This window comes from Hydractinia symbiolongicarpus, chromosome 11, assembly GCF_029227915.1.
Source record: "Hydractinia symbiolongicarpus strain clone_291-10 chromosome 11, HSymV2.1, whole genome shotgun sequence".
Classification (NCBI taxonomy): Eukaryota; Metazoa; Cnidaria; class Hydrozoa; order Anthoathecata; family Hydractiniidae; genus Hydractinia; species Hydractinia symbiolongicarpus.
Window position 1 is genome coordinate 11,253,764 of NC_079885.1, and position 72,089 is coordinate 11,325,852.

Genomic DNA, 72,089 nt, shown 5'->3' on the forward strand with positions numbered 1-72,089 from the left:
GCTTCCTTAATAACAAAATTTGTCTGCACATTGCCGGTTCGCTTTGTCAGCACACCTTTTCCTCATTCTCCACCTTGGTTCGTCGACAAGAATCTTTTCTATCATTTCAAAATCCTTGCTGTTGTATATGTAAGGAGCTCGAGTTTGCTCAATTTTAATCGCCTCAGCTAACGTTTTCACAAAGTAAGAAAACACGGCACTGCGACAAAAGAAATCTTTGGACATTCTGGTAGTTTCTTAATGGTGGTGTCGTTCTGAACCGGCGACTTGTCTATGCATCTGCCAAATACAATAACTGCCGAGCTCTTTTGGATCTCTCCCCTAGTGATCCAATCAGCTATGCTCAAAGAGCCCTTCACCCAGGCCCATTCCATTGGACTTGTAAAGTTTCCCTTTTGAAATCATCGCTAGCATCTATTTCTCTAACAACTATGTGTTTACCTAGTGCAACCAGCAAAGCTGCTTCGATGTCTTCTCGGTGAGCCGCTTAAATTAACACTTTCCCAAAAATCCTCATAAGATCTCATCCGATATCTAATATCATTTCATTTGACATGATTTTATTTATAAATCGTAATCACAATGCGGCTGCTTTCTTTCAAACGTTTGATTACTTAGACTAACGGCCGTGCTCTGAAATTTTCTGAGCGGCGGACAGTCTTAAACCTGCCATAGGGGCTGAGGTTGCTGTAGTGCCCCTTTCCCTTCCCCCATGCTTTATTAATTTAGAAAAATTGAAAATAACAATTCTCTTCCCTTAAATAAAAGAATGTGGACATGCAAAAAATTGTATATCCAATTTCTTTAAGTAAGATACCGTGGATGCAGAAGGAAGTGCTAAATGCATTGTTAATGTTAGAGTTCACATCCCAAATGAAATTATTCGTTGGAGGGGGCCTCTTGTTAAAAATACATGACAGCAAAGAACATGAGGGTGTTTAACCCCCTAGTTTTCCATGTACCCATTGGTGATGAATTGACTGACGGTGTACATTAATAATGCGATGTTGCAAACTCTAATCAAATAAAACAGCGGATAATTCATTATCTGCGAGATAGGACATCGAAAAGGATCAATCTAACTACTACCACAACGGCTAGTCTATTTTACTAGCCAAAGAGCCTTTTCTTTGCGCATTGCTGATAAGAGCCTCTGGTGATTCGGAAATGCTTTGACATTGCAATCTCTGCTTGAGACTTGGCAAGCCATCAAATGTAGCGAAAACACTCCTGCAACAATGGAAGACCCTTACCCTGAGTTACTGGGTTAAAAATACCTGCAACATACTGCATTGAAAACCCATCTTTCTAACGTCCATTCTGGACTGTCCTATGTGTTGCGAGAGTCCTAATATGCTCTGAGATTCAGAGCACGCGAAGGGTACTCTACAGTAATCGTGATCAAGTTCTGCAACAGGTATTCTTAAATTTCTTTTGCTATTTTGTTCATTACTGAGCTGCCCCTGCTTCTCATTTTTATTAGTATTGTCTATCTGCATGTGAATCGACTTCAACCAAAGAAATCACTTTGCAAAAATCAATGATGCATGTTTTAGTAAGTAAGTAAGTAGTAAGTAACGGGAAGTTTTAACGTCCTGGGGATTCCATCCTAACGGTTTCCTCCCGTCTGACAGTAACTATGTTACATTACCGCCAACGTATAGCATTGCTCTAACTTGCTTACCTTCCACACAAACCGGTTAGCGGCCAGTAGATGGCACCAAATGGGATGACAACACTACATTTAAAGTGCGCCGGAGTGGGTCTCGAACCTGAAATCTTATGATTACAAGTCGAATGCGCTACCACAACACCATTTCCGCTTGTGCAAAAGTTTTACTGCTCCCAATTCCAACAGGTTAAAGATTTATATGAAGTGATCTTTCCCTTTCGTTCAATGCTCCCCCAGTAGATATTCTTCTGCAATATGACCCCACCCTCCCTTTAAGGAATCTGTTGAATGGGTCCCTCCTCAAACATCTCCCGAATTTCCTTTTGCACAAGTTCTGCCGGACTTTTATTTAGTTTGGGCGGTCTGGTTGTTTGATAAGAATGATTGCTCAGAAACGCGAGTTCGTAGCCCTTCACCACTAACAGGATACTGAGAACTTGTGTTAATATTTCCAAAACGGATATGAAATTCTTTAGTCTTCCTGCTAGTTTCACCTGTGCAATCCTTCCTGGGAATCACTCCTTTACGAGAGGATGTACATAACCCAGTAAGCTATTGAGAGATTGTTAAAGAAAGTTCCTAGTTTTAATAATGAACTTTTGCTTACCTCCAGCATATGGTTTTGTTAGTGAACTGCTGCTCTGCCAATCACCTTGTTTTCGTTGACGTTGTGATTGTCTCAAGAAACTGTTTCGATTAACCTGGAATCTTTTTCCCAAAAGTTCATATACAAACTGGAATGTTCATATTTCAAGCACACAGCTAAAAAAGCGTTTTAGCGAATCTAGAGGTATTAATTTTTTTAAATTTTTCTCTCTTACTTCCAAAACCAATTCGTAAATTTTAATTTATAAGTTTTTGAGTGGACGGGATTTCGTGTAAAATGTTTTTTCAGGTTTTTTAATGAAATCATTTGGAAACCTTTTGTGATGAAATGCAGAATAAATTTAAGTGGATTCTCCACGGGCTGTAATAATAATACAAGAAATGAAGTAACTGAGTTTCTCGTAAAGTGAGTAGATTTTAACGGAATTTTTCTTAACGGGTCATTAACCGACAAGGAATTTTAACCAATTAGTTTTTTATCATCAAATACTCATTAGTATTTTTAGCTTAACTTTTTAGACCCTTTTTAAAAAAATAGAATGATTTTATATAACAATTCTCCACTGTATGGAACTTATTCGTTGTACGATGCCAAAGATATAGAATTTTACAAAGATATATCAGAATAATTACAAAGCATGGAGATATATAGTTTGTTTATTGTTAGAACACATGTCGGCTAAAATTTGGACTTTGCTTAAATATATTATACTGGTCGCTAGCCCGTGGAAAAATCCACGAGTTCGCCCGTTGCACATAAGCTACCATTTTGCGTGACAGACAGACGGACGGACAGACGTATACGGGCATTATAATATAGATGAACTGCTTTTCATTGTTCCCTTTATCATTTTGTTCGTTTCACATGGCATCAAAATAAAGGGCTAATTAAAAACAAATATATCCCAGCTTTTTATATTTCATGAACGGAAAACGTAATCAATCAGCGATGTTGATTCATGTTGTTGCGATCTGCAACAGATAATCTGAGAATATTCATTGGAATGAATTTTTTTCAAATTCATTGTGGCTTTTTTTTTAATTTTATTCTCCATATTTTCAAATACTTATGATTTTTTTTAGAAACACCAAGGACTGGTACATGTGTGTTATTTGCAGTAACACTAGTGTCTGCATTTCCATCTACAGTGCTATGTTATAAGCTAGATGAAATAGGTAGTATTACTTAACATTTCATAGTTATTTTACCGATTTTTTTAGATGCGTATAATAAATTTATTAAGACGCATGAGAGCTAAAGTAAATGACGTTTTTATCTAATGCTGACAGTTAGGAGGTAGATAATGGTAATTATTTTTGAAATATTTTTGAAAATGAATAATCGAAGAGAAGGTTTTGTTCTAGCCATGAAAACAATCACGCTATGCATTTTCCTATGTATTCAAAGCGCAAGCGTTGGGTGAAACCCGGTCTAAAGAGGCATATATAAATGGACACTTCATGGTAACCACGCAAGATTATGCATGTAATATTAAACATGAAAAACAGCGGAAAATATACTCTACATAAATATTAGCTATATTTTTATTTCTCTCCAACTTTTTTTTCAAATAACAGACAGTAATGTGAGGGTGCTCCACCCGACGCTTGCGCTTCGAGCACGTCTGAAGAAGCATGGCAAGAGGAAGGGTCTTCCTGGCTAGTTTAGGTCTAACATAATGTTGAAAATTAAATGACTTCTAGCGACAGTGATACCGTATATACTGAAATACAAGCCCTCAGCCTCATTGTATCATTTCATTACTAACATTATGGATATTGTAAAAAAGAAGGAAGAGATTCATATTGAAAATTGAACACGTCAATCTTTTTAAAAAACAGCAGAGGGGCAAATTGATTACTATATGTCGCGTTATCTGATGAATAGATATTTCCTACCATCCATTGTCGAAAGAAGAAATAAATGCTATTTAATATTCAGAAACGGAGGCTTACAAAAAACATAAACATGGGTGTCATTATCCGTCTTCAAACTACATTATTATGATTTAGCCCAACATGAATTCTTCTGGAGTTTATTATTCATTAGTCAGTAAAGTATATTTTTGTTTATTTGTATCATTTTTTAAACATTCATAGCTAATTATAGGCTCGTGAAAACCCCACTAACACCAACTAACGTGAAAATGCCACTACCAAAAGTTCCAATATTTTTCCATCGCTTTATTGGATGGAATAATTATAATAAGTAGCATATAAGGTGTGTCATTTGTTAATCAAAATGGCAACGATTCCACTGATGCAATATTCTCTCTAAACTAACCGAGAACCCTGAGTTGAAATACCGAGTTATGTAACTGGTGAACCGACCGTTAAATGCTCTATGAAGCGCTTAATAGGAGCCACAAACTGTGTCACACATTCAGGTGGAGCGCTTTAGTACAGGTATGTGGTATGTTGTAAATCGAGTGAAGCGCACACAACAATAGTTTCGGGTGTAATATATGGTTGAAAAAATAACTTCACTGCAATTGTTTCTGAATTAGAAACACAGTCTTTGCAAAAACGATCGATCAATATTATTTTATTTTGCGAAATAAGTTTCTGTGCTAGTTTAAAAATTGTTTGTGGCACAGGGATGAACACTCCAGGTCAAGTGCTTAGTACTGGCAAACAATGTCGCACATCCATATAGGTATAATATGCTATTTCAAAAAACACTTTATCGCAACTTTGGTTAAAGAGAAACACAGGAAACTGTCTGTTGTTAACATTGGACTGAGCGCTTAGCACAGGTAAAACGTGTCACACATGTGTATAGGCGAAATACTCTTTTCATGTGTTGCAGCTTCAGTTTAAAAAGAAATACAGGAAATAGCTAGCTATTTAACCTGTCTAGTTAAAAAAATTACTCAACAATTTTATTTTGCGGAATAAGTTTTTACAATAGTAGGTACTAAAGGGTGTAGCTACCTAACTGCATTTAGCATAAGAATTATTAAGAATTTTGTTGTAGCCAAACTGTATTTGGCTACTTTCACTTTTTACTGTTACAGGTAAAAAGAGGAAGTAAGATCGCCACAAACCCAAATACAAATAAAAAAACAATATACCAAACTGAATAAGAACTTTAATAGCTAGCTGGCATAAGCAAGATGCTGCTTCGAAATCTGCCTTTGTAGCTAGCCAAATCCTAAAATTGGTTTGTTTAAAATTATACATGGATAGAAAACGTGATAATATATTAATCTTAACATGTAAAAACACACAGACAATAAATAATCCTATAGATACAAAATATTTAGAGGAGACAAAGATTAAAATGAGACCAACATATCTCACACTTAAGGGAAGCATCCTTAAGTCTAGCTTTAGGTAGCGGATTGGACTAATTTGTTGCTATTCTTATGACGTTTTTAATTTAGTTTGGTATAAGAGCTTTTTTACCACTCAAAATTATTTATATAGTTACTTGTGGTTTCGACGCTGGGTCTCCCGGCCAGTCTCTTTAATAATAGCCATCGGCCGTCTGTTTGTTTGCACCGGTGTTAACTGCGCACGAAATACCAGCCCGCTAGGGCATTGGCAAGAAACTTAACCGGGCCCTGCCAGCACGGGAACGAGTTTCTGCTGTTTTATATTTAAGGACCAATCAGGAGCCGATTTTTAGATAATAACCAATTAGAAACTAAGGTTTTTTAGATTCCTTTGAAATACTTTTACGCAACCCGAAATTTGACAAGAAGATCGAAGCAAAGGATTTTCTAAACTGTTTGCTTTATATTTTGCAATGCGATACTTCTAAGAACACTATTTGTGTTCTAACAAGATTGCAGTTTCTTTTAAAACTACTTTTCATTGTTGTATATTGTCCTTCTGTACCGTATATTTGTCTACCCATTAAGAAAAACATTGTGATTTTTGCACGAAAGACTTGAAGGGATTGAAGTTGGCTGACTCGAGGTCTGAGGAGGAGGTTGACATGCTAATAGGATCAGACTTTTACTGGGATTGTGTTTCAGGAAACGCAACACGTACACCGTTGGGAATAGTTGTTATCGGAGGTAGGTTGGGTACTAGGTGGACCGATTGCGAACATGGGTTTTATCCAGACAGCGGCAACAACCTAGTAGACATGCTACGTATTCAGTGTGACGTAAATAAGGAAGTTAAATTTCTCAAAATAAATTACCAAGGTTTAGGGAAATATTGATTATAGGTATTGTAAAGAACGAAAAGTTGTATTATGATGAATTTGCGGATACTATTTTTAAAACTGTTGACAACAGATACGAAATTTCCCTACCGCTTTAAGAAGACCATCCTAATTTCTCAAACCATTTTAAGATTGAAAAACATCGCCTTCCAACATTGTATAATAAATTGGAAGAAATGCCTACAAAAATTTAATTGTTTTATCAAAAGCCGAATAAAAGAGTTTAAAAGAAATATGCCAGTCTAGATCCAGCTTATTTAAAACTGCAAAGGGAATAACCCAACTCAATTTACAAGATAGCAAACTTTGGGGTACATGTCCTGAGTTTTTGTGTCATTCCAATTATTCAAAAGGTAGTACCACTGTCTCTAGAGATTAAAAGACAACCATTGAATCGTCCAATTTCAATGATGTTTTAAAAATAGTTAAGTATAGACGCTATAATAGAGTTTTTAGAATCACATTTTGTAACTATTTAGAACTCAAGGTTAAAAACAAAGAAATAAAATTGAAACAAATTTGCACCGCTACTGAAATTGAGCTCTGCGGAGGAGATATTGATTAAAGCTAACTAACTTTGTATCCAAGCCCTTACTAATGAAAATAAGTTAGATTTTTCTGTTTGCGTGGTAAAATAAGATGCCAAGGTAGACTAACAAACGCACCCTTACCGACTGGACAAAGGAACCGATTCTTCTTGACCTGTCACGATGTCACAGTTAATGTTTGAACTTTTTCAGAAACTTATTACACAAAATGAAATGCTGGCCGAATATTCTTGCTAAAGTCGCAGGAAAGTTATATTCTAAAAAATATATTAAACTCGAAATGTTGTATTGGTGTGGGCGCTCCAGTGTATTTAGCACATACTGTATACCTTCAGTACAGCCCTTGGCCTGGATGTGCGGAACGATATCTTAGACTTGAGAGTTCAGCGTTAAACACTCAATTACTTGTGGCTTAAGCAGGCGTTTGGACGCCGTGTCTCTCGACTAGTTTATTTATAATGGTCTTTATTTCAGGCTAACTAAACATTTAACTTTATAAAAAATAAATCTAGTAATAACAGAAATTTTTTGTTTGTTTTTTTGCTCGTTATTCGTACCCTTTTAAGACATGAATATAAACAAAAATTAATTGTTGATCAATAATCGAAATGCGTAAAACTAAATTTAAATATTAGTGTCGTACAAAGTGATATTATGATGAACCTTTGCTTCTTCGATGATGCTAGGTGCAAAGCATTGGTTACCATGTTGACGGCGTTTAGATGAATGTGTTTGCAAGCAAGAAGTTTTACGACGTAATATTATGATTTTGCATCGAAATGTTTCTCGAATGTCCTTCTGCAGAAAAATATACACAAAGGGATCAATGATGTAATTAATTTGCCAACAAATGGGTACGATTCCTTCTACCATTTTGCCTTCAATTTTAAAAATGGAAAACCGGTAAACGTAGAGTGCATCAGGAACCGCCACAAGTAGAAGAAAAGTAAAAACTATTATAGATGTAACAACTATGTTCTTTTCAAGATTCCTTCTAGGATTGGAATTCGCAGGTCGGCGTTTCGTCGTAGTAATGCATACAATATATATGTACGTCGTGAAAACCGTTAGAAGAACGATTCCATCTATAAACAAGTAAACGTACTTGTTCCACCTGCTGTAAAATATAACCGTACCAATAAAGAAAAATTGAATAGCTGCAATTCCACCAAGAATCAGCAAAGCGACAGATACTTTAATTGTTGTAACAAAACTACGATACCTTAGAAGAAACACACATGCCAACAGTCTATCCCATGTTAGTATCAACAAAATACTATAATATGTAACAGCCATCCCTGTAGAAAGGTATAAACAAACACTCAAAGCGTCTTCACTTAATCCGAAAATATACCCAAGTGTAGAAACAATATCAACACATGCGCTAATTGCTCCACCTAAACTCATGGAAATCATGATCAACCTTTGATTGGTACGATGTTGCGGTTTTTGTTGTTTTAGTAAGTAAATGCCAAGTAAGTTACAAAAGAGAGATATTATTATAATTGGGATAAGTATGATATTCAGTTCTGTGTGAGCGTAGTCAGGTTCACCCAAAGTCACATTCATATTTGTTCTACTGTTACTTTTGTACTTTCTATGAGCTGTATAATAACAAGACTTACTTGCACTAAACAAAGATAGGATTTACAGTTTGGAATAACAAGGTTGAAACATTTTATTTACAACTTTTCGACCCTCATTTTTTGTTGGCATTTTTGACGTTACTTTTTAAAAGCATTCATCACTTAGTTAGGGCCGAGAAAAAACTTGCTATTCACGAAAAGTGTCACATTTTTTTAAGGGCGACTCTATAAAATTGATTACTTGCAGAAACCGGCCCAAACTTCGTTGTTTTGTTGGCCCCTAATTTTGAGGCCTCCTCAAACTTTAATTACTTAAAGATTATTTACTGTATGTTTGGGGAATCCTCACAACTTTCCTTTTATGTTTGGGGAATCCTCACAACTTTCTTTTTCACACAATGCGCGTCACCCACGACAACAACAATTTCCGTCGAGAAATAGCAGAGGCAAACGAACCACGCTCTATTCACAAGGAAAATAAAACCGTGTTGATATACGTTTGTTCACTCTCACACTCACAAGTAAATTATATTTGTTTTTAGAATAATCTTCTGTATCAACAGATAACTTGCTAAGATTACCTAAAATATGTTAAACGTCTGTCCATTCCTTTGTTCGTTTGTTTTTCTGTTTTTTTGTTTTTTTGTTTATTGTCAGTATCTTTATTGTTGACTGCATTTTCTCTGCCGCACGTAGAATCGCTGTCAAATAAATAAATATTTTTTTTCAACTTTTCTTCATAAAAGCATTTCGCTTACGTTATTTTTCTCTGTATATGTTTTCTGTACAAAATGCAAAATTTTAAATTATGTCTATTAAAGTGTTTTTCATTCAAAATAAAATCATTTAGTGAACATGTTTGCAAGGGGTTTCTTATTAAATTCTTTAACAAAAAATAAATAAAAAGCTATATTTTATTAGAAATCAATAACCCGTAGAGTCATCATATAAAACTCTGTCGAAATCAACAGTATACCATCAAAACATTGAAATCGTTTTGGTTTAAAATTAAAACTCCAGCCTCCCACACGTTGCACACACCCTATTATTTATATGTTGTATCATCCAATTATAATGCCGCTCAAGCAATAAATCTATTTAGTTAAAGCGATTATAGACCTTGTGATCAATAGCAACATTATTTGGGATTTTCACAATCCACATACCGGTGGGGAAAGGAATAATAAAATTACAGCTATTTGGAGTTTGGACTTTTATGTACACTTGAAGTCTTTATTTGAATTAACTATACTCTTCAGACACCTTTATAACATTAGAACCGTTAAGCAAAACTTCTGATATTCTTTTCAATATGTAAGGAAAGAAATGTTGTCAAAAAAAAAAATTTTTTTTAGCGACTTCGAAAAAAGTCCACCTAATTTAATTCTCACGAAATGATTTTTTTTTTGTGCGGCCAATAAATTGTTACGATTAAATTTCTTTTACATTAGTTTATGATTCGTAAAAACTAATGCTGTTGATAAACTCAAAATGAAAAACTAACCTTTTATGTTTTTTTCTCAAAATAAGCTTGCCTCACCTGCCAATTTAAATTTCCGCTAAATTTAATAATTTTTGTTATCTGCCGAATTAAATTCTGCCAATTCCGCCAATTTCCGTCAAAAATCCTTTCTGCCAAAATTTTCTTCCTTAGGTAGTTCATTTTTAACTTATTGGAGTAGAAAGACCTAAATATTTGTTGAAAAAATGTCAAACAGGTGGTATCCCCACGCCTATTTTTAAAGGTTCTATTTCAAATATTTTGATATGAGTGATTTTCTTCATTAAAGTTCTCTAATTGCGTTAGTTCCATGAGTAATATTTTGGTCAAAAGATTCTTACTTATAAAATAATTCGAATGATAAGTAAGCCTTTTTCAATATCGCCTTTTCATGATCAGCCGTGCTGGCGAAGAATCAAAACATTGCATGAAAACGAAGTTAGTTTAGATAAAGTTCACTGTTCTGACCTCAGTTATCAACAAATGTTAGTTTTATAAGTTTTAACTGTCATATTAGAACAATCGTAGTGGATAACAGTATATTGAGGGCATTAGTAGTGGTAGTGTGACAAAAATTATGAATATTTACTGCAATCGAGTGAAAATTATTAAATTATTTTCTCTAAAAAGTTACCCAGATTTTCATCCTTGGCAGATATTATACGTAAGAATGACGTGCTACCCAGCTATGTACACAAGAATGACGTGCTACCCAGCTATGTATCTCTATTATCGTCACACTTCCCTGCAATACGCTTTTATCTTTTCATTTAGTATACATTTATAATAAACATATTTTTGGCTCAAACCAGTGTACTCAGTATTTGATTATTGTTTCGGTTTGTCTGTACAAATTCACATTAGTATTGTAGGTTTTTTTTTATTTCTGGAACATGTTCAAGAACATGATTAACCTAAAATGCTAACCACAAATTGTTTGTTAGTATGGTATCCGTTCTGCTATAATTCAATTTTTTTAGAATATTTAGTAGGTGTAATGTAACTCTTTTCTCTAAAAAAGTAAATTCAAGGTCCTAAAAATTGTTCTTATTCTCTTTAAAGATGCCTTGACAGAGCAAGATTAGGCCTCTATCAGCTATTTTGATAACGGCAGTGGTAAACTTGTAAAGTTATGTTGTCCTCAGAAAAGTAAAACAAAGTAATTTTTTAGATGTTAGGCCATATCTATATACATTTAAAACTTTCTTAAGCCATCAGGTTAAGTTATTAAATCGATCAAGTATAAACATATGTTAGGGAGTGCTGCCCAGCTTAACTGGCCAAATATGTTATGGCATTAAAACAGCATTTAGCTTGAAACATATCATCACTGGTTTATTTATCTACTCTCTTAGCTTTTAAAGGGATTAATTTCTTCTCAAAATGCATATATTTTATTATATGATTAAAAAATAGTTTTCTTTATAAATATCTATTGCCCTCTTACAATAGAATGCTTATATTCGGAAACTTAAGTATAATACAATTTATTTGTATTAATTCCATCAGATTTGTCTAACAAAAGCGCCTTGTGAAAAAATTATTTTACATAACGTTTTTTGAACTTTGCTTTTAGGTACAAATAACCAATGCGCATGCTTAAAACGTTTTCTTCTCATAAGGACATGTTTAAAAATATGAGGCAGCAATGTCAACATTGCTAAAATCAGAAAAACATCTTTTTGTCATCAAATGATACTTATGTAACAAAATAAGGTGAAATTTTGTAAATTGGTAAAACTAGTGATTATGAATAGGTCAAGATACTTTTATTCCGCATTTTAATGCCTTCAGAGCTTTGTTAGATATTTTTGTTCTACAACAAACTATAAATATATGAAAATATTATATTCATTTATTTATTAATTCAATAAATATACCAAGTACACTTAAATTTCTGTTCTGTCTTTATTGTTACAATTTTATCTTCCTTGAAGAGATAGACATGACCAAATTGTTACAATATCGACTAAGATACTTAAAATGATAATTATGTAGCATAAACCCTAAATGTTAACAATTGAACAAAAAACTGCCTCATATTTTTGAACATATCCATAAATAGATCAAATTTATCAATAGTTAAAATAGTTTGCCGGTTGCTACTACCACTCAATTGCGCCTCAGGATGTTAATGTTTTCTTGAAGTCACGCCCATTTACGTTTTACCTTATCGGTAAAAAATTCATAACAAAATTAGGTGTAATTTTGTGCAGCATTGAAAGCATCTGTTCCCAAGTCTTTATATTTACACCTTTTTTTAAGAACTAAATATGCTTTTACTGAAGTGTTCACGTTCCGCCATTATGATTCACGAAAGACCGCGTAAAAATTTCCTCAAATTTAGACCAACATCCAAGAAATGTTGACCAACATCTAATTTAATATTTTTCTTCCAAGGACAAAAGGATTTTAAACTATACCTTCAAAAATGATTACTCATACAGAAGTATAAATACTGTAAATACTATATTACGGGACGTTTATTTGGAATATTACCTTAAAGAAGGCGTTAAGATTTCGCGTATAAATTTTCTATTCTTTTTTGTGCTAACAACAGGAATCTCTCATTGTGATCATTTTTAATCTTACTGCCAGTCATAATCTTTGTGGGTGGCAATAAAGGAACATACATATGCACACTCTTTACCATTTTATGGAAAACTATTTTTCACACTATGCAATGACACACCACACGTACCTGTATACTGTTTATTATACAAGTAGTGTTACGCTTAATCTAACGTATAGCATAGGGTTTTCTAGATATTAAGGTATTATTATTATTAAAACTACAATCCTGGACAAAATAAATGGCAAAACAGTGATGACAGCTGTGAACCCCCCCTTCCCCCTGTATCAGTGCTCTGACAGTGTTTTTGTCTGCAAAATATAGGGGGAGGGGGGAGTAAACTTCAGTTGCTATACTTAACTGAATTTCTCTGAGTTTTGCCAATATATTTTGTCACTGATTGTAGTCGTCAACCCGTGAAAATATATACAGGGTGGCGGGTCTTTATCCATCGCATTTCGTGTTCCCGCAATTTTATTTTTTTATAGTATAGTTTATTAGCTGTTACGTCGCTTTCTTGTAAAATTCATTTATTTAACAATAATTTGCGCATTTTACGACCTGATTGAGGTTAAGAAAGAGGCTTCTCTTGCAAGCAGCTTTATTGTTTTTATAAAAAATATAAATGGTTGAAGATGAAAAAAAATATACAAAATAAATTTCAAACTAAGGTTTAGAACAAACAAGAAATTACTTACAAAATTTTTTTAAAATTTATAGTTGTCTGCCTAGTATCAAAAACTTGTTTTTGTTAATTTCCTTTAAAAGGCGCGAACAATTAAAACTTCTTTAATGAAATAGACAACGCAATGTTAATTGTCCGCAACTTTGTTTGCCCGTGTAGTTGTTATTTATAACAAAGAAACTGCATCGAAGGAACAATAAAAGTTAATTAACCAAGAATTTTGTATAAGAAACTTTTTAAATTGAACTTTTGTTAAACTTCGCAAAAGACAAAATAAAAATAAAATTATCGAATCTCAGAAATACTGTCCCATTTTTTTTAACACTACCACATTCTTTTGGATCGTCAGCGAACAAATATTTCATTCCTATTATCCGCTTTTTTAAGATTTGAAAGCAAAAATAATAATTATTCTTATATTTAACTGCGTCTATTTTAAGTGCTAAGATCAGGCACAGCTTTTGTGTTGTTTTTTTTTTCGTCAAAAGCTACCATTTTTAATCTTTTTCCCAATAATTTAAAAAATTAGTGCCAGACTGCAAAAAATAAATTTGACTAAGAAGAGGAAAAAAACTGTCACGAATTATCACTTCAATGTGTACATATGTTATAGTTTTTGTATTGACAGGAATCGCTTGACCTTCATTATATTTTGTTGTTGATTATTTACACTCTCCTCCTCAAGCGTTCAAAAGTTTCAAAATTAAGCCCGTTTCTCTTATCGTTTCTCTGGCAACAGGATTAGTTTCCAAAACACATGATGACAACGGAACTAGTTACGAATTTTCCCAGAGCAGTTGAATAACGATAACGTATGATCAATTGGCTAATTGGCTGACTTGGATAGGTTCACAGTGGGTTCATAATCTGCCTTGTTTAATAATCCGGATGACAAAAATTATGCAAGTATTTTTTGCTCTATTAAAGAATAACAGACTAAGCTAAAAGTACTCACTGTACTCTTAGAGGAAAAGAAAAAATCTTTTCTTCATCCTATACTCTTTTTATGTCGAATATATAGTTATAAATATCTCACGTTTCTGTTTTACTTCAACTTGTAACACCTATTTAGCTGCATGTATTTATTTTAAAACCAGCCGAGTTACTAAGGGCTGAGATTTTTTGTCAAAAAATAACCAACTTTCCAAGCTAAAAATTTGAAAATTAAAGTAACTAAGGCTTAATTTTGGATAATCTAATGAGCAGCCTATAAAACAGATGTTATGAAATAATGCAAAGTTTTTCTCTAATAGATGACAACTTTTTAGCAACTTTAAGACTAAAATCAAATTTTGGCCCTTAGCAACGGAGTCTTCGTTTAGTCAAACATGTCTTTTTCCTCCTTCTAATCTACGTGCATCCGTTTAAATTTTGGTGTCACAGCTGCATCAATAAATTACATCTCATGGATATTTCTCCATTAAGCGAAGAAAAATGTGTTGCTAGATAGCTAATTAGTTTCATTTAAGGCGATGTTTAATCTTCCTATAATTTTTGATAACTTTTTTGATACGTTTTTTAGAGAGTTTTTTTTTACATAAAAAGATAAAACTTTTAACAGGATTATCGTGAATTCATCATCTTTTGGTCTATTGTTAAAGCTGAATAACAGTGCTTCGTGAAACGCGCTGTTTCGTCTTCTATTGGGAATTGTGAATATACCAGCACGGGTGTCTAACAGATGTTTGGGAACGTAGAATTTATGTAATAAAAGAATAGATTTATAAAAAAACTAACATAATAAGGTTTCATTGTATTAAATATAATCTAAGACGTTTGCTAGCTCATTATAAACAAGTCACGATAGATGTTTGTGAAAGTTGACTTATTTGATTGACAGTTGATGTATATATTATTGTTTTGTAGTATTGTGATTGGTTAGTTTTTCTTCATCTATTGTTATGTAAACAAAAACACGTGTTCATTCCGTTTTTTCACAAATTCTACCGGATTGTAAATATTGATTGGTTACTTTCTCAAATTATAGAAGAAAAAGATTAAACTTATAACTTTATTTACATAACATATAAAATCAATCAACATAAATATTGAGCTGTCAGCGACAGTGCTTACAGGTTCTCACAACAAAGAAAATATTGCGCAATTATATACAATAAAACAAAAGTTCTTTACCTCAGAAAATTGAGAAGCCAAACTTTTCCAGTATGCGTATAAGTTATGTCTACATTTTTTAAGCAATGCTTAGAATTGACGTGTTTTTTCAAAAAACTTGACATTTCGCCTAGCATTCTTGGGTCGTTAAAAATGCCTTAAAAACTACTTAGCTACAAATCGAACAATTTTGAAGATCATCGCAGTCCTTAAAAGTTATCTGTGTCCACCCACAATAAGTTTGGTTTGGTGTAAAATTTTCACCTCATACACAGGTTGATTATTATTTGTTTAAAAGTCGAAAAGTGAAGCTTCATAAATTTTCTTACATTGGAAAGAGATTTTAGCTCAGATTATCTTCAGTGCTAAAAGAGACTAAGCAATTTAAAATGAAATTAAGGCTGGTAGTTTTAAAACTTATGAAATAATTTTTTGTGTATCAAATATTTTCGAATTTGCTCGAATAATATGTAGATTTGGCTCAAATAGTATACAGAGTTTGGTACAGTTGGCTTAAGAAACATTTTACCAATTCACGAGGTCAAATCATAATCGAGGCTAAACAACCAGGACATGTTTCCAAAACAGATAACAAGTTTGAAGCAATTGCTAGAACAAATTTGTCAGCGTTTCCGTTTGGGAAAAGGTACGCGGAATAGACATCACTTCCGCCTGCTGGAAGATAAAATAACGTCGATAAGCCACAGGTGGATTCTGTTGTATATATAACTACAAAAATGTTTCGGTTATATTCTCCTTGTGATTTACAGACAGCGGAATAATATGTCAAAACAAACCAGACATTACTGAGTTTAAAAGCTGATCAATTAAAATGTGAATTTCCTTAATAGCTTTAAGTAATTTTTAATAACGTTAAATTATATCACAAAACGAAACCATTTTATAATAACTAATAGGCAGAACTTATAAATTAAAATATAAAAAATAGCTTCTAGAGTCTAACTACACTGTTGGGTTCAAACTTGAGCTTATAAGATTAGTGGAAAATGAAAAGCAATCTTGTAAATTTTACAATGTTGCACCGAACAGTTTTGCAAGGAAATCTCCCTTGATATGGACAAAACGCACAAACACAGTCAAATTGTTTTACTCTTTCTGCTCAGGGTTTTTATAAATATATTATGGCCGGGAAATCCCGTGATTGCATTCCGTGTGACTATAGATACTCTTAATTACATGTGACGCTCTTAGAATTTCATGCATGAACGAACCTCGGCGATCCTTCTTATCTGTAATTATTGATTTTTTAAACCCGAAAAGCTTTCTTTGTAATGATTATGTGTGTTAAATAACGATTAGAGGTCGTTTATATGGCAAACCAAATAAATTCAAATAGGTTTTTAGCCACTTCGGTCCACATTGTTTTTAGGCGATGTAAAACTCACTTCGGATTTCATACCACTTTGGCAAAATTTACAAGGAATATATAGTGCAAGATTTCCATGTAAACACATCACTGTGGAGTCAAATACGCGGTTTTTAATCAATGCACATGTTTATAAAATCACGTTACAAAAAGTGCGGCTTTTTATGGGCCACACCGTTGAAATCAAATTTAACTCGGAGTGAAACATTATGTAGACTGTGGAACTTTATATTATGGTTTGAAATTTTAGTTTACCATAATTTTATTTTGGTCTCATGTAAACAGCTTCTCAATGGATGAATTCTGGCTTGAACAATATGTCTATGCACAACGCTTTGGTGTTACTAGATATAAGCATGTTTCAAAACATTTCATATGATCAATATATTGTATCAAGAAAAAAATGTTTTAAAAAAGTAACATGCACGTACACATATTTTTTATCAAACAGTGTGATCTAAAAGCTGAATTTAGAAAAAAGTGTAGTAAACTAGCTTGTCAAACCTTTCATTCTTGGAGATCAAAATCGTCATTTAAAATAATAAAATTACCAAAACATACTTAAATCATTATCTACCAAGTTTTAATTACGTTTTTTTCCTTGATAAAGACACGTCTCAATCGTTTTTACCATCGAATTTACTTTAAGAAGCTGTGATTTTACTACAGGAAAGGTCTGTATAAATAAATGTGTATCCAATTTAAACAGTTTTTGGACGCCAACCAGCCCTGTATCTGAAAATCTTTTTTATTTCAAAACCAGACAATCCAACATCTTTTAGTTCGCTAGTTTCCAATTCACATAGCAATGCTCCGTCTATTTGGTTGGACTTAAAGTTCTCTATGTGCTTGCCAAGATTTAAACTACGTAACACATCGCAAATTTCAAGAACACTCATTTTATCCACTTTTTTAGACATTGTTTTATCTGTGTGTGGCGTGTCTTTTTGTAAAGAGATATAAGGTGGTTGAGGTGGTGTGCAATATCTTGCCTGCAATACAGGCGCTTTACTCCGGATACCTTTCTTTTGGTCATTCTTAACCATTTCTTTTTGTGGTGTGGAATATCTTGCTTCCAATACAGGTGCTTCACTCTGAATACTTTTCTTTTGATCATTTTTAAGGATTTCTTTTTGTGGTGTGCAATATATTGCCTGCAGTACAGGCACTTCACTCTGGGTACATTTCTTTTCGTCATACTTAACGATTTTTTTTTGTGGTGTGCAATATCTTGCCTCCAATACAGGCACTTCGCCCTCAATACTTTTCTTCTCGTCATTCTTAATGATTTCATTTCTCGGTTTCGAGAATGAGGGTTTCTTTTTTCTGTTCGGTTTTGGTTGAATAAAAGGTTTTGATATAGTGGCTCTTCTTACAGGAACTGGTACTTCGTAGTCATTGCTGCCGTCTTCAAAGAAAACATGTTCGAATTTGTAAATCTCATTAGGTGAGTGAAAAATGTGGTTAATTAGTCGTTGTGAAACTTCAGTTTCTAGACCAGGAGACTTGTGAAAATTAACACGTATATTGTCATAGGTTTGGTTTTCATGGATCGAACCTTCTGCTATTTTAATAACAAGTTGTAAATCTTGTGGAATTGCAAACACGTAACTGCAACATTCTACAACAGCCGATGCAATAATCACCTTTTCATCATATATTCTTTGACAGTGCAATGAACCAACAGTGCGATAGGAAAACTCCTTTCTCGCAAATTGAAAAGAGAAGTGTTTAAATCGTTCATCAAATCCAGTTGGCAATATCTCTTTTAAAACTGTTTCTTTAACATTAAAAAGTGGCATGAAACCAGCGTTACAGGTATTTGGCAAATCAAACTCTTCTCCAGATGCATTACGAAAGGTTAAGAATGTTTCATCGGATATCTTTTCGTAAATATCATTTACAATCTCTAATAGTTCGCCCTGTTCTATGTCAATAATTATCCCTTTCCCGTTTCCATCAATGCAATACCCGTTTAGTACTTGAACATATTGGGCTGCCGGATGAAACGTCGCCAACTCTGCAATACTGCTCACTGCGTCTCCTTTATTTTCTTGAAATACTTTTTCTTGAAGACAGACAGGTATAAAGTACAAAACTCCTCTGTCGTCACGGCATTCTATTTTTCTAATGTTTTGAATACAATGTAATTTCAAGGTTTGACCCACAGAGAAGTACTTTTTGTCCAAAGCATCATTGTCACGGTGTTCCACTTTAACAATTTGTGGCAGTTCATGCTTGGAAGTAAATTCTTTTAAAGACGCCTTCTCTGAACTCCAAACTACATGGCTCAGCACTTTGTCCATCTTAACTTTAAACTGCTACTATAAACATATTCACATCTCAACAAACTAAATTCAACTGAAGATAATTTATGTGTTTTATACAAACAATACTTATCAAAATAAACTTAAAAAAGATCTATCATATGATTACTGGAGTAAATGCTTAACTTTCATTTTAAAATGACAATGCCCTGGCAACAAATTACTTGCAGAGTTGTTTTATTGTTCAAACTTATGGAACGTAAAACAATATCTATATTTACATTGTGCTGATGTCTATGGTTACAGAATTCTATTTGATATGACTAGGGCTAATTCCCACGGCGGAACTTTTTTAGCAACATTTCGCGCGCTTTTTTCTTTCAAAAACTTCTCCTCAGCTAAAGTGGAATGATTTCTACACTTTCAGTTTACTCTACTTAGCGTTTATGTTTCGCTGACCTATCAATTTGTTTGAGTGTAAATTTCCGAAGCGGACAATATTTTGCCTAGTGAAAACCAGCCTTAACCGCATGTAAACACTATATCTAATATGCAAATACTTGCATACACCAAAAAGACTTTCGCTTCGTGCAAAAAGTAATGTGTTTTTGCTAGTTATTGGTTGAATTATTTGTTACGTTTTAGTTGTTACGTTTTAACTAAAGGTTTCATCTCTCGCGCAGTACGATAAATTTATCTGATGACGACATTATCTGCTGAAGATATAATATGGAGCACGGATTGCTTGGGTTTAAAAGCGTTCGTAGAGAAATATAGCTTACCACAAATTGTACAGGTAGATGAAGGTTACTATGGCACAGATAACAACGACACCTTCAGTTCAGAACAAAATCTAAAACTCCATTCTGTCAACACCATTCGAAAAATAATGTGTGAAGCTGATAACGGTTTTCCCTATCATATACCAGTGTCGATCAAAGAAAAAGTATTACTGGAAAAGAACACTTGTGTTTTCAAAACGGTCGCAGATTTAGCAAAGATAGGTTCACTGCCGCCATATGTCGAGGTTACAAACGGGTATTACGTTGACAATGCAAACGGCGATGATGACTATGATATTTTTCTCTACGAGGGAGAAAAAATTGAAATAGTGCCTAGTGATGTGCCAACAGGGAAGTATCTGATGTTTCAAAACTCATCTGGCGAACAGTTCCAGCTTCCATTCAGTTGCGATGCTGGTTTTATACCCCTGTACCACTTCAACGAAATGCACCTAACAGACATCCTACCAGTTGGACTTGACGAAGCGTTTACACCGTTTTCATTTCAATTTGTAAGGACAGGTTTTTCTCATTACTCTGTTGGCACATTACATTGCAAAAGGATCTACGAAGATGAATTTATTACTGCATCCTCTGCCTTTGATGACTGCCAATATGTGTTTTCTATTCCGATAGATTTGCAACTTGTTGTTAAAGTAGCATCAGGTACGATTGAAAATGATGAAGACTATGAAAAGATGCGATATGGTTTGAATAGCTTTGAAGGTTTGGAAGAAGAATGTAAGGAGCGTCTAAATACACAAATATTTCAATCGTCCACAGAAGTATATGGTTACATTTATGCAAACCCACGACGTCTAAATGCAAAAACGGATTCTAAGACACTACCGCCACGAAGTCCTACCCAGTTGGATGTAAAGCCTGTTCTTCTTCCACGGGGGAAGAAGCATAACGTTAATCCACCAGTTATTAGCAGAGAAAGAAAACCTTCCTTGTATACTTCAGGAAAAACCCTGCAAGGAGATTCCATAAGACAAAAACACAAAAGTCTAGACCGCTCACAATCTACACCTGCATATGACAGATATTCCAAGACAGAGTTATCAACGTCTTATGATTATATTTATACAGAAATACCTGAACAAAAGCCTAAGGTAGTAACTGTAAAGGATATGAATGCAAAGACTATTGGTGAGGTATGCGATATGTTAAGCTATTTAAAACTAGATAAACATATTGACGTCTTCAAGTCAAACCAAATTGATGGAGCATTGCTATGTGGCCTGACAATCGAAGATCTAAAGGATATTGGATTGTCTGGGTTTGAGATTAAAAAGATTTTTAGATACAGAGATGGATGGCGTCCAAAAGAATAATGTTTAACCAATGATTTAGGGAATGATGGTGATGTGTGCGAGGAACTAATTTCTATTGGACAAATATGTAAAATTTATTTTGCAAAGTGCAAGGCGCAGAAAAGATGTTGCTATAAACTAGGTTATGGTCAATGATGTGTTCCTTATCAGACATATAATGGGAAACAAAAGTTTCAAAAGGCAAACTTATTGGTTGGACCAAATCTCTTGCTTACGTCATTTCAGTCGCTTTAATATAGACGATAAAAAACAATCAAGAGCTCAGAAATGTAGTTTATAATTTAGTATTCTAGTACTTAGTTTAACCCACAAGTGTCAACCATAAAAGGATATTTTGTTTTCGGTGGATTTTATGCCAAGTCTCTTACTACATTATTTTTGTTCAAATGTTTTTATTTTGTATATAGAAGAATAAATTTCGTTTTATTGACGACAGTAGCCCTAAAGTTTTAGTATTCAATTTTGTATGTAGAACTGGACTGCTAAAATTGCATACAACCTTGACTTTTTCTGCAGAAAAAAAAAGATTTTTTGTCTCAAAAAACTAATTTTTTTATTCAAACCAAGAAGGTTAAATATCCAACTTCATTTTGAACGTGCAATTAACTTGAAATTTAAATTCATAATGTAGCTACTTCCCTGATAGAACATCATCATGAAACAATCTTTTTAGAGTCTGTATAGCTGTATTTGCATTTTACAAATTGAAGAATTCTGTTTCGAATATATGTCGCTCTTTTTCTTCTTCTATTTTTCTTTTGTTATTTCTTTAAATTTGATTTTGTTATTGCTTATGCTCTAAAACGTCCAAAGAGCACGTGTTGAAAATTGAGAGTAATTTGTACTACTGACCTTAGGTCAATTATTAAAGCTGTAGTCCCTTTAAAATGTGAGTTAAGTAAGTTGAAAAAAATTGAGGTTATTCATATAAAATCTATTAACATCTTATAATAGTTGTATAAAGTCTAAAATACACGGTAAGTTTAAACGAACCGTTTAGTTGTGAGAAGAAACTTACAAGTTTAATTGCAGGTAACATACCTGTCTACACGTGTAATAAGTGTTTCCAATAAGTTTTTTTTAAAAAACTCTCTTTTCACAATGAATACCAAAGAAAAACACGTAAATATTCCGTTGTGGGAATTGTTATCAGGGGCGGATACAGGAGGCGGATTTGTGAAGCGAAGCGAAGCCAGAAGAAATCGCGCGTGTTATAATCAGATGGTGGTCTTGGGGGGAGGGGGCACTGTAAACCCCCAAGTGGGGTCTGGGGCGAATTCCCAGAAGCTTTAGCTTATTTACCTATTTCAGCACTCCAAAATGTAGCAGACAGGACCTTTACAAGTCCATTTCTTACATGTTATTTGGAAAAAACAATAATAAAATTCTTAAATGAAAGCCAAATAATGTTTTCAGAAGAATTAAGGCTAAAGTTAGCTAGCCAGCAATACTTTCCAGGAATTATTTTGATGTGAGGCTCGCGATTTTACACCTAAACATCATAAAGTCTTGTCAAAGTCTTCCTCCCAAAACTACTGTTCTCTTTCTTGGCCTTGTGGCATGTTAAAAAATCGTTTGGAAAGTGTCTACTGCCAGAAGCTTTGAATCTACAAAAGTAAAAATACAAAATTGTTACAAAGTCAGGAAATTGTTATATACATTACATCTTTACCAGCTACAAAATGTAGCCAGCTGGCTAGCGTATAGCGACCAAATTCTGTGAACGTCTTAATTTCGTGATTTCACCTTTCTTAGCAACTTTCTCTTTATACTGACAACAATGGCTGGCTATGGCATGATATCCTGGGCCTTACATCCATGATGTGCGTATTACCATTTTCACCCGCACCAAGACCTGTGCACTTTACGGAGCAGACAGCCCAAACATTGCTGGATTAGATCACACATGGGGAAATCTTTGCGCGGTGGAGGTATGACATTTTAATCTATTGTTTTCTTTGAAATCATTCATTAAATACCAAACAGAAATATGAAACTAGACAGGGCTGGAGAATATTTTTATCAGAAAAAGGTACAGGACGATTTTTCAAGCAGCTACTAGCTCCATCTGAGACAAGTCACGAAGTATTGCAACCATTTTAATCATAAAATGGACTTTAGAAATAATTCCAGTGGATCTCACATTGGAAAAAACACATCACGAAATTAAGACGCAAATCAATTTTTTGCTCAGCCCTGCGCCAACGCCTTCCTTGTTCACGGCATTTTTGCAAAGTTGTTTTCAGGGATGGCTTATAGTCAAAACCATGAAGGTAAATGGGCAAGCGGAGTTGCCTGGCGAGCGGAGTTGCCTGGCGAGCGGAGTTGCCTGGTGAGCGGAGTTGCCAGATCGCCGCTAGAGCTGTTTGTTTGGATAATCACGAAATTCAGACGGTATACGCTAGCTATTCGATTTATTGTGACTTTATAAAATGTCTTGTTACTTAAATAAAATAGAAACCCAAGACAAAATAAATTTCTTTTGAAATTGACACCAAGCCTTTCCAAATTTGTTGAAAGTGAAACTATAAGCAGTTTCACACACTTGCTAGCAGAGCAATAGAAAGCAATTGTGTATCTTACTCTAAAATCAATGAAGTTAAAAGTAAACATATGTACCTGAAAGCGTAGTCATCGAGTTAATGGTATTATTTTTGTAAATCAAAGCCTGCTTTTCTGCCAAACTGCTTTTCTTCTGCAATCCCAGGCGACACAGAGATTAAATGTTTTCCAGTAATATTTCTTCTTTTTCCCGTGCAAAATTTTAATATCGTTGATTATATTGCTTCTTACAGCAGACTCTACGCGTTCTCTCTTGCTCATTGCTGAAGCCATGATGAACGGAAAGAATTGAAATAGGGAAATCTCAGCCTATCTTGCCGAGATTGTCATATGCTACGGTCAACGATTAAAATAAACAATTGTCCTTGTAAGGTGGACTTTCTGTCGGCCTGTCGGCTATGGTGTAAACAGCCCCTGGTCATAGCAGCAGCAGGATGAATGTTGAAAGGAAAAAAGCGGTTATGATTAGAAATTGAAAATTATGCTTAAATCTTTAGTTTAAACAATAGCTCATTAATCATTCTGTTAATTTCAATAGAAAACAGTTAGCAAAAGTTGAACATGTCCAACTTATAAAACCAAAAAAAAGTTGTACATCTTTGCTGTTTACACGGTAAGTTTTTGTATCTTACATTTAAACGGGCCGTTTAAACGTATTTTATAGCCTTAACCCTATTATACCTGGGGGGGGGGGGGGGGGCGGGAACAAAGTGCCGCGCCTCGTTGACATAACTTTAGATAATATGTGGTTAAGTGCTAAAATTTTGTGACTATTCTTAACTTTTATTAGGGCTTCTGATGAAAAAAAAATTTTTGAAAAAATTTTGTTTGGGGGTATTGCACTTTTTGGCGGGGGTAAATTTTTTGGAATTTTGAAAACCGTTGACAATCATGTAAGAATGTCATAAGATGTTGTATTGGGTATATAAATATTTATTACATGTATGTTGGTTACTAAGTGATAACCAAGGTGTTGCTAAGGTGATATATGGTTACTAGGGAAAAAAACAGACCAGATTAGAAGGAAATATCGATCAAGCAAATTGACATCATTTCGGATCCCAATGACTTCATTATATTGTTTTCCTTACCTCAATTATCTTTACATGCCCTGTTCTAAATGCCAAGTTTAATGATATGAGCATCAATATTTCTGGTAGAACGGGCCTTTTTATCTTTATCGTTAAAATAAGAAATTTTTTTGCTGAAATGACGTTATTTTTTATCCCAATGACGTCATTAATACCTTTCTTCATGTGAAACACATATTTTGGTATTCATTCCACAAATCTATCAAGAATCAAGGCCATATCATTAGTAACACGCGAGAAACGTACTGAAAAATTAGGAAAATGACCATTTTTCGGATGTGTGACGTCATTTCTAATCCCTATGACGTCATCTATTTATTTTTTACCTGAATTGAGTTTGTACTAAGACATTCTCCAACTGAGCCAAGTTTCATCACTTAAGCACAAGTGGTTCAGGATTTATGGCCCGCGGACACTTTGTGCCCCCCCCCCCCTCTGGGTTACAAGGTCAAAAAAAGCTCAGGTATAATTGGGTTAACGACTAATTAGATAAATAATAATTTTTTATTTAAACTTTTTATTTTTTTTAATTTCAGTTTTCATGGTTTTACCGACATCAGTTATAATAAAAAACAATTACGACTGCTTCTAACTGTGACACCCTATTTTAGCCAGCATACATTAGATAGGCAATATTAAAGGAACAATATCAGTAGCGTAATATTTATGGCTATTGAAAGTAGAATTTGTCACATCCGTGGAATGATAATTGTTATCTTTCAACAGCTTTAATAGTTGTTTCTATCTCTGACAATCATCTCGTCCAACACATTGGCACAGCGAAAGTGTTTCAGTCGTTTTTTAAATACAACTGGAAGTCTCAAATGGTCAGTATTCCGCAAGGCAGGAAATAAAATCGCTGCTTTTTTCAAAATGGTAGGCCTTACAAACAGCTAAATTAAAAATGGCAGTCGCTCCATTTTAAGCACGCTCACGTTGCAAAATAATTTCTGTTGGGGAATACTCCTTAAAAGCGAAGAAAAAATGGTCATAATAATGACAGCCACAATTAGTCCTTTTTTTAAGAAGTTGGATCTTGACAAACAACTTAGGAACGTAAGTCCGCTAAAAAATTAGCAAGTAAACCCTACCAGGTTTAATAAGCGGGAGTCTAATATAGAACTAACCTGAACCATTCTCATTCCCAAAACTCTTTGAGATTAAAACCTCGAAAGTACTTTCGAGTTTATCTCAAGGAGCTCTGGGGTCGAGAATGGACCTGAACAACTACTTATGGGGACAAACTTCGAAATTTGCAGTCTTTGCGTTGCCTAGAAATAAGATTTCAAATCGTATTGAGATTTCGTTGCGTTTACATAGAGTTTTTCATATTAGGATAGGATTATGTAAACTGCACATGCGCCTTAACTTTGTACAAATGTGCAATAACTTTCTGAACATGCGCAATAGTTTCACTTCGGATAAATTATGTTTGCATGGAATTTATAATTGTTTTCATTCCGAAGTAAGTTTCATTTCGTCTGAAACCATATAAACATTCATAAAGACTTCAAAGGCCGGCATATAATTTTAACATGGTAACCCTCTGCACAATATAACACATCTTTTTATTTTGTTTTAATAAATGAAAGTCATTGATGTAGAGACGAGCTACTTAAATTAATTGGGTAAGACATTCGCAATTTTCTTATTATTCGTGACGCCGTTATATTAAAAGTCGCTTGCTTTAATTAAAGAAAGCTGCTCTAATCTAGTTGCTTTAAAACTAGAAAAAGTTTGAAGCTAGCTGGAATAAAAATTGGCTAAATTCCTGGTAAAATTGCAATGAAATTGTTTTAAGATAAAAACATATAGAGCAAATGCGGTATAAAAAGGACAGGCGAACCCGTGGATTTTCCACGGACTAACGACTAGTAAATTTAAAATATCTTAAAAACTGTGAGTCCACGACACGGAAATCACGGGTCACCTTTTTATGACGTGGCTGTACGCTAAAATTTAACTAAAAAGATTAGGGATGTACTTCATAGAAATCGCACATAAGGTGTAAATATATAACCCGCTGCTAATAACGATATAAATATATATACCCTTATGCCAAAAAACTCTATGTTAGCATATATATATAGGTATCGCTACATATGAAACGGTATTAGATATTCACAAGGCATACGGACTGTTAAATGAAGTTCCCAGCATAAAACGAAAATTGTGTTTACGAAAAAGATGGCTGTTCTTTTTGAGTATTCTCTGCTCTTTCATTCAAAATAAATCTTTAAAAAAACATTTGAAGAAGACCATGGTTTTATAAATTATTCATAGCAAGGTTCTGTAAGGTTTTTTCATGTTTTATTTTCAGTTTTGATTATATTATTGTTGCCAGACATGTTTTACAGCTAGCATCATAAAAAGCCAACCACCACCAACAACTAGCTAGCTAGCTAGGAATATATATATATATATATGTAGCCATGTTCTTTATACCTAGCTAAGTCTCCAGTTTATATTTAAGTGACTAGCTATTAGCTGCTGTAGCAAGCTAATGCTAGCTTTAAACTAAAGATTCCCAGTATATATTTTCCCACAAAACACATCAAACGTTATTAACCCTGAAAATTTTAAACATTTTCCTGGGTTTTTTTTGGTTTGCGAAGTTCTTTTCCTCCAAATATTCTGAAAATAAAGTTCAGAAATTACTTTTTAAAATGTAAATTTAATTTGTTTCAAATTGTGGGCAAAAACCTTAATCAGCATGCTAAAAGAACTGACTTTTCTTAATTTAAAATTACTAAACACAACCATTTTCTTACATTTAGTGTAAACTTTTGTGCGTATGGCTTATATTTAATACACCAAAAGAGCTACTTTGTTGATTTCAATTTTATACTCTTTGTAAGCTATTTTTTTCTTCTTTTTGACATTTCTGTTTTACCACTCAATTTTTACATTTTATAAGTTATTTGGAACAGAATGGTATGAAATAGACCAAAATACCGGATCTTAGTTGTTTTTAATTTACAGGCTGTGTCTGTGAAACTTTAAGGGGAACATTTGGTGGAAGACAATGGCATGACATTACTGATAGAACTGATTTTTGTTGTGTTAGATGTTATATCTGAACCTTTTTGACATTTTATGTTAATTTTGCGGGGAAGGACCATATATATATATACACAGAAGAAGAATTCAATTTTACACCTTGCAAGCTTTGTTTTTCTATATTTTGTATAAATTCTTACTGGGGAGGACTCCGTGCAATATATCGAAATGACTGATCCTTCTCGATTTAAATTTGATGTGTTCTAAATCGTATATAGTTTTGGAAATTTTGTGTAAGATTTAATGGGTAAGGGCTAGATGCAATATGTCAAAAATACTTTTTTTGTTGAATCAGAAGCACTCCCTACAACCATTCTTTTTTTTACAGTTTATGAAGCTTTTGTGAGGAAAGAGTGTATGTAATATTATCGAAATAACTGATTTTTGTTGCAAACTGTTTTTCTTTGGCATTTTGGATTAAAATAATGTTTTAGAGGGCATATGCAGTAGATATAAGTAATGAAATAGTTAAATTTTGCAAACTTTGATTTTGTCGTTACCTCTCATTTTTTACATTTTAATTAAACTTTTGTGGGAGACCGTCGGTATGCGAAGGACCAAAATAAGAGATTTTAGTATTATTTAGAATTTGTATTTTGTGTTGCAAAATTGGTGCAAAAATTGACATAAAATGAACTTATATACAGATTGATTGCTGTTGTTTAACATGACTCATTATGCCTTATATATATATTTTATGAAAATTTGTGACAGAATACTATGTGAGATTTGAAATTTTGTTTACTTTATTGATGGTAAAACAGCATGCAAATTGCTAAAAGGACTTTATTAATTTTAGATTTAAACACCGTTATTTTGTTGGCATTTTGTCTAAAGTTTGGTGAGGAAGGACTGTATGCAATATATCAAATAATGTTTTATTGCATTATAATTTGTCCTTGCAAATCCCTTTTTTTACACCTTAGATAAAAAATTCTGTCAGAGGCACAATTTATTGTTTATTTTTCACATTGTGTGTCAACCTTTGGCAGGGTTTGCAATAAACTAACTGATTTTAACATATACAATGAGAGAGATTTGTGTTTGACATTGATCAGCTTTTTTGTATATATGTGGCGTTTTGAGTGATTTAAATTTTATGGGTGAGATGTATGTTGAAATGCTTTTGGAAACTTCTTTCCGAATAATTTTCGCATTTGTCAGATGGTCAGAGCAAGTAATTTTAGTAGATTTAGATTTTAAATGTCACATAAATACTGCAGTTGTTGAAAACCTTTAATTTTTTTGGTCATTTATATAATAATGCAGATGTAAGATGCGCACTTCTGTATTGTTTGTTTTTTGATGGACATATATCTGCTACATAAATTAAATGGAATACAGTGGATTCTTCCACGGGAAACAGCTAGTATAAACTATTTCCCGGTGAAGAAGTAACTGTATAGCTAAATAAGTAGTTGTAGGTGACGAAAAGCTACCAAGCTCCCGCTCTATGTGAAAAAATATAACCTTTGGATTTAAATTTAACATAAAGTAGTACAAAAGCAATTAATCCTTGAAAAAGATGCATAAATACAGCGTTCTAATTTTGGAAAATTCATTGTGTGTCTAACTTTATGTTTACAATTCCTAAATAAAAATTAGAATGTTTCGTTTTGTTGAAAGATAACATTTGAAATCCACTTGTTATTAAAGTGGTTACATGCTAAAAAATTCTCGAATTTCTTTAAAATTTTTCATCGAAGAATACAGAAATTAAGATATCGGTTTGCGTCAATTTTTTGAAACTAAGGAAATAATAACGACCATTGATATCATACTTTTCTTCTACATTTTGGGTGTTTATTTACCCATTCTCAAGTGTACAATTTCATTTTTTTTACAAATATACTACATATATGCCTAGTTGAACAATTATTTAAACCATATCACAAAGAGTAATAGTGCCGACTTAATAGCTTTATTCAATGAAGACTATATCTCAATATAAAGCGGATTTCTTTGATTTCGAGGTGGTAAGTATTCTCACCAGAAGCTAGAACGTCAAAGTCGGCAAACAGTGCGGGATACGAAATGAAGATAACACGCAGCTGATTTTACTTTTCATAGAGAGCTGACCTTCTGGGATGGTGTTTCACAGTCGAGATTATATAATTCAGTTAAAGATCTTAGGCGCTAGCTCCTTGAAGGTCGAAATAATGCTTTCGCATATTATTACTTTATCAGTAAATCATGGAGTTGTAGAAAAAAGCCGTAAAACACATTTTTGTCCGTTGGACTGTTGCAACCACTCTTATAAGAAGATTTTAAAATTCCAGCACACAAATAATACAAGGCATTCCAGACAAGTGTTTGGTCTCTGTTTCGACCGAAATAAATTTACATTGTTAAATCTCTTTGAGAATAGATGGCTTGCCAATGTTGACAAAAGTTAAAAAGTTTGGTTTTTTTTTGCACATGCGCAAGCATTTATTTAGGCGGAAAATATAAACAACAGACCACAGTAATCAAAGAAATCCATCCAAAAAATAAATATTCACCCATTCAAATTAATGAAATTTTTTAAGAAGAATTAGAAGAATATAGTTAAAATTTTATTCTAGTTTTTATTTCAAAAAATCTTTAATCTTCATTAATAACCAATTTAGCCTGTGCGAGTCCTGCTTTTTTACCTACAAAAAAGTGCGCGCATGCCCATTGTCACGTCACGCGGGAAGTGGTCTATAGAAAAACACAGTTCCTATATTGACATTCGTGAGGAGTTAGCAATTGTACAACTGTTTTGGAAGTAATGTACAGGGTACTTGAGTTACCCTGCACGCACAAAGATTGTACACATAAGTCTGATACTTATACAGAAGTATCACTAAAGACTGTTTACAAAAAGAGGACAACTTTGACGTTGTTTGATGCTGTTCATAAACAGGGAAGCTTAACTACTCCTTTTAGTATAGTTGCGTTCACGGTAAAGCTAGCTATTTATCAGTAAGAAAAGTTCAATGAGTCAAGTTTGAATGTTGCACGGCTAGAGTAGCTATAAAATGACGATTTAAAACCTGATAGGGTAATTGCAAATATGTTTATAATGTTCATTATGTTACGTCATATTATCGTATTTTGTGGGTATGTGCAAAATGGTTGCACCAAGCTTCTGTTCCAACTAAGGCTCCGATGAAGTATGAAGGAGTTCCTTATAAAAGAAACTTTTGATGTGCGATATGAAAAACCGTGCTTTCCGTTTAGAAATTAAAGTAATGACTTGAAACTTTGCAGGATATGATTTTGGACTGGTCTAATAAAAGGTACTAGAATTTTTTTTACTATTACCATAGTTCCTGAGTTCCTGAATTTTTAATAAATACAGACTCATTGCTGAGATGAATACAATAACCTGCACACTAAACTTTATAGCGAAGTTTTGGCTGTTCACTGTTGTAGGGAAATAATAAATGCTTAAAAGTCTAAAAGTGCGCTTTTCCGCAAAGGAGTTTATTCGCTACCAGTTTCTAGTTGTTCTGTTCGTTCCTGTCGGTTCTCTGGTCGTGTTGTATAGTCTGCTTGTTCGCTGCTTCTTCTCTGTTTGTGCTGTGAAGACTAGTGCTTACCAAATTTAGTTTTTACGTGTTAAAAGCAACTTCTCCAGATTATCGGAAAACGCGGAGTATCGCCAGGAATGCTTTTTCGTTTAGAAGAGTCAAGATGACACGTTACAAATAGATTGTCTCGTCAAATTTACTGAAAAAAGAGGTAAAATACTCTCATTTAAATGTTGAACTCATTTATACTTTAGCACGGAATATCTGTTTTTCCATGAACTACTAAAAGTATCAAAAAACTTATTTTGCTTCTCCAGTTTTCATTTCTAAGAGAGGTGAAAAATTTGAGTAGATAACCACAGAGCTGGAGCTTCCAACGAAACGGTACTAGTCTTCTCACTGATACAGCCCTCTTAAGGCTAAAAAACACGGTAAGTTTAAACGGACTATTTAAATACAAGATAAAAAAATTACCGTGTAAACAGGAAAGATGTACAACTTGACAAAATGATTAATAAGCTATTGTTTAAACTAAAGATTTTAGCATATTTTTTTTCGGTTTCTAATAACAACCTTTTTTTTCTTCTACCATTATCCCTGTTCCCGCTATAGCAAAAACCCCAACGGAAGATTTACATGCTTTTTCTTTTGTATTCATTATGAAAGTAGAGCTTTTAAAAAAACTTATACATTTTATCTCACCTTTTATCTTAAAGGAGAGGCGAATAAGAAACTATTTTGTGGCAGACAGAAAATAAATTTTAAGCGAGAGAAAAATATATATAGATTTCTAAATCCTAAAATCTGCTGAACTACTATAATACCAAATAGAAAACTATATTTCACGACTAACTACCTATATATCTTTCTAACAATGTCTTTACAGAAATTCCATGGCTGTACCGGGTGAAAATAAGTAGTTTCTTAATGTACTTTTTAGTAAAAATCAAAAATAACATCTTTTACTTAAGATAACCAAGGATATTTTACGTACTGTAGTAGTAACAGCTTTTTATAACATTTAAACTTCTCTGAAGTAAAGAAATATCTGTCATAACCAACAACAATATTTTTTCATGTTTTGAGACCCTTTTCCACAACATACTACCAACTTCGAACGATAAAGTTTGTTATCATGAGATGGTGCCAAATTTGAATAAATATACAAACCGGAAACCTTCAATAACAAATCGAACGTGCAATATGGTGGCTTCATCTTTCTTCCTTGGTTATTTACTTTTTTTTATCTTTACTCGCTATTTTATTCGCAAGTTAAGTAGTATAAAATAACAAAAAAATGTTAAATCACCTGTGTACATTGACTCCGTGATCATCACGATGAAGAGAAACATATCCTATTGTTTTTTGAAAAATGCGTAAAAATACTCAATTATAAATAATTCAGCACTCACAAAAATGTAAACAAAATGATGTATGGTTTATAGTTCTAGTTCATGGAGCAGGCGAGCAAGCCAATCAGTCCGGTCTTTAAAATCAACACTTTTATTCAGCAGCCGTGCCTCAGCGCAGTTCGCCTCTCCTTTAACGTGCTAGCAACTAAACGAAACTTATAAATTTTTTCTTACAACTAAGCGGTCTGTTTAAACTTACCGTGTATTTTAGCCTACACATTAGGTATACCTTACGATAATATTTTCGCCTGTACATTTAATATCACTATTGCATAGATCTTAAATAATATTCCTTCCTTCCTTAAATATTATATTATTTTACTTTCTCAAGAATTTTGAACAGTACTTGTTGAGGATTGACACTGCATACACAGTTGCTAGGTAACATAAAAGGAGAACTCTTTACAATTAATAGCTGATAACAATGCAATTACAATTTAATTAAAGCAATTACTGCTTTGACCAAAAATATGAAAATGAAAATGAGTTTTAATAATTAGTGTAATTGTTATCTATATTGTTTAGTTTGTATTTCGTTTTTCTTGGCCGGCTCATTTGCATCAAGATTAATATCAAATCATGAATTCAAATTCATCTATATAGGTTTTGACTTTGTATTAAACAAATACTTACCGTTGATCAAGGGCGCAGACCTCACAAGCTCGATCTGTACTTTTGACCTCAGGCTTTATATTTTACAGCATTAAAACAGGTCGGCATTCGTTATACAATCTGACTGCACCTTATTCGACAAAAAGATCTTCAGAAAAGTCAAAGCTATTAATATTAAGTTGTTTTTTACTAGTCACCAAAGAAAAAAATATGATCGATTTTGTGATACTTTTAAAATTCATGATCGTTTGAAAAAAAATCGAATAACTTTTATTTAACAAATTCGAATAACTTTTATGTGAATTGAAGCGAAACGATGATTTTAGGTGAGCTACTTGTCGTATTTTCTTTCGTGTTGTAGAAATTCTTCTTTTTTTTTTGGTTGCGTTTTTATGGTACTATTTTAATATCAGTTTCAGTATCGGTCGTAATAACGTTTTCCTAATTATATTTTCTTCTTTTTTATTATAAATACGCGTTGGTCCGTGACATTTGCGCATTCTATTTCGCACAATCCACAGAAGTCCGTGCTTGGCTTAGCCTTTCTTTGTCTCCGGTACAAAAATTAAGCCAATAAGTACCAACCACATATCTCTGCATACGATGGAAGTCTTGAGCTAAAGTTCTGAAAATGTCCTGATCGGGGGTTTGCATGTAGCAGAAAACATTTTATTTTTAAGAAATACAGTGTTATATGCTCAAACTATTTTAATTATGGAAGACTCACTGATGTTAGCCAACTCCCTACACTATATTTGAAAAGATATGGGGTGAAGAGCCTGCAAGGAAAAGAAAACTATCAAAGAACAGGCAGGCATTACCTTGAGCATCCAAAAAGCGAAAGTTAGGCAAAATATCGACACCTACAAAATATGAAGCGTTTATAGGATCAGCCAGTGAAGAAGTAAAAAAAGAAATTATAACACCAGATACTGTCAGTGCTTTTGATTTTAGTGTCAGCGTTGATTTGACATCACCGTAATCTTCCCTAGCTAGTTTTGTTCTTATCACGTCAGGTAACCTGTGTTTTGTCCCCATTTGTTCGTCAAAAAAGACAGTTTACTCCATCAGAGGTGTATCATGGTAAACGGATCCACATAGAAAGAGTGATGGGAAGATTAAAGGAATCTAAAATGCTTAGTAATACCTTACCAATACTAATGAATGATCTATGTGATCACATTTGGACAATAGCTGGGGCAATAATAATTATGCAACCACTTTATACAAATAATTTTGTATTAATACAAATAAATACAAATAATATTCAACTACTCCCTTTAATTTGCAGAGAAATGTTAGACTTTACAAACACCATCATAAACGGCTTTTTTTAAAGCAACACATTTAAAAAAAAAAAATTTTTTATGGCATAGACGGCATAAAGCTGAAATTCCTTTGCTTTTACGGCAAACCGTACCAGTACCATTATTATACAGTGTGTTTCAAATGTTTTTTTATGAAATTAATAATTTTAAAAGCATCACAGGGCTTTTAATATATATACTTTTAGGGAAGAAAGTGTTTGCAGAAAGAAACTTTTGTGGTTCTTCGAAACAACATTTTGTGAGGAAAACTTTTGCAAATTTCCCGCATACACTTTCTTCCTTTACAGTATGTAAGGCATACTAAGTCTATCGGTGTATGTCTACATCATGCAGATTACATATAAAATCAGATATATACACCATACCTGTATTTTTTACAAATCAATGTTATTTTTAAATTTGTGGCTTTAAGAAAAACCGTTTTATTAAGGCATGGGCACACAAAATTTGTTTGAGACAAAATTTTGATCAGGATTGGGAAGAGAGCAGCTGTTCTAATTCTTTTTGTATCTGATTACTGTCACTTATTGAAATATAATCAACAATTTCATTTATATAAAACATCTTTGAATATATATTTGGTGGCTATTTCTGCACTATACATCTTTGGAAGTGCATATGTGCTAAAAAAAATTGTTCCAATCGAGGCACTGATTTATTCAAATAAACATTGTTTTTTTCCACTATAATTGTGAATGATTCTTGTGGTATAAAATAAACAACAAAGTCAGCATAAGTCGCTCCAGTTAAATACATTTGATGCTGAGTTTGTGTGAAATAAGGATGGCCAGGTTTTAAGGTATAGATAACTACAGATGTGGCAAACATGGCATTAATGCAAGACTTTAATTGTTAAATGAAAATATATTTTTGAGTAATATATTCATGTTAATTCAATAAAAATTAGTTGGAGTAAAAGCAGTCTTGTAAATTCTTGATTTTTTCTTCGCTTGCAGTGGAAAATCGTTCCATATCGCTTTAATCTCCCAAGAATATTTATGTATGCTTAATAAGTACCGCTGATGTATAATAAGTTAAACAATCGAATTAAACACAAAACTCCTTCAATGCGCTATATTACCTCACTAACCTAAAGTCACAGTTAAAGTAAAAATCTTTACGGTGGAGAGCACTGGCACTTTTATTTTAATGACTATGTCGAAACAAAAGAATAATTGAACTGTGAACTGCGAACGTTAACAATTATAGGTTTAAAATTGGGAGAAAAAAATGTTATACTAAATATCTCCAAAAGTACACAATGTCGAGAAAAAAATTAAAAATCGTTTTCAGATCAATGTTTTGTGATCCCCAAAAAGCAAACAGCAAGCATGAAAACCTAATAGTTTTGTAAATGAGTTTGTAGGAGAGGGGTCATTTTTTATCTGCGTCTATTAAACCTTCAAACTTTATTTTTAAAAAAAAATTTTTTATACCATTATATAGGAAGTGATAAAAGCTTTCTAAAAATATATACATTAATATATCAAAATAAAGTTTTTGTGAATTAATAGCATTTTAAAATATTACACTTTTTTTGTATACTCACGCCTTAACCTAAGTTAATTTTTTATACGCATTTGTCACAGCTTCGCACATTTTGATTAGATACATCATGAAACAAAAATAAACAAAAATAAACAAAATCTTACATTAAGTGAGAATGTCAATCGCAAATGGAGTAAAAGCAATACCGACTTTCATACAGCGCAGTCTGGGCACGAGTAACGCGCTTGTATGGACTAATATTTGCCTGTTTTTGTTTCACTCGATAGCCCAGTTAAGTTTCTCTGCCACTTTCTCACAAGGAATTATTTGTGTCATACAGAAAAAGGCAGTATGTGTAACGTTCTGTTATTTCTTTTCTAATTCTTTGCATTTTATACTAACGTTTAACTTTTGAATAACGTGTTGATATGGTGCTGCTAGTCCTCTCTGTGGCATATATTAACTTTATTAAAACGCTTCAAGTAAGAACACTTACAGTTATTCACTTTTACAAAGTCCAAAGTTGGGTGATGGTACAAAGGGTATTTTTATCTATGTGGCTGCAGAGCAGTGAGCATGGACTGAAGTACTTGTTAAAAAATACATGACGCATCTTATCCTTATAATCAAACTTCATGGTATAAATTAAATATAGCTAGATGACTGAAACCACCAATGTAGAATATATGCTTGGCTATGGCTACCTAGAAAACCAGGACAACCAAACATGAATTAAAGCTAGCTAATTGTAGCAAAAGTAGAAGAAATGGATATTCCAATATCAAGCTGAAAGAATCAAGATATGGATAACCATCAAAGACCATAGACAAATTTGGACGAAAGGTTATTAAAAAAGCCACGACTGCATGTCGCTTATATTGTCCTAATTACGTGATTATCTAAAAGCCAATATTTAACTCCACCGACTACATAACTCTATGGTTTAGCATCTCGTGAAATAACTTTGTTGTGATTGAATGGGAAGTCATCGGATGAAAAGCAATTAGTAGAAACATTCATTAAACATCCATTAGCTACTATAATTTTGATGATTCGTTGCAGACAAAGACATGGAATAAAGACATAATTTCAGATAATGTATAAGGAAATGAGACAGATTCATAGTCAATTCCGTTGGGTTTAAAATTTAAATTTTAAGTTTTTTAAATTTCTAATTTAACTTTTTCTGGCTAACTGTTTTCTTTTTTATGAGTTTTTTGTGGGTGCAGGTAATCTTTAAAAGAAGTGATTTTTACAGAAAGAAATTTTCATGATTTTTTTTTCTTTAGTTTACAAGTTCACAACAAATTTTAAGAATCAGTCATGTATTAATAAGTATAAAGAGAACATTTTCTTATATTCATGTAATTTTGCTATGATTTCTTTCCAACCTTATTCCATCTCTGTCAGAAAAGTTTGACCTACCACCCCCTTTTAATACTAGATTCCTAACCAATTTATATAAACAATATTAAATTTTGGCTAATCTGGCAATTTTAGAGTTTATTGCAAGAATTAATTTTTTTAAATTTCTGGCATAGCTATATATATATGATTTTTCATTTGCTGGACTTGTGTATGTTTTAGGAAAACTACTTCTCGGTATTTATACATTATTAACTAAAAGATGTCAAATGTTGATGAAGATTTTTGCATAAAACATTTTTGCTGATGCTGAGGACTTAGTAAAAATCAGTATTGTGAAATAACGAAAATTTTATTGTAGACAAAAAATGAAAAACTTTGTGGTAGCAATTTTTGTGGATAATAGATTTTAATTTTTTTTGTATATTTAGGGTTTATGTAACTAACAGCTAACATAATGATAATATAACAAAAGTAGTTACAGTGATGTTTTTCCTGTCCTTGTGCACTGGCCAGACTAACTAAAGCTAACTGGTTTAAACTACAGCTAGCTTTCGTCAGCTAAGCTAGCTAGTAGGTAGCTAACAGCACAACTGCACTTGCTTACTTTTAAAATATAGTGGTAGTAATTATTGGAGACAATACTTTTTAAAGATAACCATAAAAATTAGCAATGTGGTGCCAACAATAACATTTCTTTCTGGTTTAACACGTTGGACACTTCACTTTTATTAGCTAGGCTAACCTTGACGGAATCAACAGATTTTAGTCTTGAATTTTGTGTTTTTTTTGGATAGAATACTGTCCATAAACCATTAAAGACCACTCTTCTTTGATTTTAGTGTTATAACAGTAAAGCCTGGAGGCATAAAATTTATTTTATACTTCCATGGGTAAAACAAGTTAAATTTTCTGTTAATGTTGTTGTTCTTTTCTACTCGCGCTACCATTATGAATAAATTTGTCCCTACAAGTGCTTTACTAGTGCCTGGACTGCGCTGTATGAAAGTCGGTAATATATATCTTAAGCAACTGAAGTATATTCTCACGAGAATCCACAAAAAATTCAGAAAAAAAAAGAAGAAAAACTTTTTTATGAACGTCATTGATTTCCGCCATCGCCACGCGGGGCGGAATCTTTAAAATCGCTGGATGGAAGATAGAGATATATATAGATATGTAGAGACAGCACAGAGCCTGGAAGCGGCGGGTAGTTAGTCCCAGTATAGATACTGTGTACTTTTTCAGTTCATTGCATAGTTTACAGGCTAATAGTTTTCAACCAATGACAATACAGTATTAACATTTTCGACCCGTCCCAAAGTCGCAATTTTTTAGGTAGCCAGAAAGCCAATTTTCTTGCTGGTGAAAGAGTAGAACTGCTATATCTGCATTAAAAAAAACGATGAAAAAATACGTGTTAATATTGAATTGTCTGTTAAACGTTCCAGAACCAACCGAACATACCGAAAAGTTTAGATAGGTATCACCTAGAACATTCCAAATAGCTAGCTAGCTAGCTAACATTGAAGAAATTTTAAATTTTGGTGGTGTTGAACTGAATTATAGGTAATTAATATTTTAATTTAAAACTTCCCTGTAGATACAGTATTTTTCTAACTTAACAGGGAATAGTATTTTAAGTATCTAGGCTACATATATAAATCTTTAAATATTTACAAAGTTATGCCATGCCATCATGATGTATGCTGACTGGGAAAAAATAAAGTATCGCTAGCTAGCTATATGTACCACTTTTGCTAATTACATACCTTCCAACACTGGAATCCTGTAAAATGGGAGATTGGGTGAATTTAGTTTAGGGTTTCTGTGAGGTGCTGCCATAGTTAGTGCCAAGGGAAAAAATTTAAGATTTTGAGCCTCACTCTAGATCCTAAGAAAGATTTTGTTGAGTTTAGAAGAGGTTGCCGATAAGCTGCAAACGCCCGCATATGTGGAGGCGAATTTGAGAAATTTTCGAATTAAATTGGCCCAAAACCGCCTGCACTTTCACGAACTCGCCTGGAGCATTCCTGAAGTGCAATTTTTTGTAACATGCAGACAAGGGTGCCGACTCGCCGAAAACGCTGTGTATGTCAGGGCGGCCGTAGGCGTTCTTTTCGGGGTTTTCGTCTGTAACCGGCCTAAAAAGCCTGGGTCTGTCTGAAACCGCCTGAAATGCTACGCTGGCAAGCTCCTTGGTTCTCATTTAAATTCTTACAAGAAGAAGGAAGGTGCTATTTTGTCGTCGTACTTACAGTTTATTATTTGTTGGATTTTATTACTGCTATTTATGAAATAAATGATATGGAAAACAGTCTTCCACTACCATTCCTCAAAATTAAAAGAATAAATTATACATGGTAATAAATGTTTAAAAAATGTTGTTTCGGGTTGATCTCGGGTTTCTCCAGGCGAAATTTCGAGTTTTATTGAATTGCCAGAACTCGACCGACAGGTGGCGTTTCCGGCAAGTCGGCAACCTCGTTCATGCAGTCGATAGTTGAAAGAAGGCACTTGAAGATAAAGAAGTTAATAAAGTTAATATATAAGTTTTTATCAAGTAAATTTTATTGAAAACTATCGAAAACAGTTCTTTTAAGAACTTCACTACCATTATATTATGTAAGTTTATTATTTAATTTTGTGAATCATTATAAGTGTCCCTTTTTCTTTGCTTTTTGGAGCATTATTCGGGTCTATACAGGTTTTTGTCAGGCAAATACTTGAGTTTTTTCTCAAAACACCAAACTTGCTCGAAAACACCTGCACTTTTTACGGCATATGCAGCTTAATAACACCCTCGTTGGTTAAGGGGCTGCTGAAAACAATTTTGGGCCCTGTTTGTGGGATATCGTCGTGTATTTCACGGACGGAAATCCGCTAAAGAGGGGGAGGGAGGTCGTCTGAATCCTAACTGCAATATACTGCTAACAGGGACAAAAAAAAGCCCCTTAACGTGTATACCTAACGTAAATGTATGGTTTTTATACAATGAAATGCGATATATAAAGGTAGGGTGACCCTATGAATGTCGCCATGGGTAAACTATTAGTTAGCCATATTTTGTTCGTTTGTCAGTTCGTATTTTGTCTGTTTGTCTGCCAAAAGCGTCTTGTGTAAAACCACACAAAATGTAATGCGATACATTATGGGCAACCCTGTGAATTTTTCCATTGGTAAACGATTAGTATATATTATTAATAGCCATATTTTGTCTGTTCGCTGGACACCCTTTTGTATGTATAGGAGTCTATACTCTATAATAATAATAGCCATATTTTGTCTGTTTGTCTGCCAAAAGCATCTTGTGTAAAATCACGCACAAAATGAAATGTGTTATATAAAGGACGGACGACCCCATGAATTTTTTCAGGGTTAACAATTATATAGTCTTTTTATTGATACTAGACGTATTTTGTCTGTTTGTCGACTAAAAGGGACTTGTGTAAAACCACAAGCGAAATTAAATGTAATACATAAAGGACGGGTGACCCCATGGATTTTTCCACACATAAACGATATAGCATGATATATGCTGTTTTGAAATTATGTGATTAAATAACTATATAAAAATGTAAATATGAAGGTCTCCAGGAATTAAATCCTGTCATACTGAGGCTGGGCATTTCTTAACATTTTTAAGATTTTCAAAAATTTCTTATATTGAAAAAAACCCTGCGTATTTTCAATTACAGGTCAAGAAGCAACACAATTTTTTTACTGAAGTTACATCCTGAAAATTTATTCTAAAAATAACAGTCTTTTTTTCTCAACGAAAATAGTGTTTTAAAACAAAGAAAAGAGAAGAATAAAAAGTAAGACAGTTTCGGCCTAGAAGCATTTTGCTAGTAAAATTGAAGCAGGTCAAAAATAGGAAAAAAAACGTGTATACAACCAGCTAATCTAGCAAACTTGTGGATTATAACAGCTAGTATTTTATAAACGATTTTCAGGTTATAATTTATTTAGGAGTGGGAGGTAAGCTGTTTTAAGTGCATGTTTCAATTAAAATTATATAGCGTCACATACTTTTAACCTTGATTTTGTGAGGTATTGGTATCTTAGCAGACATAAGTTTGTTAATTTTTGCTATTGAAACAAAAAATTACAATGAATTTCTTTTCTTTTTTTAGGTTCGACAACCGTGACTCGGCAGAGTATAAAAGAGAAGAAACTCGACAGAGTATAAAAGCTAGTTATTCAGAACATTCAGACATTCAGAATTAATTAAACTTACTGCACCTTGAACTTGAATTTACTTATCGGTTAACTTAATAGTGAATTAATAGTGAAATTATTGGTGGACTTGATAGTGAACTTATCGGTGAATTTAATAGTGAATTTATTGGTGAAATTACAAAATGACAGAGGTTTCTCTAGCTTTTAAGATTTTTTTTCTCGATCACACGTTACCACCGCTAATATGAACCCCGCATATAAAAGCTGTTGCCGTATGGTACTTTTACTTTCTAATGATGTTGAAACTAATCATGGGCCTTGCACTATTCTAAAGTCGGTACAGGGTTCTTTTCATCAAGGGGATGTTAGGCTTGGAAATTTTACTGGTACACAATGTATGTGTAATTCCCTGTTTGCGATCGTTTGGTCGGCTCTTAAATAAGTTTCTTTTTGGAATCCAGGTGATCTTGATCATATCCTTTACGAAGGAACAAAGTGGTACACAAACCTAGGATACACAAACCAGTACTTAAGCGCAAGTGAGCTCCCAAATAGTTTACTTCTTGAAAATGAGGTCATACAAATACGAAGTTTAGAAAATGTTTCTCATATTATTACAGACGATAGCACTTCATTACGCACTTTTCATAATTCATCTGAATCCGATAAAGGGCAAGGAATGCTGGGCATTATTAGTGGCGTTAGTTTTGCTATAGTTTGGGACCACCCACAATTTTATTTATTTGATCCTCAGCCGAACTAGTTTAGGACAAATAACTGAACAGGGTGCGTCAGTCGTTTTAAAATTTGATTCATTGCAACATGTTGAAAACTACATACGCGAAATATACGTCACCCCTGGCGAAGCAATGTGTCTTGAAACTCAATATTTCAAAATACTCACAACTGAACAGATAACTGGTAACATTATGCTTAACATTCGCAGAAAAAGAAAACTAGAACAAAACAAGAAGTACCGTCAATCCGAGAGAGGCCGAGTGAAACAAAGAAATTCAATAGGCAAATATCAGAAAACGGAACACGGCCAAGCTAAGTTGAGCGAGTCGATAAGCAAATATCGGAAAACGGAACAGGGGCAAGCTAAGGTGAAAAAGTCAATAGGCAAATATCAGAAAACAGAAAAGGGACACGCTAAGATAAAAGAGTCGATAGACAAATATCAAAATACAGTAAATGGTCGATCCAAGCTAAGAGAGTCGAAAAGTAAATACAAAAAAACGGAACAGGGCCAAGTGAAGCAAAGGGAGTCCGTAGGTAAATATCGGGAAACTGAGCAGGGTCAACAGGCACAAAAAACTGCAAAGAAACGCCATGTAGGGGAAGGTAAAGCAACAAAACGGAAGCGTGTTACCAATCTGCCTGATTCTGATGAAAAAATAAACCAATTTAAAAAATGTATTGGGAATGGGCCATTATATATATGTGTCATATGTAATCGTTCTTTATATAAGCGGTCAATTAAATTTTTTCGCCACATCGATTATCCTGCCATTCCAGAAGAGCATTTTCGCTTCAGAGTACAAAGTTTTGACGGCAAAGAATACATATGTGCAACATGCCATTCAAAACTTACAAAAGGAAAAATTCCTTCCCAGGCTGTATCTAATAATCTCCAAATGTTTGATCTCCCAGAATCAATGAGCACATTACGACGATTAGAAAAAATTATTATATCTAAAAGAATTTTATTTAAACGAATTGCAATAATGCATAAAGGTCAGTGTCCTAAAATAAAAGGTGCAATATGTAATGTTCCAATAAAAGCCGATGAAATAAGCAATGTCTTACCAAGAGGAATGGATAATAATGGTGTGGTGCAAGTTGCGTTAAAGAAAAAACTGAATTTCAAATCTAACGTTTATTTAGAATCCGTAAGGCCAGATGTTATTCGGGAATTTCTTTGTTATCTGAAACTGGTTAACCCTCTTTATTCAAATATTGAAATTAATCTTACAAACATACCACCTTCCTGGATTAATTTAACATCAGAACATGAAACTGGGGAAAGTGAAAATGAAATGAACGTTGATTTTGCAATAAAATCGACAACAAATAATAATATTGGTGATGTAGAAACCAAGAATGAAGATTACCTGGACAATAGCGAAGAAGAGAATGAAAACCCGTTAAACGAATATCGCTTGCCTTGCCAAGAAACGTCTTTTGTTCCAACTATTCCACATGAACAAATTGACGATGGAAATATTGTTATTGCTCCAGGAGAGAACAAATTTCCCATACCAATAATTTCTGATGAGCATTGTGAAGAACTTTCCCACCCCTATCTATTTCCAACAGGTAAATTCGGATATCACACGAAAAGACAAGTACCACTTTCCCCAACCAAGTATTTCAACCAAAGATTACTGAACTATAGACAGAAGTTTGCCTCTGATACTGACTATATATTCTTCGCTCATGCAGTGACTCAACATCTTAATTTAAATAGTCGCATAAACATCGCTATGCAAAAAATTAAAGCAGATGGTCTTACAGCAGGAATGATGTCTGCGAATTTTAAAGAAAGAGTTAAATCGTTTATAGCCAGTGACGACGCTTTCACGTTTATGAACACGTTGAAAGGAACTCCTGCATATTGGAAACGATTTCTCTTTGAAGTTTTGGCTATGGTAAAACAGCTAGGACTTCCAACATTTTTTATGACTTTGTCCTGTGCAGACTTAAGATGGAATGAACTGGTTAAAATCATTACCAAATTAAAAGGTAATGACATATCTAAAGAAGAAATCGAAAATCTAAATTATTACCAAAGAACAGAGATTCTTAACAGTAATCCAGTTCTTCTAGCAAGACATTTCCAATACAGAGTTGAGACATTTTTTAAAACCATAGTTGTCAACGGGCCATTAGGTAAAGTAAACTACTACGCGAGTAGAGTTGAATTTCAGGTTAGGGGTAGCCCACACATCCACTCTTTATTATGGGTTGTGAATGCACCAATTTTACGTAGCGATAACAAAAAAGAATATATTGCCTTTGTGGATAACATAGTTAAATGTCAGCTTCCTAATAAAGACAGCAACCCAGATTTCTACAAACTAGTTTCGACATATCAAACACATTCTCATTCTAAATCTTGTCGTAAATATAAAAACAAGAATTGTCGATACTCTTTCGGCAAGTTTTTTACAGACCGTACAATTGTTGCTGAGCCTTTACCTGATAACCTCTCAAAGAAAAAAAGAGAAACACGGTTAAAAGAAAGAAAGGCTATACTAGAAAAAGTAAAAACTTACATAGATTCAAATTTGAATCCAAGATTCAATAATATTCTTCATCCAGATGAACCGAATTATAACCAACCTGGTACAATTGAACAAATCCTTCAAAGTTTAGCCATAACAAAAAAAGAATATGAAAACGCACTAAGCATCTCACCTGATACAGGATTTCAAATTCACTTCCAAAGGCTTCCAGATTCTTGTTTTATCAATAATTATTTTACTGAAGGTTTGAAGGCATGGGAAGCTAACATAGACATTCAACCTGTTCTTGATTAATATAAAGCAGTTTCTTACATGTGTGCTTATTTGTCGAAAGTTGAAAATGAATCTTCAGAGGCAATGAAAAAAGCTGCATCGCAGGCACTAGAAACTGATGATTCATTATTTGAACAGATAAAGTCAGTTGCAAATGCGTATCGAAATCATCGCGAAATGTCAGTTCAAGAAGCAGTAGCTACCATAATGCCAGAAATATGGTTACGAAAGACATTTCCAGCTGTAGTTTTTGCAAATAGTAACATTCCTGAGAAGCGATACAGGGTTTGTCGTAACGAAGAAGAAATTTTAAGTTTGCCACCAGACAGTACGAATATTTTTAAACGAAACATGTTGAATAGATACATGGATAGACCAAATTTAGAATTTAAAAAAGGCAGATACCCCATGTTGGAACAAATGTGTTATGCTGAGTTCTTGTCAAGCTATTCTATCAAAATAAAACCGAAACTAGAAAATGAAAATGACAGTCAACCAGAAGTACTTAAAGAAATAATAGCTGAGATTCAAGTCGAATCTCCTTATCCAAAAACTATACCTCTGATGTCATCAAAAGAAATATTGAACTTGCGAAAAGAAAAATGTGTTCTAAGATACCATGTACCTAGTCGAGAAAAAATCCAGAAGGATATGCACATCATTTGCTCTTTATGTTTTATCCTTTTCGCCAGGAAGCAGAATTGTTAAGTGAAAACTCGGGTACTTACACAGAGAAATTATTGGAAAACGGTGTATTAGAAATTATAAATACAAATAAAAGAATATGCAAACTATTTGGTGAACTTGTTGAAGAAGCAATGATAATTTTTCACGCAAATGTAAATAATTTTGATTCTTTCGCCGAACAGGAAAACGACGATGTTACTGATGAGATTAGTAGTATAAACAACCATGACACTGACGAAATTCGAAGTGAAACCGAAAACATCCCAGTTTTTGGAAACACTTTTTCATCTATTACTGAGCCTGGAATTTCCGAAGACGAACTCCATGAAAAGATTCGAACATTAAATAAAACACAAAGGCAAGTTTTTGAAGTGGTAAATGATTGGGTTAGAACTTACGTAAAAGGTTTAGCATGTAACGCACACCATAAAATTAAGCCAATTCACATTTTTCTAACAGGAAGTGAAGGTTGTGGAAAGTCCCATTTAACAACAACAATTTCTGACATGCTAAATAAAGCACTTTCCTATCGTCCACCAATTCAAGCAAGGCCAGTTTACGCAGAATACAAAGATGCATTATTAAATCTTTCACATTGCTGGAAGCATTTTAAGATTGCTAAACTAACAGAAGTTATGAGACAGCGTGATGATCAACATTTGATTGAATTATTAAACAATATCAGTGTGGGAAAATTAGAAAGGCGACACGAAGATTTACTAAAATCTAAATTTATTTCACCAAATGACCCACATTACCCCAAAAATGCAATTCATATATTTGCTGAAAATCAACCCGCCTCTGAGCATAACAAAAAAATGCTTAATAGCATAACATCGGACGAAGTAAATATCGAAGCTATTGACAAAATTCCAGAAAATATACCCGTGCAATTAGTTCAAAATCTTAATTCTCGCCCTCAAATGGAAACAGGTGGACTTGCGCGAAACCGACTGTTAAAACTTCATGCAAAAGTCATGTTGACGTCAAATATTGATGTATCTAATAAACTCATTAACGGACAGATAGGTACTATTCATCGGTTGAAAACCGATAGCTCAGGAAATGTAACAAGAATATATTTGAAAATGGAAGACATGTATACTGGACTTAAAGCTGTGAGAACAGATCCATATGCTATTCAAGAAAATGTTGTTCCAATTAACAGAGTAGAGAAAGAAATCAAATTTAACAAACATAATCCATCTTCACCTTTTATGAGACGGCTGCAATTCCCACTAATGCTGTCATGGGCCTGCACTGTTCACAAGGTTCAAGGAAAAACGTTTGATAAAATTGTTGTCTGTTTTGATTTATTAAAACAACGAGCCTTTCACTCAGGACAAATCTATGTTGCATTAAGTCGAGTCACAAGTTTAGACGGTTTATACCTAACGGGTACATTTGCTAAATCAACCATTAAGTCAGACACACGAGCAACAGAGCAATACAATTACATGCGAGAACATTCAAAATTGACACAAAAAGAAACTGGTGTAATTAGCGAACATTCTATTATGGTCACTTTGCTTAATACAAGATCCTACAACAAGCATAAAAACGATATTAAATCCGACCGCGTTCTCATGGAAAGTGATTTATTATGCCTAACGGAAACTCAGATACCATTGAACTCACATTGCGACTCAAAACTAGATTACTTTACTTTAATTCCAAACAACAATGTGGACAAATTTTCTAGTCTTTTAGTTGGTCATAATGAAACTATACAATTGTTTGATATTGTAAAAATTCCTGGTGTAATATTTTTTAGAATGACAAAAAGAACGTTTCACGAAAACGCTATTAATGTTTTGCTTCTATATCGTAAAAATTCCCTCAATAGAGATGAGTCATTATACCTTATTCAACATTTTTTGGGAAATGAAACTGTTGATATTATACTCGGAGATTTTAACGTGAATGCATTTAGCGATGAAAACTATTTCCTTGATTTTCTTACTGGATATAAACAAGTCGTAACCTCGCCAACTCATATATCAGGTTCACTTATTGACCATGTCTATATCCGTGAGAATGTTTTAAATACTCTTAATGTCGATACCTTCGTTAAAACTGTCTATTTCAGTGATCACGATGCAATCAGGCTTAAAGTCTCTCTCTCTGATTTGAGAAAAACAACCTATGGAACATAAAATCTTTACAGACGACTTCAAACAACTTTTTTCTTCGTGTTTTTAACCTCCTTTATTTTTTTTGGCATTTTAAACTTTTAAATTAATACTGTCCTCGATCGCAACGCATATAATTGCTTTCCAACACGTTTGCTTAAGGCGGAAATCTTCAAGCCACAGGGCTTCTTGTTTAATTTAATTTCTTTCTGGGATTAAGATTTCTTGTGTTTGAACACAACTATTTACAAAAAAAGACATTTGGTTTTAATTGGTGTATTTTTAAAATAAAGTGCTGTACAAGTTTTATGCGATATGCACTCATATTTACATGCGTATTGTGTTAGCTGATGAAGATAAAAAAGTGCTCTTAAATTCTTTCACTTTTTGTTTGTTATGAATATGATGGAACTTTTGATAGCGCCCTCTTCCAGAGAGTGACTGTGGCTAGCCATTAATAGCAGGTATCGTTTTGGAGGAGAGCAACGTTAAACAATGTTCATTTTAATTAAAAAAAAATTCTATTCTAAGAATTCAACAATTGTTCTGAAGTCACAAAATAAACTGTTTTCCAAAATGCAACAAAGTTTCTTTTTAATTTTTTTTCTTAAAAACAGATTCACAACCGTTATTAAAGGATAAAAGTTTCTTTCGGGCCTTTTTGATTGAATAGGACTTTCTGTAGAAATTTTTGTATCGAAGCTTGACTGTAAAACATTCGTGACCAAAAATTAATAACTGAATGTGTGTGCGAAGAGTTAATTGCTAATAGAGTTTCCATCGTATAGCACAAATGCTACTGTTCAATTCTACGGAATTCTGTTGGGGGACCAAAACCGGCGTAGTCTGTAACCAATGTGTTATATCGTACATTAATTTGCGCTTCCTTGACGTGTATACAAAGACTTTCGTTAGTTATGACTTCAATGTAACTTTGATCTTTTGTTCCAACGAAATCAAACATCCAGCCTGATGTACAGTCTTCAGTGAGTACGAGGTTTTCATTGATGGAATGAACATCAGAGGAATAAATACACAAATCGTTGGCCCTCAATCTTTTAAAAGCATCCATCTGAAAATATGTGTATTTGGAGGAACAGAAATCAAGTCTTAATTTCGAATCTTCATGCGAGATGCAGAATCCTGTTCCATGTGTTAACTGTAATTGGAAATTCTTTTTTAAGGAAGAATAAAACGTGTAACCAGGAGCATACTCCAACTTGTATTTGAGCCATGTTTGTGGTATCAAGCTGCATGTGAACGTGTTGTTGTTGAGATGGTGAAAAATGTTTGTAGAAACACAACCTGCTGTGTTAATACATTCCCAAAAGCAATTTGTTAGACGCTGAACATGAGTTGTAGACAAGATTTCAGAGTTTATTACTTTTGCATCATCAGTAACATGTTGAAAAGTACGTTCCCGGTAGCTTGCAAGTGCTGTAGAGATACATGCGATAATTTTGAACAGTTTCCACATTCTTCAATTTTCTGTGTTTTGAAAAAGTCCCGTTCCGTTTCTGTAGAAAACATGAATACCAATGTAATCATGTAACTAAAAACAAATTTATAATAGAAAGTTAATGAATGCTATACATTAGATAATGCATTGAAGATTTTATTTTGTTTCGAAATTAAGTCAAGTTCAATAAGATTGATGCGCCTTAAATAATAAACTGAAGCAATTGGGCGAGAGGAATAGTGTTGGAGAATAATATGGATATTTTGAGAAAAAGCTTTGATGATTGTTTCTTTCAGTTGATTGAATTATCATGACACTGAAATATTATTCTTGGCTTCTTACTACGTGTGTTCAGATATAGTGCTGATTCAATTTGATTTCAAGTAAAATTTACATTTTTAAAAAAGATATCGCGTTAACTTTATTTTGTGTTAGCCACCGTGTTATCCAACGTGTAGTAGGATATAGTTGCAACATTGTTTGGAGCGAACATTTGAAAACCTAAAATTCGCTGTATTTGCCTGTACGCACATCTAAAGGCGATTGTTGGGGAAAGCCATATCTTTGCCATATCTCGCCACAAAACCTTTTATAAGCTTCGCGTCGTTCACTGCAACTCTACCAACCCTTAATGTGGCAATGAACTATTTACCCTTAAAGAACGGACAAGTCTTTAAAAAGATCTTTTTTTGATGAACTGATAGTTAGCTGTTGCTGACTGTAAAAAGAAGCACTCGCGATAACTTAACCGCCTATGGCAGCTGCACTGTTGTGTGATAACTACAGTTTTAGTAATCAGAGTTTGTTATTTGGACTCTATCTTATGGAGTTAACTCATTCCTTGTAAAAATTACGGTATCGTTATTTTCAAGTAATATAGCAACCTGATGAATTCTATGGATTGATTAATATTTTATAACTACAGCCTAGTATGTGCACATGTACTTATCGGAATATTAATAATTATAATATATTAATAATTATAATTAATTATCCGTTTATAACCTAAGTTAATTTTTTATACGCATGTGTCAGAGTTTTTCACATTCCGGTTGGGTAAATGGTGAAACAGAAATGAAGACAATATCACATTAAGTGAGAATGTTGACACCAAATGACGTAAAAGCATCACCCTTTTTGATCCTCTTTTTGAATTATAAATCTTAAGCCAATGAAATATCATATCTCACAAGAATTCATAAAAAAGCACGTTTTCGACTTTTCTATGAACGTCATTTCGCTAACTTTTTCTTACTCCATCACTTACACTTAACTCATTCTTCCACGCAGACGTTTTTATTTTTTTTAATTTTACTTTAATCCGGGGTTAAGATGTCCCACCCGGGGTTTCAGTCTGTATCTTTTGATCACATGACTGCAACTTAAAACCTGTGGTGTTTAAGTTGCAGTAGGGAATTTGACTACTGTATGGCCGGTTCTAAGGGTAGGTTTGAGACTATAGGCAAACAACTCCTTGTTTCCAACATACATTATCATAAATTATCGAAACTACAAAAAGAGCAAACACAAAAGCCGATGACCACAATACAGCGCATGCGCACAAATATACTGTGAGAAAAGGGTAAGTCCCTATGCTCAAAAGTTTCGTCCACTTTTAAAATTCTGGCGTAGGTAGAAAGTGTGTAAAGCAATGGCAAACACAACGACACAAAACACAATAAATGTGCTTCAGAGCTGGTGAAAATAACCCCTCGATGTTCCATATAGATCCAAGTTCAAAGAAATGTGTGACAAGGCTGTTAATGCAAACCCCTGTATGTTTCATTATGTACCGGACTGATTTGTTACAACCCATATGTTGAAATTACGCGTTAGTCCACGCAAGTCCAATGAATACCGCCAGCACAAGAAACAGAAAGCCAAAATACATCGCTGCCTGCTGCCCGTGTCCCATCACTACATCAGGATGGCCTTATGATAGAGCGTTTGCCTCCAGTGCAAAAGGTCTTGGATTCAAACCCCGGCCGAGTCATACCAGAGACTATAAAAGTGTGAAACGATTCTTTCTGCTTAACTTTCAATATAAGAAAAGGATTGATATTTTAGGCGGTTCTCTAGTGAATGGTTGTTGTGCTGCGGCGCCTTTTGTAGATCAAATAGGAGTTTTAAATACACTGGGACCCTTTGCAGAATCCTTATTGATAACAGTTCTGTTGGGAACTGAAGAGGCTATCCTGGGTAAATAATAGTAATATTAATAATAATTATTATTATCGTTGTGGATCTAGGCATTTCCTTGACTTGGTAGTAGTTTGTAAAATAAAGCGATGAAACAACCATGCGATGATTGTGGAAGAGTACTAGATGTGTATGATGTGTGTATGATTGATGTAAATGCGAGCGCAGGCTTGTGACACAGTACTTTGCTGGCCCTGCTATATGGAACATATCACTTAAAATGGGGGTAGTTGGATATGTAATTTTGTCCATTACCCGACGGTAGTTGGACCTTGAAAAATATCAAATAAAGGAGGATGTGTATGCTATAATTTCAATTTGGAGATAAAACCATCAATGCAAAACATTGACGTCTTGACGTACAAGATTGAAGACGTGAATGCTGAAAAGCTAGAGCAAAGCGACCCAATCCCTGCAATTACATATCTTACATAGGACAAGATATCACCACCATTGATAAAGACACCCAGAAACATATACTATCAGGGCGTCTCGCAGTATAACGAGGGCTCCTCGTTAACCATGTCGTTTGATCTTAGAGATTACCCAGAATGATTGATAAAATAAAATATATAGAGATGAAAAAACTTTCAACAGCTAAAATTTTAAATTTGTTTAAAAGTGAAGGTATATCTTTTTGAAGCTTAAGCGATGGGAAGACGGCATACGTACCTTCACCTAAAGGACGTACTATATATTTCTTGTGAAGCAGCGTGATCCTCAAAATTGCAGGGGTGTATATACAAGATAAAAACTGGTACCCGCAGACCTACATGGAAGAGTAGAAGTACAAGGCAATAGCGCTAGCTATCTTAAGAACATTTTGATGCAAACTGATGAGCCATACTGCAAAGATTGTGTAGAAATTGCTTAAGGGATAAATTTCGAGGAACTCACGAATCAGCTTGCTGGGAAAGCTTACGCGAGACGCATAGTTTACGATGATGGTGGACTGGTTGATTTTTTCTACAGGATACATGGTTGACAGAACCAAGGGAAAATGCCGCTATATAAGGCCTTAACGCATAAGCTTTTGTAGGCGGTAGTTTTGTAGATTGATCTCACCCATAAATTAGGGCACGCATTCGGCAAGCTCATCTAGCTGGTAGAGGCATACTACACAGATTGTAGTCTTTTGTAAACTATATCCTTGATTTCCTGTTGTCCTTTCACCACTAGCTCCACACGCTCTTTCGCATCAACGCTCTTCACAATACGCTTTACTCGCTGTCGAATTTGTTCCATTGGCCCATTAATGACTCCATTTTTATAGCTTTTGAGATGAGATCTATGATAGTGTTCAATTTAGACCCAGCAAGTAGTCTTAAACTGTCGGGCTTATGCACTTTTATCCCTAACATTTTAGAAGTATTCTTCAGACCTACTTGTCCTACGCCCATAGCTAACGTAATACCGCCCATAGCAATACACAAAGGTACGCAAAGCCCTGTTGGTAATGCAACAAGTCCACTAACTTCTAGTAGTGCGTGATTGCTCCATCTAGCCCACGTACCATACATCTTAAATCACGCTCTTTACTCTTCGTACGAAAATACTGTTCAATCTCCTCGATCCTTCGAATCTTTCACTCCCTGATCTTCCAACGCACTTGGTGACAATGTCGGATATAGATATTCCATCTTTATTCTAAGGTTATGCATAGAAATCGCCTGGAAGGGGTCGACGGATAGACTTGAGCACGCTGACCGACGAATTTTATACTAATAAAAATGCTTCCTTCCAAATAACTTTTAAACGTCTTTCAATCCATACACGACACTGCCGAGGCTCTGGGCAACACATATCAACCACAAGTATATCAAATTAAACTAAGCTACGAGTACTCACACAACGGGAAATACGACACATCCTGAGAAGACTTTTATAAACGATCGGAGAATATACGAGTAACAATCTGTTTAATTCGAAGTAATATCCTCAAAATGTTTAATTGCGGTTTTTTTCAGTTTTGGATATCTATGTTTCTAGCCATGATAACTCAAAAACTGGTTTTCAATTTGCTATGAACTTTTATGGGAGTGTTTAGATAATGGATTACTGTGATTTGACCTTCCGAAATAGAAATAGCACATATACTTTTTCATTTGTCGGCGTTTTTTGTTTAAAAAACTTTACAACTTGGGACCTCTCTTTTTTACACATAAAAAAGACGTGCTAGTAGTCATCTCTAAAAATTCCAAGCTCTAACTTTCTGTTACAATTTAAAATTTTATGACCGCAAGCGGAGGGGACACTTTTAGCTTTTTGTCATCTCCGAACCATGGCAACCATGGCAACTGGTATGCACAACGTCAGTATTTTAAAGTCGCACGATACAATACTATTAACTGATACAGTGTGGCGGAAAGCTAAAAGTGTTCCTTCTCGCTTGTGGTCAAAGAATGTTAAAGTGTAAGTTAAAGTCAGAAGTTGCTCTTAATTTACTTTTAAATTTAAGACGCTTTTCTATTTTTTTACCGTATATTGGGTACATGTTTTTGCAACCAAAATCGTATATAAATGATAGTATATAAACTTTGTATCATTTGCAGGGACCGATTCGGTGAAAATATCTGCTGTAAAGATGTTTTTCCCATGAATATTGTGTTTATTACGAAAAAAAATATTAGTAAAATTTTAATTTTGCCATTGTTCTTTTTTCTTCCCTAAGAAATGACGCAACAGCGGGTAGGGGGGGGGGGGGATGGAGGAGGGGGTTATGCTATGGTTGACGGAAGAGGAGGGGAGGGAGCGGGGTGACACCACTGCTGACGTCAACGTTTACAATTTTCGTACTCTTGATTTTTTCTCATTATCCAGAAGTTTCTGACTTGGAGGGGGGATCCTCAAAAGATGACATCAGCACAGCTGGAAGGGGGGTGAAAAGCAAAGTTGGTGCATAGTGACGTTATTTGCGAGCAATTTAATTTAAGTAAAAAGTTACCTTCAGTGAAATTTTCGTCTTGAAAAATCTATACCCCACTTTAGTATTTTTTCATGAAATAATATTTTATCAGCAATATTTCAACCATGCGATTCTTCTTATTTCAGCTTCCTTTTTCTAAAACATTTTTCGACGATTGCTCAACCTCGTTCCCAGGGCAATTTTTTTGCTTTTATGATATCCGAGACGGCGCGAAGAAATGACCCTGGGCCAGGCTGGTTAAAATCAGCACGATTCGTGCTGATTTTTAATTTATGCAAAATTTGGTCATTTTGTTAAGAATTGCATGCGGACCGCCGAGAACACCGTATTGCCATAATTTATGCAAAACAATCTTGGATCGAAATCAAGGATAGAGTTTTATTTTTAATCAGAAACAAGTTAGCTAACGTGTTTTGAGTTTTTGATTCAAGAAAACATGATTGCAGTGTTGCCTTCGCTTTTTTTGGCTACAAACAAATTTTAAGTATATATTTATTTTAAAGTTTTCAGCCATCTATGTTAGCTATATAGCAAAGGTCCAAGCCGTACTTTTGTAGCTACAAAGGTTGTACAAACCTAGGTAGCTAGCTATACACTTTTTGAATTATGATTTTTAGCTATCTTTATTTCATATTATAGTTAAAAGTGAAAGTACTTTTAGCTAGCTATAGGTAGCTACCAAGCCACAGAATTCTCAGAGGGTTTTGTGATTAGAATTACTGAAGGTGCCTATTATTATTTTATTATTGAAATTATTTACCCAGGATAGCCTCTTTAGTTTCTGTTGGTACTGCTATCAACAAGGGTCCTGCGAAGGAAGTCCTAGCACATTTCAAGCCATTTGAGCTACGAAAGTTGTGCAAGCACAGCAATCACTCAACTAGACAACCGCCTAAGATATCAATCCTATTCTCATGCTGAACGCTAAGCAGAAAGGATAGATTCACACTTTTTAGTCTCTCATATGACTCGGTGGGGTTTGAACCCAAGACCTTCCGCACTGAAAGCGAACGCTCTACCATAAGGCTAGCCAGTTAAGTTTTTAGTATTTTTATAGATCGTGTTTTAGAAGTTTAAGAACGAAAAACGGCGATAGTAATGTTTTTTAGATCGCCTTTTCAAATTGTAAGAACGAAAAGCGGCGATAGAAATGTTTTTTTAGATCGCATTTTAAATTTAAAAACGAAAAACGGCGATAGAAATGTTTTTTTTAGATCGCATTTTAAAAGTTTAAAAACAAAAAACGGCGATAGAAATGTTTTTTAGATCGCATTTTAAAAGTTTAAAAACGAAAAACAGCGATAGAAATGTTTTTTTTAGATTGCATTTTAAAAGTTTAAAAACGAGAAGCGGCGATCTACCACAAGGCTAGCTAGTTAAGTTTTTAGTATTTTTTTAGACACATGCAGTCTATCTAATTCCATTTTTCTCTTGCGGGTGACTTATTGCTGACGTGAACCTCTATAAACCTAAGTTGAGGCTTTATCACGCCGGCATTATAGTGGCATGGTGTAGCTATATATTATACTAGTACTGAGTCATCAACGTAACCATGTGTCAGTCAGATACAGATCAGATATATACGTTTTGACGTATATAATAACTGGCTCCTTTTGTCTGTTATCGTCGTAGCGTGCATATACACCTAAATAAAATCGTATTGTCTAAAAAATTTTACAATTGTTAGGTCAAAATTTATAATTGTTTTTAAAAAAAATCTTATCGCCCTGCTTTAAATACCTAAATTCGGAAAGTATAGCTATTACAGAATCATTTTTTATGCTAATCCCATCAGACCAGCTTAAAAGCATCTCCTAACAAGTTTTAACTCAATATCTTTCTTTTTCATCCTTCTTTTTTATCATATTGCAGTTTCGGTTTTCACAAAACGGGTCCCTGGAAACTCATTTGCAACTAAATGACCACTATGGTCAAACCAATTGACATTTTTCAGTAAATTCGAGATTAAAGTCATAAAACATAGGATGTTGCATTCCATGTCAGAGAAAATTGTTATTTAATCTGTAAAATCAATGGTTATGTAATCCGTAACCAATTTAATTAGGCGTATAACTATTTAGTTAATTAAATGGTATGAACTTCTGAATCCAGTTTTTTAATCTTTCTCAACCAAATCAACAGCATATGATTTTATTTTTTTTGTTTATGTGTTCTGCACCGAAAGAATATTAGCTAGAGTGTAAAAGAAGGTCTGTTTGGGAGAAATAGGATTAGTTATGTATACCTGTATATACCTTGTGTTGTATTTAAGCTAGCTAGATAGCTGCTAAACAAGTCTTAAAGGAAACCTTCATTGTGTTTTGCACAAAAGCTAGCATGGTTGCTTTAGAGTCTAGTAGCTACCTCCTAAACTGCACTGCAAACAAAACAGAAGCTTACTTTAACAGCCTCTGGGTACAACTAAAAGCTATTTAATTTTGCTATGCTAACAATGCCAAATATTTTATTTTTCACAAAAATAAATTCAGTCCAGCAGAGCATAAACATTCCAGCGTCCCGTTCGCACATAAACTTAGCCGCCATTATTGTTTTTCTGTTATTATTCAATTTTTTACGCATAAATTAATTTATCTTCATAATTAACGGAAACTTGAGAAACCAATCAGATCTCAGAACTGACCAGTGTGGCCCAGGGTCATTTCTTTTCGCCGTCCGAGATCGTCAAAAAGAGAAAAATGGGCCTGGGGACGAGGTTGGACGATTGCTATAACACCAGACCGACATCACGAAAAGAAAGCACAACAGTGGGAAATAAGATTTGGTCTTAAGTTTAGAAAAACTAAATGTTAAAAACAATGTAAACTTACTGACAGACACAACTAGGAAGAACAGAACCTTATAACTGAACATCTTCAATTCCGAACAACAAAGTACTTTAATTAAAAATTACGTGTTAATAAAGGTTTGTTTTCATTCGATACGCGATGTATCTCAAAAAACTCACTACCTTTTTTTGCTAGTAACCTTTTCGCGATATAGTGGGAAATGCGGTTAAATTGAAACGACTATTTAGAATTTTATATGAAGTAGCTAGGGCCGCTTTGCAAATTTTTGTCCTACCAAGGGTTAATAAATCTAAATGTTTTATTATAAGCTAAACTTTTGAAAGAAGAAGACAACAAGAAATTATGTGGCATTGATTCATTTTTTATTTTCAGATATGAAAGAAGCGTTTGTCGATGTTTACAAAATTCCCGTCTTAAACATTTTAAAATACTTTAGTAATAAGTTAAAAAACAATCTTAATGCTTGAACGATTTGTATGATTAAAATCGACATGAAATTGATTTCATTGAATAAAAGAAGTGGAAAACCCGTCTTTAAACAGATAGATCGCCAAAGCAATTTGCTTACGGGTGAATGATAATATAAAATTATTCGATAGGTGGCTTTACGAGCTTTGCATAGGTTTCAACGTCGTTTCAACGTGACAAAATGAATGTTATATAAAAAGACAAATATGCAAACACATGAATCTGACTTAGCTTTCTCATAAGCTTTAAAATATAAAAATATGGCGCTAAAAACTCTAGTACGTTAACAAATAAAAAATAATTAAAAAAATACTTGAAAATAACAAAACACTGTATTTGTTAATACACCCCTTCTTTATGCTTTGCAAAGATACAGTGTTCCTCATCCCTATTGCTTCAATGAAGTACAAATTCCTTTCTAGCCTTGTGATACAATGCATCTGCAAAACTCTTTTTCATTTTTTCCAACTCGTATTGTCTGTGTTCTTTAAGAACAGTTAGCAGACTTGAATCCAGTGCATACCTTTTGCTGGTTGAGATTTCATTTACAACTTCTGCTTCCTCGTAGACTAGCTGATTAAATTCTTCAACTGTTTTCCCCATTACTTTATCAAACATACCAATTCTGAGAGCATCACTGGCAAGTAAAGGTTTCGTATCATTTGTTAGCGTCTCAGCCATCTTTTCTCCTACTCTAGCAGGTAAGAAATACGTATGATATTCGGATCCAAATAAATGCATGGACTTATAATGCGGGTTAACAACAACACCCTCCCTACACCAAACATGATCGCTTGCTAAAGCCATCATACACCCGCCAGCTCCCGCATTTCCTTGTAACGCCGATATAGTTAGCTGAGGCATTTCAAATATCTTTTGGACCACATCATTGATAGCATTGATATTCTCCCATGATTCATTGAATGGATCATCAGCATGTTCAATAACATTAAGATGAATCCCGTTGCTGAAGTAATTGTGACCACCCATGAGGACTAGGGTCATAATATTTTGATCATTTGCAATACTATCAAGTACTGACGCTAGTCTCTTGCACTGATCTGTCGACATTGCACCATTGTAGAAATTAAAATTTAAAAAACAAATCCCACTTTTAGTTGTAGATGTCCATATTTCTTGAAACGTATTTGGACATTTACCATAATCATATGATCGAGATGACAACGGTATGAATGGCGTGGTCTGTATAACGTCAGGCAACCATAAGGTGGCTGGTAGTTTTAGTTTGTTCTTTTTTAAGTGTGACACCCACACGTGACCCTTCTCACACTTAACTAAAATTGCCTCATCTCTGTGTCCAATCACATCCCCGACTGCACCTTTTGGCAAATTTGATTGGTCCATTTCTATATGTGCACCATACACGTTATACCTTTCATTCACTACCTTTCCTGTGTTTTTACGGAAACGAAGCTCCGCAAAGGCACCTGGCTGCGAATCTGACATCCGAATTACACGAGATATATCCTTAACAGAATCGTTCCAATTTACTTCGCGATCACATTTCATCATATTTGGCTGTAGCGTGCCCCGAACGTTTGTATCAGTATAATCAAGAGGCAATGGCTTTATCCCCTTTCTGTAATTATCTACTGCATTTATGATTGATGACATAGCTGCAGTCACGACTTCATTGGCGTACAAACTTGACTTTGTGAGAGTATTGACATTACTTCTCCTTATTTCAAAGTTTGTTGTTGCATAAATATCCCCACAGTCCATTTCTTCGACTGCCTGAATTACTGTAACACCCCATTCGTCTAATTGATTCTTGATTGTCCAATCCAATGAATGCATGCCTCGATCACCTACTATACCAGGATGTACAATCAGACAAGGAATGCTCTTCTTAGACCAGATCTGCTCTGGTACTCGTTTAGTTAGAAATGGACAAATGATTAGATCATGAGTATTTTGTCGGGCGAAAGAAATCATGTCTTCTGATTTGTTAACTTGACTTACGTTGACTCGATGTCCCCGGTTTTCAAGTTCCAAACACGCTCGTTGACTCAAGCTATTAAAGCTGTTGACGAAGAAAATTATGTCAAGATTTTTCCTTTCCATTGATATGTATCGCATTCTAACCTTGGACTGCAAAATATTCATTGCTCTTCTAGCAGAAAATAATCTGCAAACGCGTTGAAAACTTGTCATGATAAATTCTTTTGTGTCTTCTTTGTTACTATTTGAGATCTGCAAAATCTGAATCTCGGTCTAAGGTAAAATTTTGAATGAATTTTAGTAATTAGTCTACTCAGTGCATCGACGTTATTTTTGTACTGTGCGTTCATGGGAATTAAGGAGAAAATGAAGAAGAATTTAACAGATTTAAATGAAACTTTCTTTTAAAACTATATGAAGAAGGATTTCCTCTTAAAAGAAAAAAGACCTATATTTCAATTAACACGTGACTTTTTTTATCATCTCCTGCTTTTTATCCTTTTGGAATCGTGGTTTTTTAAACATATTATGGCTTGTCCAAATGAAATCAAACTTGGCGCACTTATAGCATTTCACAAAAGGAATAAAATTATGGCAATAATTTTTTGTTTATCTCAGCACTTTTTCTATGAAGTCATCGAAAGCCAAAAATAAAAAATACCACTTTCTGCTTAAAATTCAATTACTTTAGTTCTAGAGTAAATTTTCTGTTCTGTTCTGAAGTTTCTAAAAGCAAAACAAAAGTAACGTATTTCCCGCTTTTTACATTGTTTGCATGAAAAGTATTTCAAATTGAATTTCCAGGCAAAAAATTACCTGGAAATTCGGTTTTTCTGATTTTTGGGTAAAGTCTAAAAAAATGGGGAAATCGGGTAATCACGTATCAAAACATACGGAATCATTCTACTTGATAAAATAAAGCTGAGTTGTAGCTAATTTTTAAGTTTTAAAGATAATCCTACGAAGAGTCATTATATTTTCCCGATTATAAGGATTTTATAGAGATATTTAGAGGGGTAGTTTCAAGTAATAACCAATATCAATACCTCTGAGAGGTATGGGATCCAAAAACTTGGCATGCATAAATATTGAAATTGAAACTGAATAGCGTTAACATCTTTCGGTTTGTAATATTTCATATAATTAAATGCTAAAAGCCTTAACCTAATACATTTTACCAGTTACATACAATTCATAAAATGTCAAAGGTAGTCTTAAGAGCCTAAATTTACGTTGGGGAGGCTATTTCCTGTTACATAACATATGAGGTTGTCTGGGTTTACACTATAGATCTTTTTATCTTATTCCTGACTTGTGTTCTTAAAAACGTAAATAATTATCCAGGCGAAATGAAAGAGACTGTCCTAACCCCTTTTCTTGTCAAAAAAACAATGCTCCATTAATGTTCCCGTTCAAAGCACAAACTGTCTTACCTGACCTGTGATCAAGATTGGATAGTTAACGAAATGTTCGAAATTCAATTTACGTATTCCGAAAATCATCACGTGGGTAACAAAACATGACAATAGAACACAATGGCAACCTAACCTATCAAATCCATCAACTTAATTTTTATTTTGAAATTACATGCTGATATAGTTGGCTGTTCATAATTTTGTTTATGTCATGGAAAATGGGAGGGACCGAATATAATTCCTGCATTTACGTCAAACTCTTGTTTTTATTGTCCTGTAAACTGTCCGAATTTGTCTATGTTTACATTCTTTTTTAATTGATTTGTTTCGTTTCGATTTGTTGTTTCTATGCACAGGAAGTATCATCAATCATAAACCACAATTGTTAAATTTGTAGAAAAATCAATTTAAAAAGCATTTAGCTTCACATTCAGGGAAAACCATCTTCGTAGCAAAAGTATTACGAAAAACAAAACAAAGCCATATGTCACTCCTGACGTAGTTAACTTTATCTAAACCAACTTCATCAAGCAAATTCACTTTTGCCATAGACGCCGAAATTCAAAGAGTATCTGAAAATTAATTATATGTACGCCAAAATGAATTAGATCTACGTTTATTATCGTTTATCGTTTAAGTTCCAATATTAAAAACATACTGTGCAGTTTTGCTTCATTTAGACTTGTAAAGAAAATGCATTGTTTCGCAAATTTAGTGACAGTTCCCTTGACTTTCTGTAAAATGCATATAACTAGTATTTTGCAGACTGTATTACAAACAAGAAATGCTGCGCATATAAACAAATCGCGTGCCAATGCTCTTTGACTGGCTACGTGAATGCAAAAAATAACAAATAGAAAAGTATGACGTTATATCACGGACAAAGTGCCAGTGTGAACTTTTCTGGCAGCCGTCTATTTGTCTGTGGCGTAACTCGATAGAAAGGTTTCTAGGGGAGGTCTCTGGGGACGGGAAACTGTTACTATAATTTCGTTCTGTTTATAAAGGTTTTCCCGCCCATGGAGATCTCGTTGAGCATAATAGTGATAATAGTGGTATGAACGCAAACACACTCTGTTAGTTCATATCAAGTCAGGGTTTCGAGCTAAAAGTTGGCCTTGAATTTCCTGGACATTTTTTACTGTTTCCTACAACCATTGAAATTATCAGGTTTAGAAACATAATCAAACTCAGCTTTCTTGACATTTGGGTAAGGGAAAATTTTTCCTAACATTTCGACCATGTTTTCAAAGTCACTGACACCATGTACACGCTTTATTTGCCCATCATAATAGATTAGAATTATTTTATTAACATGCCGACATGCGTCCCTACTTTGCACTGAAACATTTTCCACATGAACAGACACAAAATTTATTTTTTGTCTAGGTGGGTATAACGGAAGGACGCGTAAGCATTTACAATAGGGCAGACTTGTAATCGTTCATTAAGCATGACAGGTTGGTTTACAGTAGCCTACGGTTTACAGTTGATGCTGCTCGTAGGACAATGAATTATTCAGTTTATATAAAATAGTTTTCTAAAAGAGTCTGAAAAACCCTTGCAGACTAAAAGATTTCAGATTCTTGTTCGTGATTAATTTTGTTCTCTATACCTAGGTCACCGGTAGCCTGTTTTGTACAGAACTTATACAATGTTGTTCCGTTATTCGAAATAAATAGGTATTATCCCGTGGTATTATCTTTAAGTTGCAAAATGTTCCGTGTAGTACAAATATACAAAAAGTGAAAATTAATACTTTAACAATACTGCACTACACTTAACATTCACAAGAAAGAAACGAAGACGTTATAGCATATCAATTTATCAAAATTTTATTGCTTGTGGTGTAGCGATATTTCGAAAATGTTTTATTATACCTGTGACATGACTAAAATCTTTATCAAGTTTAAGATATCTCAGATTTAACCATAAAGTTAGATCCTAAACAAAAAAAAGTAATGGAAGAAGAAGAAAGAAACAAAAAGATTCATTGGTTTAGAATTAAAAATAGAGACTAAATACAAAATGCGATTCCGTGGTATTATTATTTAGACTAGCCGGGGAACCCAGAGTCGAAGCGCCGGGTTAAGCCACAAGTAACTGTTACCTGGCGTTGAACGACTGGAAGACCGATTAATAAGAGGTGTAAACTGTGCCACACATTCAGATGAAACTCTTTAGTATAGTATGTCATAAATTGAGTGAGGCGCAGAAAATTGTGATGTTTCCGGTGTAATATACTTGGAAAAAATAACTTTTCACAATTTTAGCTGAAATAAAAGCACAGTTTACAACTCATTGCTACCCTGTTATAGTAAAAACAATAGGCAAACATTTTTTTTCAGAGAGTTTAAAGTTGAATATTACTCTTGGCTGAGGGATTAGTACATGCAAACAATGACACATATCCATATATAGGCATAATACCCTTTTTTGATAAAAAAAACATTATCGTAACTTCGGAACAGCCATCATTAACATTGCACTGAGCGCTTAGTGCGGGTAAACTGTGTCGTCAATGTGTTTAGGTGTAATATACCCTTTTCAAAAAAACTTTATTGCGACTTCGGTTTAAATAAGAACACAGGAAAAACAGCCTGTCATTACCCTGTCAAGCTAAAAAAATCACTCAGAAATTCTATTTTATGGAGTAAGTTTTCATGGGACTAATAAAAGGTGTCACTACGTACTTAACTGCATTTAACATAACAAATATTAAGAATTTTGTCGTAGCTAGCCCAAACTGCATTTGGCTACTTTTAGCCCAGAAGTAGCTAAAGAGTTAGTTAAAAAGAGCCACAACCCCAATATAAAGATAAATAATAATATACCAAACTTAAAAATAATAAGAATAAATACGGCTAGTCAGCTAGCTGGCTTCAGCAGGAGGAGGATTCTGCCTTGAAATCTATGTTAGCTAGCTAAAATCTTGAAATTGGTTTGTTTCAGATTTACACATGGCTAGAAAACGTTATATTTTCATCTTAATTGGCGAAAACAAAGACACAATGAGGAGAATATCTTAAAGGTTGATAAAACTGAAATTTAGGCAGTTAAATAATTATACCAACCCAACGATTTGCAGCTTAGTAAAGAAGCCGAAGTTTAACAAATATGGCGTCCTTGAACTCGGCCCCTCGAAAGAAACCTTAACCCCTAGAACTCGGTTTAGTTGAACAAAATCTCGTTAAAAGAATGAAAATTTGAAGGAGTATCTAGCATAGCTCATCAAATAATATTAAAATAACAGTCTATAAAAATATATGTGATCAAATGCATAAGCATATCAAATGCACAGTCTTTATTCTTTTTGCCAATTTAACGAATATCAAGATATGAAACGCACACAGCTGTCGCGCTGGGTCGCGGGGTCAGGTCGGGCTTAAAAACTTGGATTTGTGCGCAAAGCACGATGGAAAGCAATGCATGCATCGAAAAACATGCAAAAATGTCGACACGACACTCGCTTACTATACCAAACAACTCGCTTATACGCGATTTGAAAAAGCATTAATTTTGAAGGTCCTACAATTGTTTTTTTGTTTGTTTGTTTTTGTTTTTTGTTATTATCTTTTGTTATTATGTTCAAGCCCTTTTAGATGATAAATTTACTAAATATGGTAACAAAAAAATATTGTAATAATTTAATTTACGTTCAAATACACTATGAGTTATTCAATAAATTATTCCTATCTATAGAGTCTGTTGAGTCAAAGCTAGTTTCACTTAAAAAGTGGATCTTTACAGCATGATAACTCAGTACAAGTTGCTAAATTTGGAGCCACATGTACTATCGGATGTAGATTCTTCGTAGTCTTGCTGAATAACATCAAAACATTTTGATTTTATTGGTAGCTAAACTAAACTATTGCTTTGCTTCTGTTAATATAATTTTCGGTGCAATACACTATTAACTTTTCCGTTAAGTATTTTTTTTTTGTAAACTTGATGTATAATTTATCGAATAGTTCACCGTCTAAAAGGGCCTTTACAGTCAAAAACGTTAGATATTTCTTTGAATTTAAGAATAAGAAGATCAACAAATTTTCTACGTGCTATAAGTCAGACCTGGAAATCGGACACATCTATTGTTCCATCATACAATTTATTGTTAATTGTACCACCTACACGTATAACACGATTATTAATACTTATTGTTCATAAGATCAAAATGGTATATCGAGTTGCTTCATATATATCTTTATGTCAATACTGAAAAGCTACTTTGATCCTCAATATCTTTCTCCCACTCTAACAGTCTCTAATGGTTTCAATTGACAAACTTTACATCACACGAAAAGTTGACTATAAGTACAAAATACAGACGTTAAAAGTGACAAATTTTTAGCTGCATCATGGCTTTTTTTATCTGATACATCTTATCGTTTTGAAAAAAAAGTCAACATATCTTCTTTATTGACATTATCAATTTGTAATTATAAAACATGCTAGGAGACACATTGATTTTTTTGAGCGTCGTTTAGGAACAAAATAATGAGCCTGTAATTTCAGAGTAAAGAAAAGTACTCTTTGAGGGAAAATGGGTGACGACAGAGAAGAATTTTTCTTTTAGCCAAACACTTAGATGCTAGTTTCACAGTTTATGATTCAAATTTTAAAAATTTTCTTAACGGACCTGTGAGGGAAAAGCAGAGAAGGAAAGAGAAATCGATAAAATATTTAATCATCAATATGCATGTATGTCTCACTGCATGTGCAAAACTTTTGTCCCTGGACTGTGTAGCTAGCTAGCTCTGTTTTTCGTCACATTGTTATTTCTGAGGTCAATGATGGTGGAACTCATGTGGAACAAATGAATATTGTGTTAACAAACAGATAGCGCACATCTAGAAAGGATTTTTCTTTCAGATTTGGGAAAAAAAATTGCCATATTTACAGTTAATGTCGACCATGTAATCAAAAATACTGTAAATTTATGCATTTTACCATCTTTTTCAATTTTTGATTTCTGCCGCGTAAGGCGGAATATTTAAAATCGCATTGGAAGTTAGAGAGATAGGGACCACCTATAGCCTGGACGCTCGGTGTCCAGAATAAAGTATTTTACCCTGGGCCTGGAAATTGTTTAATTTCTTAAAAGCCAATAGAAATGCGTTATTTGATCTTTTAGCCAATATGATCTCAGATTCAGAATCTGATTTCGTGGCTTTCTGTGATGCTTTGTCTCGAAGTCTTTCGGATCTCAGGCCCCACAGGCCAGTTTCTTGCCCAAAACAATCGGTTACCGTTCCTCTTGATATGTTTGAAACTCCAATACAACGTTTTGCAAAAAAGGATGTTTGGTCGATGAGACTTCTCGGGTAAAAAAATGCTGTATATTTTGAGCTAGCTAGTTTGTTACTTAGCTATGTTAAAGTGATTTACATTTGCGATTCTTCAGATTGTTTAAAGATTTAAGCTACGCAATTCCCTAGCATTTCTGCCCAACTATAAACTGGCCTTTTTTATATGTAGTTAGGGATCAAACCCATTACCTTTTTTCAAATATCAGTTGAGCAAGCAAATGACTTAATAGTTTGGGAACCAAAACTGATGATTAATTGCTTAAAAGGTGCAGTAGTTTTCAGGAAAGTTTGACCGGTTCAAGCTACATTTGCACGTAGCTAGCTAGCTACAGACTGTTTTCAGGAAAGTTTGACCGGTTCAAGCTACATTTGCACGTAGCTAGCTAGCTACAGACTATAATGCATATAAAGATTCACATAAAGAACGTAAAATAAGTGTTGTCTTATATTTAAAATGACCATCAGCAAAATGCAGCATCGGCAGCAGATCAGAATTACAAACTTTGGCAAATCTACAGTGCATTTTTCCGATAAAATTCTTTATGAACTTTATGAAAAGGGCTGTGCACTTTTGTATTAAGATAACAAGTCCTTTATTAATCGCTATTTTGTTTTGTACACAAATATTCAAAAAACATTTTTTTAAAATTTGAATCCTAAATCGAACATTTTTTCTTATATATTTTGGCCTATGGACCGTTAATAACAAAAAAATTAATAAAAAACCTGACAACTTGTATGTGTGTTCTTACATAAATGGGGTTATGAATAAAAATTCTCCCTGATGTGCACAAAAACATGTGAACGTAGCTTTAAAAAAGCATAAGTATACTGTATATATTTACTCTATTATCCAGCTTCCCTGTTATTCCCACCTCAAGTAATCCTGCGTTTTTTGCCATGTATTGTAAAAAGTATTTCTGCCTTTTCAAAATTTGCATACATTATCTGTGGAAGAAATTTTTGTGGAACTTCTTTTTGCAGAACTTTGGGCCAAATCCGCAATAATGTTCCGCAGAAATTTTAGAAATTAGTGAAACATCGGTCAAAAAAATTATTCTGCAAAATTTTCCATTTCAGCTAGCCGCAACAATTACAAATTTTTTTATTTCTTCATACTTTGATTTCTTTAGCATCTAAGTTATTGAGTTCAATGTTGCTCATTTGTAAATGCCCTAACTTCTGAATACTATGTTAGACAAAATACTGATTTTGCCTCTGCTAAAATAACTGAACTTTAGGCACCCAAAAATTAATACCGCACATTTCGTGAAAATGTTGTCATCTGCATAAATATATTCTGCAAATTGAAGCATTTTTGTTTACCACTCATCCACAAAAATAAGTTTCAGAAAAATTTATTGTGCAAATAATTTGTACCCTTGGCAGGTTAGGCTCTTACAACAATTTTAAATGCATATTGAAATTCCAATTAAAAGTTATAAAGGTAGTTAAAAAAATTTATATTTATGAAACTGCCAAAATTTGTCTTTGCACACGCAGGTATTCTTTTTTGAAAGACACACATCACAAATATTTGGCGTTTCGCAGTATCACCTGATTTTTTTATCAAAACTTCATAAAATGGTGAAAAATGTTATTTTATCTTGCATTTATACCTGTCATCTTTAAATACATAGGGCACAGAATAATATCACATTAATGTGCTAAGATTATTTTGAGTTTTTCATATACTTCTTTAGTATTTTAATAATTAAGCTTCCATTTTGCGTGACAGACAGACAGACAGACAGACGGAATACGGCTATTATCATAGAGACTAGCCAGGAAACCCGACGTCGAAACACAGGGGTAAGCCACAAGCCAAAGTGTGACCCGACGTTGAATGCTCTGTGGAGTGCTTAATAAAAGCCGTAAACTGTGTCACACGATCAGGAGGAGCGCTATGGTACAGGTGTACAGTTTGTGGTAAATCAAGTGAAGCGCATACACCATTGTAGTGTCGCGACTGTAACATATTTTTCAAAAAATAACTTTCCCTCAACAAAATCTAAAAAAACAGAGTTTACAAACCGTTGTTACTCTGTCTAGCAAAAGCAATCGGGCAATATTATTTTATTTTGTGGAATAAGTTTCAGTAAATATGACACTGGACTGGGCGCTTAGTACGGCTAAACCGTGCCACACATGAATTAATAGCTGTATGAAACCATTTTCCAATAAACTGTATCGCAACGGTTTAAATAAAAACTGAGAACACATTTTTCGGAAAATGTTTCCAGTGAAAGTTCAAAAAAAATGTAACATTGAGCTGAACGCTTAGTGCAGTTAAACGGTGTTGTACAGGCATATATAATACCCTTTTGAAAAAGACTTTCTCGCAGACTCTATTTAATAAAAACGCAATAAACAGTCCATTGATAACACAGGGCTGAGCGGTTAGTGCAGGTAAACAGTATTGCACATCCGTACAGGGGTGATTACCAAAAAAGTTTAAAAAATAATTGTCACGGTGGGCACATTGCACATGCGTATAGGCTTAATAGCCTTTTCCAAAAAAACAACAATCTGTTGTTAACACTGGGCCAAGCGCTTAGTACAGTTAAACAGAGTTGAACAGGTGTATAAGCGTAATACCCTTTTCCAAAAAACCTTAATTGCAACTTCCGTTTAAATAAACAGAGGAACCAACCTGTTGTGACCCGTTCAGCTAAAACAATCGCTCAGCCATTTTAGTTGCAGAAAAAGTTTTCAGGAAAATAATAAAATATGTAGCTCCCTAGTAATGCATTCTGGCTTCAATCCGGTTTAAAGCCAGTTTATTTCTGGCTGCAGTAATCCACATAAACCGGTTTAAAACCAGCTAAGTAAATAAACTGGTTTATATGGTTTCTAGAAGCCACTTTGAAGCCAGAAATAAGCTGAATTAAAAAAAATGAAAATACTGGCTTTAAACTGGTTTACATGGTTTGGTTGTCTTAGAAACCAAACCACTGAAGCCAGATTGAAGCCACATTTAGATACACTTGATTGGTTCATAAAAACTAGTTTCAAACCGGATTTATTTGGCTTAGTTGTGTAGAATACCAAACCAGAGTGAAGCCAGAGTGAAGCCACACTCAGATAAATTTGATTGGTTCATAAAAACTGGCTTCAAATTGGATTTTGTGGCTTAGTTGGCTAGGATACAAAGTCAGAATGAAGTTACATTCAGATAAATTTGATTGGTTCATAAAAAACTGGGTTAAATTGGATTTTGCCATGTAGTTGCCAAGGATACCAAGCCAGAGCAATATTTTGATATAGTTTACTGGTTCATATAAACTGACTTCAAATTAAATTTGGGGTAGCAAGAGTTCTATTATTTGTGCGCTAATTAGATAAACAAAATAATCTACCAGTTATTCTGAACCTCAGATTTTTTAAAGCTATTGCCAGAATGATGTTTTTGAACATTTATTCCCTGAAAAGAAATGTAAGTATTAAATGATGTAATATAAAAAGTTATTAATCATGCACAAACAAGACTACTGTTCCGTCCACACTAACATACAAATATAAAAACAGTTTTAAAGTAACTTAATTTTTTTTCTTTTTTCCAGTGAAATAAATGCTATATAAGATAATATAAAAGACAAGTACCTAGATAACTGCATTTAGCATAAAAATTATTGCTTAAAAATATTGCTGTAGCCAAACTGCATTTTTATACTTTCACTTTTTAGCCAAAGATATAGTTAAGGAGGTAGCTAAATAGCAAGAGCCTTAACACCAAAATAAATGTTGGCTAGGATAAAAACCTCTTATACTATATGGAATGGTAAGGTTCTAGCTAGCTGGCCTTCAAAATCTTCGTTCCTAGGCAAAAACCCTAAATATGTGCGTTTAAGAATTGTACATGCCTAAAAAACGTGACAATATGTTTATCTTAGCATGTAAAAACATATAGAAAACAAATATTACAAAAACTTTTCTTTCTCCAGCAATGAGTTGGTTCAATCTGCTTGCCAAATCTCGGACCGATAACGTAAAAATAGTTGCTAAGAAATATAAAGAGCTTTAGTTTCTGATTGGTCATTTATAAAAAACTCAATTGTCCCTGTGCCGGTGGGGGCCCGACGGGTTTCACGTCCCTGCGTATTTTGTATTTCGCGCGTTGTTAACACAAGTCGCTTTTGACGCACGAACAGACAGATGACGGCTATTATTATAGAGGCTAGCCGGGAAACCCGGCGTCGAAACGCCGGGGTAAGTCACAAGTCAAGGTGTGACCCGCCGTTGAACACTATGTGGAGCGCTTAATAAGAGCCCTAAACTGTGCCACACGGTCAGGTGGAGCGCTTCAGTACAGGTATGCAGTATGTCGTTAATCAAGTAAAGCGCAGACAACACTATAGTGTTTCGGTTGTAGTGTATTTTTGAAAATATAACTCTACTGCAACTTTAGCCAAAATAAAAACACAATTTACAACCATTTGTTACTCCGTCATAGGAAAAACAATTGGTCAATTTTTTAATTGTGACACTGGACTGAGCGCTTAGTACAGGCAAACCATGCGGCACATGTGTTAAGGCTTAAGACCCTATTCAAAAAAACTATTGCAGCTTTGGTTTACAAAACACAGGATACACTCTGTTGAAACACCGGGTTAAGCCACAAGTAGCTGTTACCCAGCATTTAGATTGAATGATTAATAAGAACCGTCAGCTGTGCTGCACATTTAGGTAAAGCGCTTTAGTACAGCCATATAGTGTATAGAAGATTAAGTGAAGTGCACACAACTTTATGGTGTTTCGGCTGTAATATACTATTCAAAAAAAAACTTTCGACAACTTAGACTACAATACATTGTTACCCCTTCATAGCAAAAGCAGCTGGCCAACCTTCTTTATTTTTCAGGGAATATTTCCGGGGAAAAGTTTCAAAAAAATGTTAAGCTGAGCGCTCAGTATACGTAAACAATGTGTACTTTTTTTTGTAAAAAACGTTATCACAACTTCGGTTAAACAGAAACACAGGAAACAGCCCGTTGTTAACACTGGACTAAGCGCTTAGTACAGGTAGACTGTGTCGCACATAAGTATAGGCGTAACACCATTTTTAAAAAAACTTTATCGCAACATCAGTTTAAAAAAATCAGGAAACCGCCTGTCGTTATCAAGTTCAGTTAAAAAAAAATATCTACTCAGCAAGTTTACTTTTCAGCATAAGTTTTCCTTTCAGTTATAAAATTGGTAGCTGCCTAACTGCATTTAGCATAAGAATTAAGAATTGTGTTGCAGCCAAACTGCATTTAGCTACTTTCACTTTTTAGCCAGAGGTAGCTAAAAGGAGCTAGCTAGATAGACCCAACTTCAACATAAAAATAAATAACAATATACCAAACTGAAAAAAACTTTAAAAGAATAGGAAT

The 72,089-nt window shown here is 34.0% G+C and overlaps 4 protein-coding genes and 1 long non-coding RNA gene across 5 annotated transcripts; 2 read left to right on the top strand and 3 right to left on the bottom strand.

The window, feature by feature from the left end:
* Window positions 1–7,529: 7,529 nt before the first annotated feature.
* Window positions 7,530–8,700, bottom strand: LOC130614598 (uncharacterized). The gene has a single exon (XM_057436033.1). It carries the CDS (start codon window positions 8,570–8,572, stop codon window positions 7,628–7,630), a length of 945 nt encoding a protein of 314 aa, XP_057292016.1. The 5' UTR covers window positions 8,573–8,700; the 3' UTR covers window positions 7,530–7,627.
* A 7,456-nt stretch (window positions 8,701–16,156) lies between these two features.
* Window positions 16,157–19,324, bottom strand: LOC130614282 (uncharacterized). The gene has a single exon (XM_057435703.1). The coding sequence runs from the start codon at window positions 19,150–19,152 to the stop codon at window positions 17,548–17,550; it is 1,605 nt and encodes a 534-aa protein (XP_057291686.1). The 5' UTR covers window positions 19,153–19,324; the 3' UTR covers window positions 16,157–17,547.
* A 330-nt stretch (window positions 19,325–19,654) lies between these two features.
* Window positions 19,655–21,962, top strand: LOC130614284 (uncharacterized). Its single transcript, XM_057435704.1, has one exon. The coding sequence runs from the start codon at window positions 19,814–19,816 to the stop codon at window positions 21,230–21,232; it is 1,419 nt and encodes a 472-aa protein (XP_057291687.1). The 5' UTR covers window positions 19,655–19,813; the 3' UTR covers window positions 21,233–21,962.
* Window positions 21,963–31,144: 9,182 nt separating this feature from the next.
* On the top strand, window positions 31,145–42,150 carry LOC130614520 (uncharacterized). Its single transcript, XR_008975893.1, has 3 exons — window positions 31,145–31,208; window positions 31,596–31,653; window positions 41,784–42,150. It is a non-coding gene; the product is annotated as an uncharacterized LOC130614520 (long non-coding RNA).
* A 15,750-nt stretch (window positions 42,151–57,900) lies between these two features.
* LOC130614302 (hydrogenase maturation factor HoxX-like) lies at window positions 57,901–61,593 on the bottom strand. Its single transcript, XM_057435728.1, has 2 exons — window positions 61,424–61,593; window positions 57,901–60,263 (listed from the first exon to the last, which is right to left on the bottom strand). The coding sequence occupies exons 1-2, from the start codon at window positions 61,490–61,492 to the stop codon at window positions 58,425–58,427; spliced, it is 1,908 nt and encodes a 635-aa protein (XP_057291711.1). The 5' UTR covers window positions 61,493–61,593; the 3' UTR covers window positions 57,901–58,424.
* Between the last annotated feature and the right edge of the window lie 10,496 nt (window positions 61,594–72,089).

Bases quoted from the DNA above. Each gene is read 5' to 3' on its own strand.
- LOC130614284 (XM_057435704.1), top strand. From the start codon at position 19,814: ATGACGACATTATCTGCTGAAGATATAATATGGAGCACGGATTGCTTG.
- LOC130614302 (XM_057435728.1), bottom strand. From the start codon at position 61,492: ATGATTTTCGGAATACGTAAATTGAATTTCGAACATTTCGTTAACTAT. The intron at 60,264-61,423 runs GTAAGACAGTTT...ATTTTACCTTAG, and splicing joins CAATCTTGATCACAGGTCAG to ACCGAGATTCAGATTTTGCA.
- LOC130614598 (XM_057436033.1), bottom strand. From the start codon at position 8,572: ATGAATGTGACTTTGGGTGAACCTGACTACGCTCACACAGAACTGAAT.
- LOC130614282 (XM_057435703.1), bottom strand. From the start codon at position 19,152: ATGGACAAAGTGCTGAGCCATGTAGTTTGGAGTTCAGAGAAGGCGTCT.